This window comes from Paroedura picta, chromosome 8 (genome assembly GCF_049243985.1).
Source record: "Paroedura picta isolate Pp20150507F chromosome 8, Ppicta_v3.0, whole genome shotgun sequence".
NCBI lineage: Eukaryota > Metazoa > Chordata > Lepidosauria > Squamata > Gekkonidae > Paroedura > Paroedura picta.
Genome location: NC_135376.1, coordinates 32,567,600 through 32,639,688, shown reverse-complemented (window position 1 = coordinate 32,639,688; position 72,089 = coordinate 32,567,600). Strand labels below are relative to the sequence as shown.

Below are 72,089 nucleotides of genomic sequence, written 5' to 3'. Positions count from 1 at the left end.
ACTCTATTGTGTCTTATTTTACATTTTGTTGTTTTCTTAAAGTAAGAAGTCTATGTTTGTCTTCTTTTTTTCCAGACCACCTTCCAGCAGTACAATGTGATCTATATGGTCACCTGGAATGTGGATTTTTGCCAGCCCTTCTCAACAACACTTTTTCCACTGGGATAATGATTTCATTGGCATGAAGTGGTAACTCCTAGACTGCTTCAAACATTTCTGGAAGCCAGCAGATATCACTTTTATTCAGATCCACAGACATTCTACTGGGATTCATTACTTTAAAGTAATGAATTATTTAAGGGGGTTAGATATTGTTGCATAATACAACGTAACATTCTTCCTGCATAACTCCCTGCAATCTTCAGATCACCCACAGCAGAGTGGCACAAGTGCTATCCGAGCCAGGTCAATTTAAGACCATTCCTTACACATTGTAGTCATGGTAGCCACCAGGCAAAGATTCTTTCTGAGAATTCCCCTCATCCAGACCCAATCCAAATATCATATTGGAGCAAATCAAATAGTAACCCAAGCTCTCTCTCTCTCTCTCTCTCTCTCTTTTGGCTTTCAGACAAAATTTTGTCTTTCAACTGCACCCACTATGGGCTGCCATAGTCAGGGAGACACTGCAGCTTTGCATTTCCCATTCCACAATAGATAATGTGAGAAGCCTTGAGCCAGCTCAGAAGTGTTCATGCTCCTAACTGGTTTTTCCCCAACCAGCATCAAACATTGTGTGTGTGGGGAGGGCGGGGCGGGGCGAGTATGGGAAGCAATAACAATGTGGGCCTCTCCTCATACAACCTAAAACTTCTGATGAAGCAGAAGGGATAAGAGAACCAGTAACAGAAATGTAAGCAAGGCAGACTTGGGTTTTGGATTTTGCACCTGCAGTGTTTAGTTCAGGCCGATTCTGCACAGGAGGAAAAGGCCAAGAGGGTGGTCATATGGAAGTGGAACAAATCCCTGCTTCCACACAATGCAGCCTGCTGGGCAGGCCCCTTCTGGGCCTGCCGTGGATCCGGCCCTCAGTTGGCCTGGGCTAAGGGAATGTGGGAAAATCCATGTTCCCTTGGCCATTGTGGGGGCCAACAAGGCCTGTCCCACAGCAGGCCGGGGGGGGGGGATGCTGCCCAAGAAGGGGCAAAGAATGCCCTGGTTTACTTCACTGTGCTTTGCCACAGTGCAGGGTGGACTAGGGTATTCATTTTTATTTTGCAGGAAAGTGGGATTTTGTGGAACACAATCCTACCCTCCTGCAAAATAAAGAAAATCCCGTGGACCCACCTCGTGAGGAGGAACTAATCTGCCTCTGTTTTGTTTCGGGGGGGGACATTTCACTGGAACACTAGGTGTCTTACTGAACTGTATCCTCCTTGTGGACACAGACTGCTGCAGAGCATGCTACTCTGCAGCAACACGTTGGCGGCAGCCCAGAGGAGCTACTGCCATTCAGAATTGGCCCCAAGCTCTCTTCTGATCTTGTGAGAAAGAGAGCACCTGTGCCTTTATAATGCAGTTTTACACATAACACTGAGTTGTCTATTTTGAACTATCATGAGAATGGTTTTGCAGAGGTAGTTCTAGTGTAAAATGGATTGAGCGAATTTGAAACCAGCAGAAAATTTCTGCTGTGAACAAACAAGAAAGCTGACTGACAGCTTTCAAAATATCATTGGCAGATCATTGGCAGATGTCAAGAGGGACAAAGTAAATCTTCCTAAGAAGGAGAAAATTGGCACAAGACCATCATCTTGTCAGAGTCTCCATTTGACAGTAAGGGTTGTTGTTGTTTTTTTTAAAGGTGTTTTACCATTAGCAACAAAACCTGAGTCAATAAACTTTTATCCTGAACTCTACTAAAGTCAATAGGGACTTTTACATTGACAATAGTAGTAAATAATGAGGCCAGAGAAACTCTTGCAGTAAAAACATAAGAGAAGTAAAAGCCAAGTTTTCTTTCCCAAGAGACTGTAATTTAACTACTTTGGTCAACTGAAGTTATCATAAGACATTTTTAGTCTCAGAATGTTTTTCTCTCCCCTTTCTGAAAAGATAAACTAATTCCACAATACAGCATATAATGATTCAATGACCAGGCATTGTTTATATACACAGTGGAAGGCACTGTTCTTGAGACAGAGCAAGCTACTGATAACAGCCATCACATTTATACCTAATAATTTGGTGGCTTCACTCCATAGTACTTCTAAAAGTTAAACAACAATAACAGCAGAGCATAACACAATTTTTCAGAGAAATATACATGGAAAATAAAATCCATGCTTGATATATTTTCTTAGCAGTAACAGTGAAGAACTTGAATACAGAATAAAATTTCATGAAAAAATAATCATCCAACATTTATAATCATCCAGACTCTGCCTCGTTACTTGGTTGGTGAAGCCTGAGGCCTACTGCTCTTTTGAAGGCCGGACTCTGAGGCATTGTAGCATTTTGAAGTCCCACCTCCAAACCTCCAGGAATATTTCCAATCCAGGGGTAGCCAACCTCCAGGCGGGGCCTGGAGAGCTCCTGGAATTACAGCTCATCTGCAGAGTATAAAGATCAGCTCCCCAGGAAGAAAGGGCTGGATAGGGCTAATTGTCATGTCCAACAACTTCCCTCACTTTGCCTCAGACCTTTGACAGAGTGGGCAGGAGGCTGGTAAGTGTGCTCCCTTGCCCCTCCCTTCAGGCCTGCTGCGAAGGAGCCTCTGATAGCCCCTGACTGAGGGGAGGGAGTCAATTCCAAGAGCAACACAGGGGAGTCTGTAGGGTACTCGTGCTTTCCTTTTGAAGGGGGGGGGGGCTTACAGAAAAGCCTCTTCTCACTTAAAATACTGCTGTGGCTGGCCTTACTGCTGGAGGGAAGAAACAGCCATGTGTATTTCTTCTGTGCAAATCTCTGCCAGTTTGAGGCCTACTGCACACGGTTGTTATGCAGATGAAACAGGAGGCAAAAGAACTTCCACAACAGCATCCAGTTTCATCTGCACAATAACCCTGTGTAGTAGGCCTCAAATCTACAGAGAATTGCTTGGCTGCCTGCCTGCCAGCTTCGTTAGAAGTCTGAGGCAAAGTGAGTGGAGTTGTTGGACATGACACAGCCTGATTGGGCAGGAGATGTAGCCTGATTGGGCTGGTTGGGCTGTTGGGGGCAAGTGCCAGTGGGGCCGAGCCAATCCAGACACACGCAGGGATGGACACCACCCGAACACCACCCAGACAGTCACTGCCCAGGAGGGCATTTCACAAATATATAATAGAGCAGAGTGTTAAAGATATTATTGGGGTGGGTGGGGCCAACAAAGGCAAAAGTGTGTGGGGCCCACAGAAGTCATAATGGAACCCTAGTGAGTACACAATGAGCACCAAATCTCTATTGAATAACTCTTATGTGCTCAGGCCACTAGCTTTCTGTATGATGAGCAGAATGAATGTTCTGATTTATCAACTGGCAGCAAAGCAGATGTCAGGGTCATCACTTGCTATGGCAAAAGGTTTGTATAACAACAGAACTCAACGAGACCCATTTTGGTACTGGAGGAACAAACCAGTTGACACTCATCTATGGTGCTAAATAAGTTTATCATACTGGAAGTGTTATAAAACTGTGTCTAATAAAACTGTTTATAATACTGGAACAGTATACACATTTGGTACTTATAATCTCATTTGAACTTCTTGGCCATTGCCTTAATTTGAAAAATGCATTCTTGGGATCTTTGCAGTCTGCTTAGTTACTTGTGGTTCTGCTCACCATATATGAATGTAAAATAGCATCAACCCCAAAAGAATACCTCGTTGAGATATGCTACTTACCTCTGTCCATTTTGAGAATTTTTCTATTATTATTATTTAATGTTTAGACTGCCCTTCTCCAAATAGGTCTCAGGGCGGTTTACAACAAACAGTTAAAACACAATAAAATCCCCATGTGCAGTGTGCAGTGAAGCTTGTAAATGCAAAGCCAAAAAGGGACACCAAAACCCAACCTAACCAGAAAGTTAGGAACCCAAAGGTAGAGCTGCAATTTTTTTTTAATTTTCTAATATTTATTTTAAAAATTGTAAAAATTAGTTTTGCAGCTCAGCCTGTGAAGCCTGTAAAATCATGTACTGCAAAGTTACTCCAAGAAGCATCCGTCGACCTTGGAGAAAAACGTGGTAATCCAGTGACAGCCAGAACTTATAAGTAAACAAGCAATTTGGTCACGTGTTCAAATGCTGACTACATTCATGCTGACATTTCAACCCTGAAAAACACTTTACTCCCGAACATTTGGCGTGGGACTATTTAAAGAAGTGTTTTGTACGTCCAGGTAAATGGATTGTTGGTGTTGGATTAGCCCCCTGTGTATTTCCTAAAACACCCAGACAATCTAAAAAGGCAGTGAGGCAAGACTTCCCTTGTCAAAAGGCAAACTAATTCATTCTGAACAAGGTTTAGGGCAAAATGTGCTCTCCTCCAATACATGGACTTGTTGATATTGCTGAATCCCTGTGGAATCACCATGTAAAAACGAGTCCCTAGAGGGAGGCAGAATCAAGCCAAGAATCTGCTGCCAATGAAAATGGCTAATATGCTTATCGTTTAATTGCACTGTGCTGTCTGCTTAACAAAAACAAAACCCGTCTCCTTTTCTGTAAAGTGTGCATGTCATTCATAACAGCCAGCAAATCTGATGAGATGTATAGCAGACACAATCCAAGTTAATTGCCATGGGTGTATAAAAGCGTAGCCATCTGTGCTACTTGATAACTATCAGATGAAAGAGTTGGCTGATTATTCAAATTGTTTTCAAATAATTCATTACATTCCAACAAATAATGCCCGAGGAAATGCCATCATTATTACTATGCAATTTGTGAGTAGCCCACCAACCTCGGTTTTGCGTCAGTGTGCATCTGTTAGTGGGACAGAATGCATCTTCCGTCAATCCCAAAACAAAAATATGACTTGAAATTGGCTTTGATTGACTAAACAATAGTCACATGAAAACATTTATTTGTGAGTGGTGAGAAGGGCAACCTTGTCAATCCTTCAAAGAAGTGCTGGAATTAAGTTGGGTCTGAGTCAGCCAATGTTACATGATTTCTGTTTCCCTTAATTTCAATGGAACTGTTGAGTGTACACTTACATCTTTTCCTCAGATGTCCCACTCCAGTGATAAGTCACACATGTTGAGCATCAGGCTATGCATGTATAGAGTATGTATATACATGCATATGCATACTTTCTCATCTGATCTAAATTGATTCAGATTATAACCTACCGCACTGCCCAGCTGCTTGGGAGCTGGATCATATAACTAGATTCAAGCTTCCCCCACTCCAAACAGCTAATAGATATGAATGGTAATTTGATATGTACACATTCACCACCTAAGCAGCTGCATATTCAACATTTGAACTGGGGCCAAAAATGGCTAGTTCTGTCCTCAGGTCTCTCCAGTGATTGTAAATGCATATGACAGAGAATATCAAGGATTTACAAGGTTACTTTAATACAGGTCAATGGACTCCTAATGGGGGCAGGAACCATTCAGTGGTGCAAGCTACAGGAGAATTTGAAATATGTAATATGCACAAGAGACAAAGCCAACAATAAATGGGATGCACAATTTGGGTCATCAACACAGCTGCCTACTCACTTTCCTCATAACACTGAGAATGATACTTCATTATTGAAGATACGATATTTTGCAGCCAAAGACGGCAACCCATGCAAAATCATTGACAAATCTTAGGGAATAAGTATAAGGCAATTCTTTTGCTCAAGTTAACCTGGGGGAAAAATCTTCCATAAAAATAAGAAATAGCTTTGATGAACAGCACACTTTATTTTTGACAAATTGCTGCTTCACCCTGCAGTTATTTTTCTAACTGAGGGACCTGACACCTACATGAAGCGGTACAGGAAACAAACAAATCTGTAGCTACGTGACTAGCATGAAATTAGATCTTTTGCCTCTGGTTCCCAAAGGGCAGTTTCTACACATGTATTTCATTACACATATTGCATATAACTGTAATGCTACTAAGACAATAGCACTTTCAAGTGAGACTTTGCACTGTCCTCATCTGTGTGCAAAACCGCTTCATGTATAGATTCTTTGCACAGGTTAAATGAGATGCAGTGTGAGTGTAAAAGCCTACATGGAAATGCTTTTGCCTCACCAGGGTCACAGTTACGTCAAACCTTAATCTGCTGAAGAACATTTTGAATTAGGGTGCAAAATGTTCAAAAAATTGATAATACATATAAAATGTTGTTGTATATGGCAGTGGTCCCCAACCTTTATTAGGCTGGGGACCGGCAGGGCATCGGTCCGCGGCCGCAGGGACCGCGCGGGCCACGCCCACGAGCCGCGCCCGCGGATCGGGCCGCGCCCGCGGGCCATGCCCGCGGGCCGCACCCGCGAATCGGGCCGCGCCCGCGAGCCGCACCCGTGGATCGGGCCACACCCACGGCCCGCGCGGGCGCGGCCCGGCCCTGATTCCCTCTCCCCGCCCTCCCTGCAGTAAGAAGCTTCCCGGGCCGCAAGCTTGCGGCCTGGGAAGTTTTTTACTGCGGGGGGGGGGCGGGGAGAGGGAGCCGCGGCCCGCAGGTTGGGGACCACTGGTATATGGAACAGATATACTTTCCTGGTGAGAGGATACTTTGGCACTTGAATAAATTTGTGTCCAGACAACTCACTTTCATTTTTAATCCCCACCACAAAGGCTAACATAAATTTTATTAACCTGAGTATACCAAGTTCTAGTTTTAAAGTGTCATTTATATAATACTAGCCATGTGCTTTGGCATGTCCTTGTGCCAAATGCCTAAAAGCCTAATGTTTGACATTAGGACATAGAGAAAAGAGATTAAGGGTAGGGAAATAGATGGACATGGACCCAAGAAAGCCTGTGAACAGCTGCAGCCCTAAATGTCCTCAAATTGCATCTCCTTGGGAATTCTCAGGAACAGCATTTGGGGCTGCAGTGGGATGGATAGGAAAGAAAGTTGTTCTCCATTCAGTTGAGTTCCATCTGTCCACGAAAATGCTCCATTGAATCTAAGCCAGTGAGTCTTTTGTCTTAGTTTTTTATCTTAGTTACTGATAGAACTATATTTGCTGGTATATTTTGGGGGTTTATATTTTAAAGGCTTAATGGGGAAAGAGGAGCATTGGAAAGGGATTTAATTGAGTTGAGAAGTGGCATCAGGCAAGTGTTCTGGAATGTAATACTAGATGTAAGTGACTTTGAAAGAAAATAACTGTTTTTGTGATCACAAATGGTGATTCTGGAGCAGTGACTATTCTAGATGGAGGTCTATCAAGATATGACAGAATAGTTATTGTTATTGTTGTGGGTTAAGGCAATCAATAGGATTTGAATCAACTGGTAAAGGGGAGATCAGGTTGGGATGGATTGGAGGGAAGGTAGTAGGTAGGAAAGTTAATTGAATTTATAGTTTGTGGTGGGTTGATAATACGGTTGAGACAATCATTGATTAGAGTGGACAATTTGCTTAGGTTGGTGGGTTTCCTTCCCCCCACCCTCACTTTCTTTTTCCCCCTTCCCCCCCCATACACACAGTGTTATCCACTGAATTAATGTCTCCCACCTAAATGAGTTCCTATCCTCCCCCCTTCTGCCTAAATTGTTTCCCCTGCTTGAGTGTTTCCTTTTAAAGTTGTGACCTAGTTCTTCCAGCCAACCCCAACCCCCCCATTAATTAAAGATTCTTGTGTATTTTTTGTCTCAGCAGGATCACCCAATAATTAGCCCCCCCCCCATGGGTAAAGATTTCACTGGTGGACTCCCCCACCCCATTGTCTTGGGTACTTTATTATCTTCATTCTTTTGCAATATTTGCAAAAGGTCCCAGACTGTGAATGTCCTTAAACCTTGAATGGAACCCAGAACTTGACTGGGTGCCAATGGAACTGCTGTAGTACTGGTCTTATATGGGTCGGGCTTCCATACACAGATAATCAGTCTGTTGCACAAGTAACATTCACACTAACTCACACATTGTCCCTGTGCAGACCCAGGCTATCATCTGGCAACAATGATGTGCAACAAGTATGCTATATAATGGACTCTGCAATGCAGTTGATGCTCACATTGCCTAGCACACAATGAATGTACATCTTTAGACTATGCACACTGAGCATCAGCTGTATAGGGTCTGGATAATTCCATGTGTGTGTGTGTGTATTGCTCTTTACCACCCAATAAGCCATGAGGAAAGGGAATATTATATTTGCATAGAATGTGCAGGAGCTTGGGCAGTGAATCATTATTTTCCTTTCTCAAGTTAAAAGTTCAATATTTTTACACATGTCCAATATTTTGCTATTGCCAAAAAAGGCACTTAAAAGTTTAAATCCATTACTTAGAAGAATGTGAGAATTTTAGACCACCCTTATGTTATAACTAGATTAGATGGCTGTCATTTTTCAGACTTTTCGCTACCTAACCGCCTTGGTAATCATAATACATCACTTTTGTAACTTAAGCCACATTCTCAAGCCATCAAGCATATCCAGTATCTATCTGACTGGAAATCCCCTAAGCAACTTGTGAGTCATTCAATCACTGAAAAGGCTTGGAAGTATTTCTAGCAGAAAATAAATCCCATACAACCTTTTATTAATACACGTTTTTAAAGAGTGTTGGAAGAGAGACACTTCAGAGAATAATGGTTTAAGCAAATACCTTAAAAAACAACTGAGTAAAATTGCTACAAAAATTTACTTCCATGAGAAAAAAACCTATGCAACTTCTCTCTGTCTCTATTATATGTATTACTTGAATGACCATCAAAGAAACTCGTCAAGAATGTTGCCTTTATAAAGTTGCGTTAAGAATCATGCAGTTGGTGAATAACATAAAAACAAAGCTTCAAATGAAATTTATTCCTAAGGACATAGAAATGTGATTTCTACAATCATATGCGAAAGATTTCCAGAGGACAGTTTGGAGAAGACAGCATGGCAACCACAACTATTAAAATCCCCAAGAATGTAACAAATACTCGACCATGGAAACGTAGATGCAAGCCCACATGGGTTGCAGCTACTGGAACATTGGGTGAAGACTGGGGATATATGGCTTCACTCTGCTGTGAAATTCACTGGGTGACTTTATAAGTCACAGCCTCAATCTACAGAACAGCATTGTTGGGAAGCAAAGAGGTGCAAATAGGAAGTTACGTATGCTGTCCTGGACATTTAAGAAAATATATTTAACAGATTTTGAGTGAACATGAAATAATAGACCTCTGCTGCTGCTTTCATACTTCTCAAACTTTTAAAAACACTGACTGAATTTCTGTGTGTGTGCATGCTTATCTTCTTGGATTCTACCATCCAACTAAGCAAACACATTCCTCCAAATTAAGTGGCTCTTTGAAGGGCATCTTGTTCATAATACTGGATTCATGTGGATAACAACCCCCCAAAACATGAATCAAAACTTCACCTAGTTTCACATTTGTGTGGTGGCAAGCATTCTGCATGGCAGCAAGCTAGGCGTCCTGCTGCTCACTTGCTTTCATTATATGCCCTGTAGAGTCATCACAGGCTTACCTACAAATTTTTATTCAATACTGTATCTGAGGGACAGTGCATGTACCCCGAAGCTCAAACTTTGAATAAAAATGTGTTGGTCTTAAAGGTGCCTTTGGACTCCAAATTTGTTCTGCTGCTTCAGACCAACACGGCTAGCCACTTGAATTAATCAATTCATTGCATTCATCCTGCACCCCCCTCCCCTTTCCTGCTCACGGCTGACCAAATTAAGCTATGGTTCCCAGGAGTCAAAGAGAGAACATGTAAAAACAAAAAACAAAACACACAAAAATGCCCTCCTTTGAAAACTGGACAGGGAGGCAAAAGGAGCAGATTGAAAGAGACCCTAGAATTGTAATGACAGAATAAAATAAAAATGTCAAAAATGCAATTGCAGTGAAAACCACCAATGCTGGTCCATTCCGCACAACTTAACCGTAGCTGAAGTCTTGCAGTTTGTAAACGCAATTATTTTCATGTTCCGCATGTCGTCAGCAAACTGCGAAACTCCCGCCAAACTCCTGCAACATTCAGAATTTTATAGCGATTAGGGGGGGAATCCAAAAAAGTGGATTCCCCCCCAAAAAAGCGCTTGACTTCTGAGCAAAATCCACAACACATCAGCAAAAGACATGTGCGTTCTCAAAATAGCGGTAGAATGTCCCTCCCTAGCTCCCGCCCCTGAACCTCTGGAGACGGGATCACCATTCCCCCCCCCCCATTAACCGCCAAAAGCAACGAATAGGTGAGCGTGAGGCTTCTTCGGTTGAAGTCCCTTCACAAGCAATTCAGAAGTGCTTAACAGTAAAACAAAGCTCCCTTCTGCAATTGTCTTTAAACTTTCCAAGCACAATACAGCCTCGTTTGACACTGCCTGTAATTTCAGCCAGAAATTGCACCCATCACGAAAAAAAATCGTAAACGATTAAGTGCAATCTCCAATAACAGAGAAAAAGGTCTTTCTGAGACAATGAATGAACAACCATTAGTTGCTATGGGTGTTTTCGGGTTTTTAAAAAACAGTTTTTAAAGGGAAAGGGGCTTTTCGGGAGCACAAACACAACAGTTCATTGGCTGATTGATGGCCAGGGGCGGGCAGAAGCGTGGAAAAAAATCGCCTCCTTTGTTGCAATTCCGGTGAGACCGGAAACCTGTGGGGAATAAATAGACTGCTACTGGGACTTCAATATTCCGCAGGTGTGCGGAATAACAAAATTCCACTATTAATCATAGCGTTTCTGCATACTGCCAACATTTGGCAACATTAGTCATTGTGCGGAATGGACTGCTCTATTGGTGGGCTCATTTGGGATACTGCATACTGTATACAATTCTGGCTGCTCCAAATAGACATTCCAGAACTAGAAAAAATACAGGAGAGAGAACCAAGATGATTACAGGGTTGGAGCAACTTTCCCTTTTCAGTTTCACTATGGGGAATAAAAATTGAGTTTACAAAAGTATGCATGTGGTAAAAAAGCTGATAGAGATTTGTCTCCTCCCTGCCGCTTTCATGGATACCTATAAGCTGATTAACAATATGCTCAAGACAGACAAAAGGAACTGAGTAATTAAAACTGTGGGATTCATTTCCAGTGGATACAGTGATGCACCATGATATTCAGTGTCCTAAAAAAGGTGATTAGAAACATTCATGGAAGAGAGGTCCACCACCGGCTGCGAGACAAGATGAATAAAGGAAAATTCCATATTCAGAAGTAGTAAACAATGCAATGCTAGGAGGTAGCATTAAGAGTGGGTTCTTATATGCCGCTTTTTCTCTACCAGGAGTCTCAAAGCAGCTTCCAATCCCCTTCCCTTGCCTCTCCTCACAGCAGACACCCTGTAAGGTTGGTGAGGCTGAGAGAACCCTGATATCACTGCTTGGTCAGAACACCTTTATTAAGTGCTATGACTAGCTGGCAGCATGTGGGGGAGCAGGGGATCAAACCCGGGAAGGTTTTGGGAAGATCTTGGCTTCTATGCTCTGTTGGCTGGTCCCCTATGGAAACTGGTTGGCCGCTGCTGGATTATATTAATCACTGATCTGACCCAGCAAAACTGAGACTGTGGTTTTAAGAACAGAGCTGGGATCGTTATCTTAAAGCAAGTTAAATAAACCATGCATCATGGGAGAGTAATACATCCAGAGAAACTTCTGAAGCAGGATTAATACGAATTAGCTTGCACACATATATTTTAAGATTAGGAGAAAAGTTGTGTGTGTGTGTGCATACTAGCTTTAAATTCAAGCATTTAAGACTTAAGAATTAAGACTGATTTAATTAGAAGAGTATGAGGGCTGATTACTTTATGGTGTAAAATTTAAAAACTTTGATTTTTCTAAAATAAATTACTTGACATTAAGATAAATGATAATCTCCAAGGGCAAATTAGGAGTATTTCTATGTATACCGATAACCTTTAATCTCTCCAGTCAAAGTTGAATTACACCAAGGATTAATTTGCCTGGAGAACAATCAGGTCACTAGATACATCACTAATAAAACCTCCATAAGACTTGTGCACAAATCCAGGCAAAACATTATGAAGGAGAAATGGACATGATACATAATCCATAATTTGGTAAAGATATCCCCTGTGCAAGCACCGAGCCATGTCTGACCCTTGGGGTGACACCCTCTAGCGTTTTCTTGGCAGACTCAATATGGGGTGGTTTGCCAGTGCCTTCCCCAGTCATTACCATTTTACCCCCCAGAAAGCTGGGTACTCATTTTACCAACCTCGGAAGGATGGAAGGCTGAATCAACCTTGAGCCGGCAGCTGGGACTGAACTCCCAGCCTCATGGTCAGAGCTTCAGACAGCATGTCAGCTGCCTTACCACCCTGCACCACACAATGTGATGGCAGACCTTTGTTTCAGACCAAGTCCAATCCTATTTTAATATAGCATGCTATTTGAAAATGTCAGAAACAGAAACATTTGTTTTCTTCATCCTCTGATTTTAAAATCAAACAAAAAATTTGAGCCTTAAACAGCTTCACAAAGGGATTAGATTGAATTTGTATTGCAAATGAGAAGGGACTACTGGCCTGATTGATTCCATCCCAGTCCTTCCTGTGATAACAAATGTCTAAAATGTGAATGATCCTCTAAATCAGCACAAATTATACTCTTTGGAGACTGTGTACAAAAGAGTAGATGAGGCGTTGTTTCGAGGAAAGCACTCAGAGAACCAAGCAAATTATTTGTGAGAATTGCTGACCTTTCTGCTCATTGCATTTTGCACTCTTAATGGAAATTGTTTCAAAGGGGGGGGGGGATATCTAATACAAATTATATGGATTACAACAACTGCACAGCATTCATCTTTTCACAATGTCAAAGATATTTTTGTCAGGAAATTCATTTGCCAACTGGCCCAAAGTCACCCAGCAAGCTTCCACAGCACAATGGGGATTTTAACTCAGATCTCTGCAATCCTATTTCAACATTCTAATCACTGCATCCTGTTGGCTCTCATGGCCTCAATATAGCAACTTGAGTGCTAAACGAGGATCTTGGAAAACCAGGAATTTTTAAAAATCCTCACTGTGCCATGGAAACCCACTGTTCAACCCCCCTCACAGGCTGACTGCGCAGATAAGATGGAGGACGAGAGAATACAAATTGCTTTAAGTCCTCATTAGGGACAAAAGGGCACATAGGCAAATAGTTATGATGCTACTTGTGGACTTGTTAAATTATATATCCTAAGAAGTCTCTCAAATGTTGTAAATACTTTAGTTCAAGATTACACAACAGGGTAACATGCAAGAAAGACAGTCTTGGAAGTGTGTCTACTGGATTTGGATAAGCACATTTTATTCTGAAACTCAGCAGTCCAAACAAAAGTTGCCAATATAATATAAATACAAAATTTTACATTGTTTTACAGCCAACTACATGGTATGCAAGAAGAGCAGCAAACCTCACAAGAGCAGTAGAACGTTGGACTTGGCAAATTACCATGACTACTCAGGGCATCATACTATGTTCACATATGCAGGGTATGTAGATGCTTGAAATTAAACTAAAATAGTGCAGAATGTCAGGTCTTAAAGACAGATAAGTATTTGTTTTTAACTTTTCCCATGCACACAACAGGGTGCTGCTTGTTTCCAGAATTAAATTAAGAAAAAGAAAAAAAACACCAACCACACTTGACAAGTCTCCAATTTGCAGAAATAGGTTTTTTAAAACTATCAAAAGGAATGAAACTATCAGGAAGCATAAAAACAAACATAAATAATAGAAACAAATGTCAGCCAACACCATAGGTTCAAGGAAATTCATGGAGTGTATCGCAGTATAAACCAGATATACTAATATTAAGACTGGGATTAAAACAGCCATACTAGTTCCATATGCCCAAGTATGTCTCAGAATGCTTTGTAAAGCAGAACTCTAACTCCACACAGTAAACCACTTTTCACATTATGGAGAATTTCAAAAGCAGTTTGTGTTATAGTTAGGGAGTCTGCTCTATACCAAGAAAAAAATTGGACATACCTAATGTAGCTCTTTTGATCCCTGCCTTTGATTATAACTCTAGATAAGAAAAATCCTTATTATAAAAAACACCTGCTCCAAATAGGGCATTCAATAATGGTGCCCTAATCTTATGAAATGCAGCAATGTGTGTTTGCCACTGTTTAAAAATAAAAACCCTTCATAGATCAGGATGTACACCCAACAGGAAAGCTTGCTGATACATTCACAGTTAACTTTGATGTAGAATTTTCAGTCTGAGTTGTGCAGTAAGTTTATTCCTTATGTACTGAACTCAATTTCAAAGAGTATCTGTCTACTCATTAAGGAGAACCTAATATGGCTTGTTCCCATGCATATGGCACTAAACCAGTATTCTCATGTTTCCAACATGCTAAAAAATTGACACAGGCAATATTATAAAGACATGGTTTCCTACTGTGGCATGTTATGCTGCCACCTTCTGGTTTACTGTTCATATACTACTTCAAGTACATAACAGTAGGGGGGGTTCTAATTACAGTGCATAAGATGGGTGTGCAAAATAGTTCTCAAATGCTGATTTTTCAAAGAGTTATGGTTTAATATCTACTGTATTAAAAGCATATTTTATTTGGGAATGTAAGTATATGACAGTGGAAAGAACAAATTCTTTTATTTTAATGATGTTCATTGAAGATCTTCCCCATTTTATCTTTAGAAGCATTTCAACTGTTCCTTGTTTAGTATACAAGGAAAGCTACACAGTTTCTTTGGGAACATTTAAGAGGTATTCAAAGATTTCGAATATATAACTGGTTAAATAATAATAATTATTATTATATAAAATAATAATCCCATGAAAAATAAGAGCTAGATATGAAGACTGGAAAGTAATGGGGAAGAGGTGGGAGAGAACATTTTTCTACCCTCCTATTAAGGATGAAACTGGATGCTTGTGTGTGTGTGTGATATGTTACATATAATCTGGTTTTAGGATTCAAATACAGCTAAACCCATATCCACAAGCTACTAACTTCTGGTGGTAACTTCCCTGAAATTTATAAGTATGTTTTCCAAGAATTCTAGTTCAGCTACTTTTAGAATTACAAAGATAAATCAGGTAGGGACAACAGAGAAATTGCTCTCCTTGTGTACTTTTCTCTTCCTGAAGATTGAGCCTGATCAACAGTGGATTGTAGCCAAAAGAATAACTCCAGTCACAGAATCAGTCTTTCTAGCTTCCCAAGCTATGTTCCACTAATGCCACTCATGGGGTGGAGATCAGAGAACTCTACAGACTAGCCTAAGACTGACCCTGAGGAAACAGACAAGAATCCATTCTCATGTTGTACATGCAACAACATTCTATTTGCAGAGCATAGTTATGCATTTATCACAATGCACCCAGTTGGGGCAGGTAGAGAGAAGTGGATAAGTTCTGCTCTGTAAAGCTTCAGTCCTTTGGTAGTGCTTTGAACCCTGCCCTAACTTGTGATGGTCATGGAAACCACCGCTTTTTGGTATACCAGATTAAATTAGTAAAAGGAGGTATCATTATATATTTTCTCTCCTAACAATTTATTTCCATGCAAATCTAGCCACATGTTGACCTATAAATTATTGCACACTTGAAAAGTAGGTTTTCATATGCATATTTGAATGGCCATGAAGGTTTGTATAATGAGGTAATCACAGCATTAGAGAAAAGTAGTTTTGACTGCTCCCTTGCCTGTCTAAGAATCTGGCAGCATTCACTCAACATCAAGTGACCCTAACAAGGAACAAGGAAAGACTATTTAGTACTGAACATTACCCTTCATATTAAGCATTCCATTCATTGCAGAGAAGCATTCTGTCCACAAGATGAAGGGCACACTAGGCACAAGCAGAAGAGCTACCCAATAGTTATCAGAAAACCTTGCATACTGAATGCTTCCAGCAATATCTGAAAATGGTTTGCACCTCTAGCCCACAATATACTTGCATCAGCACCAGCTGCAAGGGAAGCAAGCCTTGCATCCTTTGAACAAGGTTTCCTGCTGAAAATGGTAAAAAACTGTAAAAAAACCCAAAAGTCCAGCATGTGGGAATTGAGCATACTCCTGAATAATCCAATAAAGTGAACGGGCTTAAAAGGTCTTTACCATGGCAAACCTGAACTGAAATGTAAAAGGAAACGGACAATGTTACAAGCCAACAGTCACAAAGTGTCAAAGATGCAAATTTGTAAGGATCAAGTTGCTGCACAAATGCAAACATATATTCACTAACTTTCTTTCCTGGAAACATTACTTAGTTGTACTTCAGTAACATTCACTTAGAAAGTTGCCACCTCATTGTTTAAAACAGTGGTAGTTGCAGAACACGTCAATAAGTGTGATTGATGTCTTGTTAGAAAACAGAGGTTATTTTGAATGGATTATGTTCTTGGGGGGGGGGGGGAGACACACATATATAGCTAGTATGAGTAAGCAAAACCTGTTCTTCAATGTAGCAGAGCTTATATAACACTTAAAACTTACTTCCAACAGTCAAACATTACAAAAAGTTAAAGGTTCCACTTATACAGTCTTTCAGAAAGTGCTTCACAATGAAGCAAAGGAACAAAGCATAAGGGAATGCTTAAAATCTCTCTCCTCTTATTTATATCACCAGCCTTGATAGTTAAACTTGATTTTGACATGGGGGGAAACTCTATGCATTCACTAAATCCAGTAGCGTTTTAGTACTCTGGTTACTGTAGTTTTAACATTAAATAGTGCAGGAACAAGCCACCAAAAAAGCTTGTTCAGAGCTAGTGTAATGCTGACTGGCTGAACACTTGATAGCCTGCCCTTTAGGTACATACTGCTTCATTGGTTTTCAGGGATTTCAAGAGGCACTCTAAACATTCCAGCACACCAAAAGCCTAGCATTCAGTTTGCTAGCAGTCAACAAGGCCATAATCCAGAACACCAAAGTGTTTAAGTTCCATTGAAATCATTGGGATTTTGAGCATGTGTCCAAGAGAGGAAGAGCTGTGATCAGTTTCAATTTCAGGTGGATCTTCTTAAGGCTGTGTTCCCACAGGGAGTAAATGCTTAGGGCTATTAATACAATGTGCCCCTCCAGCACCAGGTATCCCAGTGATCAATATTATTGAAACTGGAACCACATTGAAAACCAAAGGGGAGAAAAGACATTTTCTACCTGCCCCCTCATTTGTACAAATGAAGGCCACCCCCCCCTGCAAAACCAAGGTCTCCCTGTCAGACCCCCTGAGATAGTAAAATGGGCAGCTTTATGTGAATCTTTCGTTTTATTTAGAACTGCAAAACTGAGTTTCACATACAAGTGATCTATGAATCAGCTTCAAAACTGACACAAGCTCACCCAAAAGTGTAGCATGCCTTGCAAAAGGAACATGCACTATGTCCCTCTGTGCACAAAGAAGTCCTGATGCCCACTGAACTGCATTAGGAGAGTTGACATAATTGGAGAAAATGTTGAAATGCGAGGCATTTGAAGGCATTGCCTTGGGAGCAGCTTCTTATTATCGCATTGTCAAAGATACCATCTGATAAGGCAGCATGATTGCCTACCACCAGCTTCTCAGGTTGTCCATAGCTGCTTTTTCTCAACAGGAGAAAAACCAATCTCCCATTCTACGAGTACATGGTCCACTGCAAGCTTTTGGTCTTCCTCCATCCCAGAGATAGCTGGTAGCATTGCTACCCATTGAGCAAGTAGACTACCACTTCGTAGGTAGCCATCATTATAGCTGTGTTTGGAATCTGTCTAATCAAATGTGTTGTCAGGCCACGATACAAAGAGCCATAGCCTTCTTCCCGCACAAGCAAAGACAGCGTCTGGAAGAAAGACCTGTATTTTGTTCCTTCTTCTCGTAGCCTTGTTCGTACAACCTCTGCATAAAAAAAGAAAAAAAGTGTATTATGATAACAGCTTCCAAATGCATAACATGAATAAATGAAAGGGAGACAATATCTGGTTACCACGGTGTATTTTAAAAGGATATTCACACATTCTTGGTAGAATTAGCATTAATTCCCTATTACCTTTAAATTTTATTCAGGCACTTTTGAGCCATGCTGTCTGACAACAGTATTCAAAAATATAAAGAGGCAATAATAGAATACAAATATGTTTCAGAGAACAGTAAGACAATTTTGAAGGTTTTGTGTATTCTACTGCCAACAATAAGGAATGCTTTTAAAAACAGCAGGGATGGTTACAGGCCACTTCTTCCAAATAAACAGCATTCACAACATGGAGATCAGTGACAGATAAAACACAGAGCAATCTTGTCATTCTGACAAGATTTGGGGGTCATAACTTTGACTTTGGGGGTCATAACTTTGGGGGTCATAACTTTAGGGATCCTGCATACTTTGGGGGTCATAACTTTAGGGATCCTGCATATCCAATCCTCACTAAACTTCAAGAACAGGTAGAGAAGAATCGGATGGAAGTTTCGTGTTTCTGGCTTATGCAAGATCCCTTCTATGCACCCCTGAACCTGCACCTGTCAGAATAAAAGCAGATAGGTACAGGAGTGCATAGAGTGCTGTGCAAGCTAGAGACATTGAAGTCACACAGAACTTTCCCCGGTTGCTCTTCTATGTGCCCTCCAAGTTGCTTCTTTGAAGTTATGCTAACATTTTGATTGAACAGAGACTGTCTATCTGGAAATATCTCTGCTCACAAATCAGCATGAACCTCCACAAACAGCTTGAAAGTTCATGCTGGCTAACCCAGCACAAACTTGAATTTGTGAATCACGAACCTCTCAAAATTCACCATGAACTTAGCTCACGAGCCACTTCATGCCCATTCTTAATGGAGAAACCATGGAAGGAGGACATCATAGTGCTGTGGGGGAGGTGGATGAAACCCACATCCTAACAGCACTCAAGCTGGGCAAACAACCCATGCATAAGTGGTATATATCAATTTTCCAAGCTGAATGATGCCAATGTATGATTGCAATATGTTTTTGTTAGCCGCTGATGAAAAGACCAATATTATGCTTTCAAAATTCTGGTTAATCAACAAACCTTCCTTACCATGTGGATAAGCTATAGAGGTGGCACAAGTTTTGGAAGTAGCTGCAGCCATCATCATGCCAACAAAGTCTGATGCTTCTTTCACTGATCCATCCTCCTCGTCCATAGCAGAAGCAGACTTGCATTCCAACAGCCGCCGCTTAATACTCTCATATATTACAAAGTGAATAACAGTCTCTGATATGCCTGCATAGGATGCAGACATGCCTCTATAAAAACCTTTAAATCCATCTGACCGATAGACTTTTTGCACACATTCAAAAGCACTCATCCTCTTTTCCCCACGATTCCTGAAATAAAGGAGAAGAAAGGTCACGAGACCAAATAGTTCCAAACGTTTTTCCAGGTTCTAACACCATGTGTCCTAGGGGCCGCTGCAAGGCCTTTAAAATGACTGGTTAAAGCAGGGGTAGACATACTGTGGCCCTCCAGATGTCCATGGACTACAATTCCCATGAGCCCCTGCCAGCAATGGCTGGCAGGGGCTCATGGGAATTTTAGTCCATGGACATCTGTGGAGGGCCGCAGTTTGGCTACCCCTGGTTTAAAGCAAAGCTTTCAAAAGCTAGCATCTAAAAAGGCATTTTGGCAAGCTGAAGTTTTAGCGAGCGCTCATGTCCATCTGGAGTAGAATTGCTAGATTTGAGTCCTGCACCTTAGATACAAGCTTTTGGGAATCTCAAAGCCCAAGAAATCTTGTTGGCCTCTTAGTTGGTACAGGACTCCAATCTAACATTTCAGGAATGTATTCAGAGTTCTATGGATAAGCAAAGGTGTGTTATGAATAAAAACAGAATAAAACTTGCGCTGAATCAGTGAACTTTCAGTAATGCCAAAATGTGGCTCTAGTTTTTCTTCCATTGAATTGCCCTGAACATCTACTTCTGAACTGCAGACAAAATAAAGTCCTATGAAAATAGTTATGTCACTCAAGGACCAAACTACAAACACAGTGCAATCCTGAAGAAAGGCCCAAATAGCCCAGGGAATATCTCTGATGCACTAGTGGAGTGACTCTTAGCACTACACTTTAGCCAGGTATAGATATGGCTAGATACACTCTAGCTAGGTGTGGACATAATGAGATAATCAATTCATGACATAATTTGGACAATAAAATCAGAGTCCAGAATCACCCTTAAGACCAACAAAGATTTATTCAGGGTGTGAGCTTATGAGTGCAAGCACTCTTTGTCAGACTATGAACTGCTTACATGACAGGGAATATATATTCAAGTGCAACTATATTGCACTCAAAAGCTCACACCCTGAATAAATCTTTGTTGGTCATAAAGGTGCTACTGGACTCTGATTTTATTGTACTACTTCAGACCAACACGGCTACCCATCTGAATCTGACATAATTATTATCTGCCGTCATGATATTGTGTTTTACGTTTTAATGGGTTTATATGGGATTTTATTGTTTTTATGAATTCTGTAAACCGCTGCAAGGCATTTGAGAGCGGCGGTATATAAATATTAAAAAAATAAATAATTTGGGCACGTTATTTGGACTGCATAAAAATCTGTACCCAGTGTGACTCCGGGTGGACTCTGGATCTTAGACATAACAGTGCCACCCCTTTTTAATGCTACAGCCATTAAAATGGTATTTAGAAAGAATTCTCTGGCATTATGAAAAATTTGGATCTCCCCCCACAATGAGTTAAAATGAGCCTGAACTTGTAAATGGTGGATGCATCAGTATGCAGAGGGGCACATGTATTTCCTTCTGTGGAACGTCCATAGGAAACCGAGCAGCACAGTGCTGCTTTTGTGTAGACAACCAGCCATCTCTGCCCTGGCCACCCTCAGGACTGTGCTGATCATAAGAGGATTATAAACAGTATGATCCCAATCATGGTTTGCAAGGCAACTGAAAGCCATAGCCTGCTGGATTGGCTGTAACTGCCAGAAGCCGAAGTAACCAGTTTACTCTCCATGCATGAGGGACTACATGAGTGAGCCTTTAGCTGCCTCAAGGTATGTTCACATAGTATTAAACTATAATTTACTGTTTCACTTGAACCAATTAATTTACACTCCTCGAAAGGGCTCTTACCTTGCTTCAAGTTGTAACCGGGTCTTTACTAGCCAAATTGGATTGGTTGCTGTGATTGCCGTAAAACCTAAACAAATATTTAAAAGAAAAGTTGACCTTGCTAATGTAACAAAAATAGTTTATTGAAAAGAAAAATGTACACAATAAAATGTGAATTGATGTGGACTTGCATTATGTTAATTTTTAAAACTTCTATAAGTTTATTACTTTTCATTACTTTTACAAGTTTACAAAGGCAATAAACTTTTGCATTATTCTAATTAGTATTTTAATAGATATAAGTACACAACTCATTTTTTGCCAATTTATTCTTACAAATCCTTTTTTGACACATTTCAGACAGAAAGATAGAAACTAGGCCAATTGAATTTAAATGCACTTCAAATAAAAGCATTTTGCAAGAGAAACTAAAGTCTGTGCAGAATAGTATCTGTAAATTTAATGTATTAATCAGCAATACAACTGGAGCATAAAGGAATGTTAACTGAATAAAACTACTTAATGTGGTACAGCTAAGATATACTTTACTATACATTAACACTCCAATACCAAACTATAATTAAGTAGGCTGTTACATTAATTTTCCCAATGAGTTCTATTTAGGATTCAAAAGCAAGGGCTGTTGGTTGGCCAGGAGTTGTTAGAGTAACAGTAAAGGTAAAGGTATCCCCTGTGCAAGCACCGAGTCATGTCTGACCCTTGGGGTGACGCCCTCTAGCGTTTTCATGGCAGACTCAATACGGGGTGGTTTGCCAGTGCCTTCCCCAGTCATTACCGTTTACCCCCCCCCCAGCAAGCTGGGTACTCATTTTACCGACCTCGGAAGGATGGAAGGCTGAGTCAACCTTGAGCCGGCTGCTGGGATTGAACTCCCAGCCTCATGGGCAAAGCTTTCAGATGGCTGCCTTACCACTCTGCGCCACAGTACTGCAGCATATTTACTATGGACTAGTTAGTATCTAGACAGCTATTATTCAGTGTCTTGGTAAAATGAACAACAACAGTATGATTCTTCTAGCACTTCTGAGATTAGATTACCTCTTTCCCACTGCACAATCACAGAAAATAGAACAGCCATGTGGGAATGCAGGTTTAGATAGCTGCAAAATTATATATAAACACTTCATGTGTCTGGCAGCACGTCTACAGAATGGACCTGTGAGATTCACAAGGTTTAAAATACCCAAACTATTGCCCCTTGTAAGACAGTACAAATCATACTCCCTTCCTATAGGTAATGGAAACAGGGAGTTGGGATGAGTGTTTGCTTCACTTTTAGCTACACAGCCACAGATCATAAGGCCACATCTGTGGACTCAACATAAACAATGAAGTATTATCTGCACACCAGTTTTTTTTTGGTCAATCTCCATTGGCATCCACACAAGGGGAAAACACTTGAATATGAATGGCCATAAGCTCAAAAACAGAAATGCCAAAGGATCTTAACTGTTTTAAACTTTGGTTAAAAGAAAAACTGGAAAATTCAAAGTTCCTGTCTCATGTTCTTAAATAGGAGCACTTACCTGCAGTATTTAAACTACTGCAAAGTGCTTCAAGTTAATTAGTAATATGAATTGCATTCACCAAATGCCCCATTCCTTCCTTCTTAAAGACCATTACTGCCAGCATGCAGGCTACCTATTCCAAGCATGAAAGTGTGATGCATAAAAGAGATCTCAATTTTTTTAATAGGATAAAACGGTAATGTCTTCTGTTGTTCCAAAAGGAACAGTATGTTTTATTTAGCATTAATCTTAATATACATTTTGCCAATTTAAAACTTGTTAAGCAGTAGAACTATACAAACTTTCAAACTACTCATGTCCAGTACAATTCTCCAATCAACCAACAACAACAAAAAAACTAAAATTGTATTTTATCAGGCCTGTCCCACTAGATTCAGCAGGACCTTCCTTCCAAGCCTGGACAATTATCAGAGGACTATGCAAGGGAAATGTCTGAGAAAAAGAAAACCTCAAAATAATATGACACCAGTAATATTTACTTCCTTTTATCATGCTCAACTGCCTGCTTGCATACTAATTAAGGATTTTTCCCCTTATATAGTTATAATAAATCAATCTTTTTAGTTAGCCTTCTCTGGCTTTTGCCTATACCCAAGAAATTATAAAAAGGGGATGTGCTTAGAAATATTAGAAGCTGAGATTTTTCTCTATGTATAGAATACTAGTATTGCTGAGGCCTGGGCACTATATTGTTTTCTGAAGATTTTACTTAAGGGTACATGCCTAACATTCCTAAAGAATCAAAATCTTTTGCACTGGTCATCAAAACTCAACCACTTTCTAATTAAGGGCCCTTTTGTCTACATAGAGAATTTCAAGACACTTAAAGCATTTTTTAAATTTTCAGTCTAAAGGAAATTAAAACTGAAGTGGATCCAGTTATTGTATACATCTGACAATGTAGATAAGTAGCACTTATTCCAATGAAACTAATACAATTTAGAAATGTTTAGCTGTGCTGCACCATAACCCATATTGGTCAGTTTAAGCTTATTTTTACCACGAAAATATAACCACAATGAAAATTTTTTTAATATTGTGATCCCTTCCACAAATTTAAAAGCAGTTTGGAAGAAGAATTATAGAAGGAAACATACACTAAACAGATAGCATGCACTACCAAGGCAAATTCTCTTTATGCAGCTGCTATGCCAATCTGCCAAAATGATTTTTAACGCAATCGCTTAGAGGTTCATCTGGAATACTACTCATAGGAATTTCCTACTAGCATGTATGGCTAGTGAGCACATTGGTAACTGGATAGCATATCTTCAGTGTTTAAATTAGGACTGATCTCTGAACATCCCTATTAATTTGAAATTATTTTAGGCCTTAATATATTCTGCAGCAAAACAAAATAAAACAGCTAAGATCCCAGGTGTCTGTATTAACAAAGAACATCAAAACAGCTGTGTTTTGCAAGGGAAAATGTGATGGATAATTGCACATGAATATGTTGTGTCAAATAATAGTGTATAAAAAGAAGAAAAAGACTATGGCAACAAATATGGTTCATTAATTACATGTTATTAAGTGCAGTTTTAAAATAAAAATCCTGCAACCTGTCAACAAGTGGTCTAATTCACCAACTAAGCAAAACACACAGTAGTGGTCTGTGAAAGGCAATTTTGGACCTTTCCAACTGCACTGAGAAATAATTTGGTGATGTTTTACAACAATGTAAACAATTGGAATTCAGATCTAAAGATTCCCTTTATGTTGGTTGTTTAAAGTTTAATAGCGATTACAAACCCACAGTGTGGTTCTTACGCTAGAGGCTGCAAGAGACGCTCAGTTCAGTACTCACGAGGTTTAAGTTAGTCCATATTTCTGCAGGAAGTGACCTGCGGATGGGGAGCATGAGATGACACGATCTCACTCTTTTCACGGGAGAAATGTACAGTAAATGCCTAAAATAGACACAGGCTTTTCTGTATCATAACAACAAGCAGTGACCTCATCAGACACATGTGATAAAACTGAATCCCAATGGAAGGATTTGTGAATCAGTAACTGTGAGATCTAACTTTTAAAAGTTTAGAACAAAAAAAAAAAAGGAAAAAAAATCAGGCCACAGGTATTTTTTAAGGTTTTGTAAAATGCACTGAGTACTGAAATTTCTGCCATTTGCAGCAGTTTAACCATTTAGTTTACATCCTGCAAGATACTTACCTGTACCTTTTTTGGGGGAAGAGGCCTATACCACTTATTTTAAAAAATGCTAACCTTGTCATAATTAGGCAGAAAAATAACCTTTTAACATTAGGCATTTTGTGCATGCCATTGCAATTTAGACACTTTTATACAAGAGGAAGACATACCTAATCACAGTATTGTACTACACGTGTTTTCCTTTCTTAGTTCAATGTGGGCTAAGAAGATATGTAATGGAGAGCAGAAAAAATATGGCTTGATGGAAAACCTTTCGCAAACAAATGTTAAATCTGACAAGTAATACTTTGGTGCTCTCCAAAATATAGCAAATCATAAGATGAACAGAGCAGTGTTGCTGTAGATCACATATTTAAAGTGACATATTTATTATAGGTGATGGAAGAACCATGTTTCCTATGCTACAACCTCTTCCAACTATATCTAGCATCCATCACCATAAACACAGGAATGCTTCATTGGTATTCACTCTAAGCGTTAATTTTTTTCTGCTAATATTCTTTCACAAAATATTAAGTCAGCACAAACAATCCCTCGAATATCAAAAATGAAAGTGCCCTTTCTTTTCTGCACCCAAACTACAGATCCCATTGACTTGAATGGGTTTCTCAGTTCACACAGTAGATGGTGGGCTCTTTCAACTGAGGCAATGGATTCCTGTGGGAATCACCTCTACAATGCAAAGGAGAAACAAGTTCTTAAAATACAAATGAATATTTTCTCAAAATAAATGCCACTTGATTTCTTTGTAAATGAAATATATTTTGCAATGCCAAATTGGGGGCTGGAAAGCCCCAAACCCTTCCTTGCTAATCCTGTTTGAAACTTTGGACTTTAGCTTAATTTTCCTACTTATATCCATCAACAACTGCAACATTAAAATAAGAAACTTCATTTAACTCTCAATCTTGTTCTGGAAGATATATCTGGGTTCTGCTATACCCCCTGGGACTATGAGAGAAAGACAAGGGGAAGGAGTTCAATATGCACAAAAAAGTACTTTTGAGAACTGTCTGCACAATTCTGCCTGGCACATACATCAAACTCCTAAAGGCAGAATTTTTGTAATCCTCTTGTCTGATGCATTACAACTTTGTTAAACTCAGCTATCATCACTCAGAGGAACTAGCTAAACCCAAGTTTTATTATTATACTTGCAAGAAACCCCACTGCAACCGGGAATGCAATGGGCGCTAGGACCCAGGAGACACCGGCAGGCATTGATCTCTCTCTCTCTCTGTGTTTCTCTCTCTCCATCTTAGCAGGAGCCATAGGAGGTAATCAGGGCTGTTTATAGCAGGGAATGAGGGTTCGTTTGGGCAGCTCTCTCTGTCTCTCTCGCAGCAGGAGCCATAGCAGGTAATCAGGGCTGTTTGGGAATTTGGCAGGACTCTCTGTGTCTCTCTCTCAGGGAGGGAGGGTGGAAGCAGTAGGCATAGGGCTAATCAGGGTTGGCCCTATGCCAACACGGACACCCCGGACTGTTCCATCCCCTAGGCTGTTTGACAAATATTAAGAGAAATAACAATGGATAAGGATATTCAGAATATATTGCTGTAATTACCAGGCATCATCAGGCACATCTTGGGAAATGAAAAGAATGATGATATGAGCAAGTGGCAGCATATGAGATTGGGCTCAGCAACAGTGCCCTTCTTGCTAGATCTGGATGGCCACTGTGCACTGATCTACCCAATATGCTTTCAGATAGCAGGGAGACTCCATGACACACCCACCCAGTAGAGTCTGTTTGAAACTGCTGTGGCATGGGATGGCCCTCTAACACAGGGATTCCCAACCAGGGGTCCATGGACCCCTGGTGGTCCACAGGAGTTCTGAAGTGGTGTGGTATGATGGGGGTCTGGATCATCTTCTCAGCTCCTACACTTTTTTTCTGGCCTACATGAGGCAGGGCTGACACAATCATAGTAAAAATGAGGGGAGGGTACACAAGGAGGGCTAAGGGTGCAGGCAATGATATCACTTCTGAGGCTGTGGCAGGGGTGTGGCCAGTTGGCATCACTTTGGGGGTTCCTCAAATTGTTTCAGGGGCTCCTCAACGGTCAAAAGGTTGAAAAAGGCTTATTCTAAGAGGACACAATAAAAGGCTGATCTATGCACAGAAGAGTTGCACTGCACCTATTATGCTAAGACCAAACACACAAAACAATTTTTAACCAATTGTGTCCATGTTCCCAGTATCCCATACAGCTCCAAAAAGGGGGAACTCCCCTTGGGACTACTTCAGCTTGGCATAATGGCACTGAGAGGAGACAGTGCACTGCAATGTACCTCCTAGTGCACCGCAGTCTTGAGCTGGATTGGGCCCAACAAGCTTTAAAGAAGTGTTTCATGTGGCTGCTGTAAGGCTGCTGGGAGGACGAGTTGACATTAAAAACTGTCTTGTGGCAAATGCTTTAAGAAGTCTGGCTAATCATAATGAATTGTTATTATACAATTCAAGCATGACTGACAAAAAACTTACCTCATTAAAGGCAACAAAAAGAAAAAAAACACAAAATAGTACATGTATTTTAAATTTTCATGTTTCACAATTTCCTTGTTTTTAAAAAAGCTAATATCTGCATAGTTTAATATTGGAAATTTTTAAGTACTTTGAAAAGTACCTTCACAGAAGAATATGGGTACAATAATAGTGTTTTCCCGTAGAATAAATCAAATAACTGGCTGAAACAGCCATTAATAAAGAAATCATAGTCAAAGGTATCAAGAAATTAAATAATTTGAGAAAGTTGCTTCTTTCTAATAACCCAATACTTGGATTCATAACATGTGACTGATTTTTCAGATAACTTAATTATAAGCCAATGCAGACATTGCATGTAGAAATAATAGCTTATTTTAGTGCATTCAATAAAAGACTTTAGCAGCAATTATAAACATGATGACAAGGTTAGCATTTTTCCCCCAGAAACTATGTTAATGTCCCTCTACATTAGATGCACGGCTATGCAGCCAGCACTACAAATCAGTATTTTATTCATATTTAGTCAAATATCTAAAATGCCTACGGAAATTCTAGAGTGCAGCAAAGCTATGCTAGTTAGAGAAAAAAAAATAGCTACCTTCAAAGCCAATCTGCATGGGGCACGCATTTTCACCAACCATTTGGTTTAGGTGCATAACTGCAAAGCTGAACATTAATGCTCATCAGCACAGCATAAGCCCCTGAGCAGGATAATTTTAAGTAGTAAGAATGAAGTAAAAGAATTGCAAAAGAAGGCCATCAATATTAAAAATGTATCAAAATATAAATATCTCAAAGATTCACGGTCTTCAACACATGACTTAAATTTGTCACCATTCTAGGTATTATGGCTGAATCAGCAACTGAGTCTTTGTGTAGATATGAACCTTGCCAAAAAGCCAGTGAATTCATATCTTTGTGAGCTTGGGCAAAGATGCACATCCACAAGCAACCTGATGGAAAGCAACAGATTTTTATGCTAATTTTGAACAACCAGTTTGGTGAAACGTGTAAGAAATGCATAGAAATAGATCTTCGGTTTAAAAACAAAAGAAATTACTAATCCATTTCCATGTCTTCAGTTCTTTGTCAAGAGAAATAATATTTCTTTTAAATTCTCTGAGGAAAAAAACACACAGGTAATAGAACAGCCTTTTATATTCAACAAAGTCTTTGAAGCAGCTAATTGACTGAGAAACAATATTAAATGATTTCCCCACCCGCCATGACTCCTTCCCTCCCTTCACTATGAATTCTTTCAATTGACTATAAAAGCGCAAGGCCGGTTTAACACTTAACCTAATTCTTCCACATAATTCTCCCACACTAAATGAACAACTCTAACCACAACATTCAATTATCACTTCAGGAAACAGTTTCCTCTGTTCTTATTTAGTCAATCTAACACTTACAATAAGAAGCAGTGACAGAACATCTTGGTTACACTGTTTTCCAGGAAAGGCTAGGCTCTGAATTACTTGCTCATTTTAGTATTCTTTTGCCAAACTGTTTTGAATGTATTATACCATTTGCTTCTTATTTATTGTATGGCATGTGTGCAATATGGCCAGGAGATCCTAAGAGTATCTGGCTGCCAGGCAAGAGGTATTCAGAGGTCTGCCATTCCCTGCCCCTGTGTGCCAACCCTGGTATTCCTTGGAGGTCACCCTTCCAAGTGCTATCCAGGGCTGACCCTGTTTAGCTTCTGAGATCTGACAGGATTGGGCTTGCCTTGGCTATACAGACAAAATGCAGTAGGGAACTTCAGAGTATCATGGTCCTCTTGTCCCTGCTTAGATCTTTCTTTTGATGATCAGAGAGACTAAAACATATCAAGAGGAATAATACAAAAATGATCTACATTTTGGGGAAAATCCTAGAAAGGCTACTTGGAGGTTCCATTTTCTTCCATGGGGCTTCCTCCTAAGACAGCCTTATTTGGGTTAAAACCCTAAACTACCCGCAGAATTTACTCAGTATATATTTAAGACTTATGACTAAATGTCACAGAATAATGCTATAATGCTTGTATTCATTATTACAATTTCATCTCATCCCTTCTTCAATGGACTTGCTCTTCAGAAAGGTGAATGTATGTACTGTTTTATTCCTTATCATCATATTCAAACAGGTTTAAATTACTACATTCTACAGTCACCTATAAAAATATAGCAAGGGATGTATCGACAGGAAACAGCTAAATTTGATGGCACATTTCATAAAATCCAAAACAGAAGGCACAGCACAGTTAAAATTCTTATAAATCAATGAGCAGGAAATATTAGTCAGAGCTTCTTTAATTATTTTATTGGCAAAACTGACACTGCCTACTCTAGCTGCTCATATAGATGTAGGAGGAAAACAGAGAGCAGAAAGACTAGTACGCTTTGCTCTCAAGCAGACCTCCATAAACAGAAAACCGGCACTATGCACTGATCCTCAAGCAAACTCTCATACACAGTGCCTCAATTTAGAGAGCCACCTGTACAGACTTCTTCTCTAATTATGCTAAAGCTATAATTCTCCTTCTTGTAGGAGTCTTCCGCTTCCTATCCTCATCCCCAATCAATAATTAAGAGACTTTTCAGATAATAAAAGCAGAAAATTACAGATCCTTACCTGCCACTCCAGCTGAGGTCATGTGTACTTTGGTAGAGTCTGGCTCAAAAATATTATTCATTGTTTCTTTGCAGTTGGAGTAAGCAGCAAAATATATAGCTCTAAAAATCAAAATAGGATCCAAGTTGAATCTTTGTTAAATTGTTTAACACCACCACACTAGAGCCTGAGTTGTACTATGAGCCACCAGTAACAGCAGGGATTTCATAACTTAAGGAGGAAACTCAGCAGGCCTATACAAAGCTGAGAACTCAGATATGAAATATGCACAGCAGAAGTAAAACATCTTGTTCCCAGCTTACCTAATTAAAGTTCAAAAGCTTGAACCACCTCTAACCATTCAGATAAATCTGCATCGAACCTCAGACAATGCCCTTTCCTCCCCTCATTATGCTGTGAATTTCCACCTCAGCATTTCAACTACGGATGAGTTCAAACCACATTTTTGTGGTTCAAAACACATCCATATGAACTGGGAGGCTGGTTTGCGAACTGACCAAGTTCCTATTTGTTCATCAGACATTACAAGTTTAAATCCTGCGTCTGCTCCCTGCAACTTTTCACTAGGGCCCATTATGCACGGCCGCCGAAACGGCAATTTCGGGTCACATGGAAAATGCAGAGGGGGAAGACACGAAGCACACCAGTTATGCACGGGGCGGGGCGCGACGGCGGCAAAACCCAGTGTAACCGATTATGCACGCGGCGATCCCAGCGCCGCTTCTGGTTGTGCCCCGGTCACCCGGAAGCTGTGCTTTCTTCCGTGTTTTGCTAACGTGGCTTTTTCGGTAGCATGCACCGAAGCTGCGGCCAGTTGCAGCCGGCACTGTCCGTTATCGGTGATTTTAGTCGCTGCCATTCCACCCCGAATGTGCGTTATTCCCCCCGTGCATAGTGGGTCTAGAAGCAGAAAGCAGGGATTTCCAAATAGCAATTTTTCATGAAAAGTAGAAAGACGGGTAAACCCTTGCAATCTGCTCTATACAAACTGCACCAAAATTTGTGTAAGTTCGTGGGACTTATTCAGTTTCTGGACATTGTTTCATGAACTACAAACTGGTCAAAATTCACGATAAACTGTCAGCCTGTTCATGCCCATTCCTGCTCTGAATCAAACCTGCCATTACAGACAAGTCAAATCACTATCTGCCACTAGAGGGCTGTGGTGTGGACTTTAATGCTTGTTACTGAGATCCCGGTTAAGCTGCCTCTTACTTCACAGCTGAATGTTCCTTCCTCCATGACCCACAAAAAGTTTGGGCGTTAATTTTGATGGATGTAGCTGCAGATCTGTAAAACTGCCAGATTTAATCCAGCTTCTTCACAGGAGACAACAGAAACCACTGAACAGAACAAACTCGGTACAGGTAAGTAGACATAACTATGCAGTGTTTTGATATGGAGGACAAGGTTCAGCATTGTGGAAAGTAATGTCAAGTCACAGCTGACAGTGACCCTGTGGAGGTTTCAAGACTAGAGGCATTCTGCGGTGGTTTACCATTCCCTGCTATGCCTAACTCCAACCCCTGGTACTCCTTGGAGGTTTTCCATCTAGCTACTAGCCAGGACCAACCTTACTTAGCTTCCAAGATCTGACAAGATCAGCCTGACTTGGGCTCTCCAGGATCTGGCATTCCATGTGCTCAAGAGAACCTGGCATGTCTCTCAAACAGCAGCTTCCAGTGCCACAAGCATAAAAACCCTTTGATGAAGCTGAAGATTTGGAAAAAGTTTCTGATGTGGCATGGAAGGTCTATTATTCAAAGGACACAATCAAAACTGCCATTTTCAGAGACGTCTAAATTAGATCTCCAGATCCAAGACTAACATACAACGGTTCTACTTTACATCTATTCCAAACTATTATTAAATGTGTATATTATATGCACCAAAATATTAAATCATTACAGCAGACAACTAGCTGCATTGCTCACAAATCAGTGTTCGTGGTATTATGTAGCTATTAAAATAATCATGGAACACACTCAAACGTGCTACTTGTTACTGTTATTATTTGATTAATCAGGTACATAATAGCAACTCACGACATTCTATTCAACTTAAATTATAATTTAAAGCAGCGATTCTCAACTTTCGCCCCACTGTGACTCCAACTGCGGCGGCAGTGGGGGTAGAGTGCACGCACACACACACAGGGTAGTGTGTGTGGGCGCACAACAATCGGGAAGCGGCATGGAGGCGGTCAGTGCCATGGCTCCACCGCTTCCAGCCACCTTCGCTCGCTTCCACCCGCCTCTCCTTGCTTCTGGCCGCCGCCACCCAGCTCCACCTGCTGCTGCCACCACCTGCTACCGCCGTGGTGGCCACCAACCTGGTGACCCCAAATGGGGTTGGGACCCCAAGGTTAAGAACCACTGCTTCAAAGTAACAGAAAAGCATAGTTACTAAACAGAAAGCAAAAGAATATTTTTGCAATGCTGCACGATTACATCGGATGTAGTTAAAACTATCACTTTTTTAAAGTTTAACTAAAACATATGAACAGCAGAGGCTATGGTTTGAGCAGTCTTCATAAAACTGCAAGTTAATATTATTAGCTCTACAAACATGTGGCCTTTCACAAGAAAGTGATAAAGTGGTTGTTTTACATGGTATAATTATCAAAATGGGATCTAAAACCAGTAATGTATGCGATACATATTATGAAATTATCATCCCTCAAGCTTATTCAAACAGAGAAAAGCTGTTAAAGCTATTTAGCCAGTGTTCAAATGAAACACAAACATATTTGTCTAGGGTTGATGACTGGAAAAAGTGTAATGCTCATTCACATGGCAGAAAGCATTACCAAATGGGCAAGTCTAGCATGAAAATTGGAGGAAGATATGCCACAGTCATACTTTATGGACTGGATGGAACAGGGTAAGAAATAAGACATTTCTTTCAGGGTAACCCATGAGAATTTTACATGGAAGCTATGACTAATTCTCACTTTCCTCTGAACAATGACATAACTGTCTTGTTTAACTATGCAGGTTTTGTTTTCCTCCAATATTGACCCATACCTTGTTTTTTTTACTGTCCCTTACTAGGTTTATAATGTTCTATGCATTGCTTTTAACTATATTATGTGCAACAGAAGACAGATTCTAAAGGTTAATTGGAAACATTTAATGTGGAATAGCTATCCTTAGCCTATAGAGCAGTCCTTCTTAACTTTTTTACCGTTGAGAAACCCGAAACATTCTTCAGACTTCGAGAAACCGCAGAAATGGCATGGCCGTGGGGAATATGGGTGGGAAGCATAGCTGTGCACACACCCACTTGGGGCCTCTCCTCTTTTCACCCCCTCCAGGCCCATCACTGGTCATTCTGGGGGGGGGGGAGGGGTGACATGATCATATATGGTAATCACCCAATCTATAAACAATTAATTAACTTCCACTCATATGGGGAACCTTGAGCAGCAACAGATCAGCTCCAGGTCTTCTTGGATAATTCATATGCCAAGTTATGGAGAAGCGACAACACTATTAGCTTTAGTTAATGATATCCATCTCAATTAGACACAGGCCATGCTTCTTTGTTGTTCCTACTGGAATTATATACAGCCTTTGATTTGATTATGCCATCCTGTTGAGCTGTTTGGAGGCAGAAGCAGGTATCAGAGGATGCACCTTGAGCTAGTTTAAATCATTCCTTGTATACTGGGATTCAGAAGGTTGCCATTGGAGGCAGGCTGTCTTCAGTGTGGCAGTCGGGTTGTACAGAGCACAATTTTATCCCCTGTGATTCTCAACCTCTATGTAAAAACATTTAGGAAAAATCATTTGTAGCTTGGAATTGAGTGCCCATATGCAGGTGCCATTGAGCTTTAACTCTGCCTATCCAAATTGCCTGGTGAAGCAGCAGAGGTCTTGAGGTAAAATGGCTGATAGTGAACAAATTAAAACTGAACCCAGGCAAAAAGAAGTTATGCTGGTTGAGAAGAGGGAGATCTTGGAGGACACTGTATTTCCCACTTTTGATGGCATTCACTCTTGCTGCCTTGGTTAAGTGTCTATGGCTTATACTGGATCCAGCATTGCTGCTGGAGAATAAGGCAAATGCAGCTCTTCCTTTCCCCCCTTTCCCCCCCAACTCAGTCTAGCTTGGATGATGACCCTCTATACTTTTGGCATGGCTGATTTGGTCATTGGGATTCATGCTACAGCATTGCAATGTACTCTTTAAAGTCAATTTTCATACTTCAGGTTTCTGCAGTCCAAATCCTACTGGACTGTTTATTGGATGTCTCAACTTTTCAATCATATTGACTTCTACTGTTTAATGTACCTTGAGTCTTGGTGAGAAAGGCAGACTATAAGTAGTATAAATAAAAAAAATAGTGGAAAAGGGAAAACTATCAAATTACTTAGGTTGCTTGTTGAGCACACCTACAGAAAAAAAAATATCTTCAAATCAAGCCTTTCCTAAGAGGGCAGTGAACAGAGGTTGCAAGTTATACCCGGTAGAAGCATTCTAAAGGTGGCTGTCTGCAGTTAACTGAGAGGATAACAAGACTATACCATGCCTGAATATGCAGCTATGTGACTCATCTACAGAACAGCTGCTGCTTTTGACATTACAGTGTAGTACCTCTCTCCCCCCTTGTTCCTTCCACATGCTAATCAATATCTCCAAGGGGAGGGGTGATAAATATTTCCAGGGGGGAGGGGTGATAAATTACAATGGAATTCATTTATTAATTTCTCTTCTAGATTTTTGAGCATGATATTAATTTAGTAGAGAACATTAAGATACTCAGAGGTGGCTATTGCCCTGCTTAGAAAATGAATGCCAAGCTTAGCTTGGATGAGGCAGTTATCTTAGGAAGACACATCTGTTATGGTCTGGGGGCTGGATAATACACACTAGTAAAATGGTCCATATCAAAAGATGCCATCTTCTGCCATTACACAGAAGCGTGCCACTTATTTTTAAATAGGTCCAACTCAAAGTCTGGAAAAGACTCCAGGCGTGTTGTCACTGGTGGATGTGCTACTGTTCGTAAACCATTAGTAGTGAGTCTTGACCTGGTAACATGGCCCAAAGGACTCACAAGATGCAGATACATTTGACACTTGAAAACATGTACACAAATTAACTCAATCTTCAATCAAAAGTCTCTCTCCAAGTGATTATGCATTCTTTTTTATAGTGAGGACTGGGTGTACATGCTTACACAAACCTTGGAAAGTGCTGCCACCAGCACTTCATTCATGGTAACAGCTACTTTCAATGAATGTTAGAGATATATAAGTTGTTAGTATAGCTATATGTATTACTTAAAGGGAGTAAAAATTTCAAGAGAAAAGCACTGAAAACTTCCATCTATCAAACAGAACAGTGCCCTTGAAAAACTCCAGAAATAACAATTTCTGTTGTTTACCTGGATGGAGCCACGCCTACCAAGTTAGGGCCTAGTCCTCGGAAAAGTGAGCGAGGACCCTCCTTCTGTAAGATCATCCTGCAAAACAAAAACAGATAAACAATAAGATACATATGCTGGAACCAATTTTTTTTTCAAAACCAAAAAATGTCACTAGAAGTAACCCATTAAATTTCACTTGCTGCCCCTTCAGCACAATGCTATGTAAACATTGAGTTATGTGTTGTCATTCCCATGTAACAGCCGTGAAATGACACTGCAGAACAGTCATACCAAAGCTATGATATCTATGAACATTTTACAGCATAGACAGAACTAGTACTTGCTTGGGATGGTACTTGCTTGGGATGCTCAGTGTTGGTTTCTACACCAATACTGAGCATTTCAAGCAAGTACCTTCTGATACTAGCTCTGCCACTCTTGTGAAGAATGACCAGCCTACTAATCCAGTCAGGAGAAGAAGAAAAAAAGGTTATATTGGTTGAAATGAGGCCACACAGTGAAAACTATAAGGTCATCTGCATATAAATAAACACTTCCAAAGAGACCTGAGCAACTGCTGAACCCTGATACACAGTGCCTTGAATCTGCGTGTGGCTACCCATGCACTTACTTGAAATAGGGATGGAGAACAATATTATGGTCTAGTACAGACAATGACAGTTGTTCTATAGTAACGTTTCTTGTTCAACTTGCATGAAAGGATTTGGCATTTTTAGAATACATGTTTGGAAATTTGTTTATTTGAAAGAATCTCAAAGGTGAGAATTTAGTGAGAAATGTTACTCAGATTTTAGAACAGCCAAATGCAGACTGCCTGTTATGGTAAGGCTGAGGAAAAGGAGAATTCTCATACTGAAGTAAAGAGAAGCAGAAACTACCTTTCAAAATCTGAAAAGCAACTATATTACTTCTTACTCTCAAAGCTATCAAGTTATGTTGTGTTATTTGGCTTTTACTGTGTTTTTGTTACATAATTCCAAGAAACATTAGTTCTGAACTGGAAAAATGTGGAATAGTTTAACTATGGGTGAGTGCAGCCATTTTCCTCTAATGAAAGATTCTCTCCCTTTTCCTCTAATGAAAGATTCCCCCTTGACATCTAATTTGTACTTTTGCTTACTCCCATATAATATATCAATTATATATTGCTATAACATTTTAACCAAGCATTATCACAAAAAAAAAGATAATTTGACCATTCTGCCTTAAACTATTATACTAGAATCACAGAATGTAAACTTATGGCATTCAAGATAAAATACCAGATGTTAAGAAATGGCCATATCAGAAAGTGCTATTAATGGTAGACCATATTACGCAGAAGAAAGTCAGCAGATAATGTGCTTAGAGCTGGATTAGCAGAACTGATAGTAATCATCCAAAAAGTGACAAGTAATCTAAGTAATGCAGTCATAGACTTTAAAATACACAATCCTCCTAGGAACATCTTCAGAGCCATTTCAACTGCCTGTAGGTTCCAAAACAAACTTACAATCTAAACGATATGGTGTAGTACACACCACTATGCTTATCAATTCCGATAAAGAGCCCAATAAATTGAATGTTTTAAAAAGAGTATTTCTTGTTCAAACAGAAATTGAACCAGGATTTCTTGTTCAAATAGAAAACACAGGTTAGTGACATAAAGATTGAGCAATGAAGCAAACACCAACGGTATAAAAGTCTCCCACTTGGAAAAGTTTAAACTGGTGATTCTAGGCACATTCAGTTTAGTACAGATTTATTTTGCCAGAAATATATGAATAAAAGTCTTGCTCTGTGACATTCTTTTATCATGGTATGAATACAAAATTCAGGTTTGAAGCATGCCTTAATAAAAAAAGGTTTGCTTGTAAACAAATTGTTCCACAAGATTCTAACCATGTATAATCAAACTCTTAAAGTATGTTGTAGAGTGGCATTCCTGAATTACAATGAATCTCAATTTAGTTTTCTAAAGCCCAGCACAGTATCACAATGTTAGTTCTGGTGTTGTAGAGCAGAGGGAAATTTAGCTTACAAACTGCAAAATAGTACCCCAGGGCCTGCAAAAGGGAGCTCCCTCCACCAGGCATTTGGTTGCGGTCAACCAAAACTAAACAGCATCTACTGGGCCCCCAAACCTCCCTCCCATTCAGATACAATGAATATCTTGCCTGAAATTACCTCAAGTTCATGGCTTAGGCCAAAATCTTCCCACCTTACATCGCTTAGCCATTATGCTTGAGTACATAATTTTGAGGGCCTTTGGTTGGAATTATAACACAAGTGTTACAAGTCAACTATAACATGGGTACATGAACTGGTGGCCTGAGCACAGTAGTAGTCTGTAAAAGTGACTCAATTACTTTTAGTGTTGAAGTTGCTGTCCATAGCATAGCTACAGCTCAACCAAGACCCTTCAATAAAATTGGCTTCTGCTTTTGGATTGGAAACCTCTGATTACACATCTGAAGTTGGAATTAATCCAGTCTAAATTAGCAGGTAAAAATCAAAATCATGCTCAGTTTAAATTATAATAGGAGAGAATATTTAGCTTAAAAAACCCAAACGAACTGGACATTGGTGGTGTCCTTCAAATCTAGAACAGTATCAGTGGCATTTCTCTTGCATATGGCAATTAAGGCAGCAATCAGGAAGGAGAAAAAAACCTTCCAAACCTTTCCTCTTATCTTGCAGTTATGGACTATACTAGTAAATAAACCTGCTGCAGTCAAAATGCAGTGAGCGCTAGCAGGGCGCGCCATGAGGGCGGTGCCTACCTCGTCGCAGGAGCTGGGTGGCTGTTGGTCCGTGGGGCAGGCCACAGCTGGCTGCGGCGGGGCGGCGGTCCCGAAGCTTGCAGTGGCATCGGCTTGTGGCTGGCTGCGGCGGGGGGGGGGGGGGCGATGTGCTTGCGGCAGCGGCAGGTGGTGGCCTGAAGCGCCGGGAGGCGCTTTGCGCCTCCCGACACGCCACGCCGGTGGCAAAGGAGCAACTTGCTCAGGGCTGGGAATCGGAGGGACCAATCGGCAGGCGCTTTGCGCCTGCCAATTGGTCCCTCCGATTGTCTGTCCAGGGGAAGGGTCCAATCCGGACCCTTCCTCATCCTGGACACATCCCGCCCCTAAAGCCCTTACTGTATTATTTAGTCCGCGGAGCCCATGGCGCCACGGGCGGTGTTAAGACTAGAATCATTTGAGATCTGGAGTGGGTTGAGCCACTTACTGAAGCCTATACAACCTGTCTTGTACTGCAAAGGTAGAAAGGGACTAGCACTGTATATACCACAGGAATTGATCTGCACGCCCACTAAGGTGATCCCAACAACCTCTTGTGACATACTTTCTTCCTGGGCAGCATATCTGGCTTCTGTTAGATAATGAGGTTTCTGTAACCACTCTCCATTATGGAATTAAGGTAATACATCAGCCCCCAGCCCCAGGTGTCCTTCAGAGTATAACTGCTGATGTTTGAGTTGGGAAAGGTTTTAATTTGTTTTCTATGAGTACATATTATTTTTGTTATTTAATTTGTATTCCTAGTCAGAATTTTCTCAGGAAACAAATGTTTTAAATAAGCAAGGCTGGTTAAGCCTCAGCAGGGATGGGGAGGGACAACCTTTCATGTGCAAAAGTCCTATGATGATTAAAAAGACTATAGTTGCATATTTATGATTTATAATAATATATAATGCACGTGTTTTCAGCAGGATAGCACATACGGTATATTGTAGTGATGTGGCTCTCTGTGACCGATGGCATGAATATTGCTGAACTAAGAGAAATCACAATATCAAATGACAGTCACAGAGGCTAGGTAGCTCAGCACTTACATTATATAGCAATGTAACATGATGTGCAGAAGGCAAGACATCCATATATAAGCTACTTCACAGTAAACACCCAGTTTTGATTTTGGTATGCACTAAAAAAGTGGAAGATAAATGGCTTTGGGCACAGTGGTCAACAGCTAAGATGGTTCACCGCAGAGTAAGGAAGTTCTGCATGGGTAACAACCTGCATTTTATTTTCAAAGACCTTTGCCTTAAGCATTAGATATCTCAGTCAAATATGGTATGCATGCTACTCACTTTAAACAGTGGAGAGGCCCTGGAGAAACTCTAGTCACACGATTAACACTGGCACCATTCAAAGTATTCAGATGCACTTCAGAGATATACAAGGTAACAGAGGAAGACTGCAATCGTGTTTTTACAACTTCTAGAGGACATGTCAGAATAGCACCCACAGTGCCACCGCATCTGCAAAGAAAATAGGGGTTTGTAAGTAATTATAAAATGTTAAGTCTACATTCAGCTAGCCATATGATACAACATAGGATACTAATTTTATAATCTTTATCTAGAACCCCAAGTGAAAAAAAAAATCATCCAGCTACATTATACATTTGGCACTACTGCTGTGCTAGAAACTGCAGTCCCACTACAATATTAAGAACTCTGTTGACATCTCTTGTTATTTAATGTTCATCCCTAACAACTTTTCAAGCTTTGATAAATTACTAAGACACCCCCAATTTTCACAAGCTGATCATGTGTGTTGTTTCGATCTTTTGTAATCTGAAATATTAAATGTAAAGCCTTAAAATGACAATTTAAATATTAGTATTGCAACTGATGTGGCCAGATAAGTAAAATGTGCTGAATTTATGGAAAGAACTTGCCTAAGACCTTGATACCAAAATGCCCTGTCTTAGGGTAGAACAGGCAGGGGGTTGAATTTAGAGACCCAAGCCAGGCAGGCAGGTAAACAGTATGACTGCCTCCTGATTTCCTACATTTCCTATAGACAAAGTGGGCTATCTCCAACCCACACCTTGTTTGAAGCCATCATTACTCATCTCTAACTCATTTTCAGACAGCAAATGAAGCTGGGCCAATGGAAACAATGTGTAAAGACAGAACTATGTGTGGAGCTGTTGTAAGATGTTTTACAAGACGATTAAAAAAAACCCCTGTCAGTTCATTTCCTCTTCTGCCTCATCCTCCAAGTAAATATGGCTTGAAATTCCTAAATAAGACTGCTAGACAAAAGGAAAATGAGCATATAATATAAATGAATAGTTGCTCAGTTTTATCATAATCACTGCAATAACAAACCGAACATTTTCATGTGACTTTCAGGCTCCCAACACACTACCTGCTAATTGTATTGGTGTGTGTGGGGGGGGGGGGTTGTTATAGAAAATGAGGCTTTTGCCCTGCAAGGCTTTTGAATAGTCACTGGAAATATGACTGGCTGTGCAGATTTTTTTAAAGTTTATTTGGTGGTAACTGCCTCCAAGGTAAGCTGTGTATGCAAGTTAATATTTTTAATTTATACGTTCATTTTCAAAGGCATCTGATTAAACTGAATTTCTGCTTGAAATGTTGAAGAATTACTATTACTTGAAATGCTGAAAAATTATTAGTTATGCATGATCTCTCAATGACATTTTGTAGCTGGTTCTGCCTCCTGCAACAACCATGCTATAACTGCACCCACCAAAGTGTCACAGGCTAAAAACAGCTGGGGAATCCAGAGTTAAAGTACTGCACACCCATAATATTTAATGAACATGACAATGATAAGACCATATTGATTTCCAGATTCTCTACCCTCCAGGTTTTTTCTCTATTCCCATCCAAATCATGCGAAGGTTGGATTTTATTATTTACTCCCCTCCACCAACACTCTTAATCATCTGATAACCAAGATGGCTAAACACTTCTCCCATGTTGCTACAACATGCTGGATCCTCCACTGATCAAGTATAACCACTGCAACTTATAAAACTGTTTTGGTTTATTTTGAGCTTAGGGTAGATGACCATAGAGAGTGAACTGTAAGAAACTGAAAATGCAATCACTAAAAATGTTTCAGTCATAAGCTTCAGAAGGCTTTAGAAGCCTACAAATAAATGATTAGCAACACCAGAGACATAAGGCCCACAAAACTATATTCATAGCTGGCAGCTCAGGAGAAAGGTTAAATTGTTATCAAGATGTTTATTTTTTAAAGGGGGAGGGGGGCTTTACTAACAATTATATGATTTACAAAAATGAATGCCCCAGCTGGCACAAAGTAACTTGCCTGTTACCGACCAGTTTTTAATCTGGCTGTTGTACATAAACTCTGTCTCCATTTCCAAAGAACTGTCCTGCTCTGTTTGGCCCTCCATTGAAGCTGTGCAGGGAAGAATAATTCAGTACACCGTAGGGAATTCACATGAATGCACAGAAACACAGAACAGGTGAGAGCAAAAAAGGCCCACAACAACACTGACATCACCTGCTTGATAATACTGCACACCTCCCTAATTCCAAAGGGTGGAGCACCTGACTCTTCACTTCTGCATTTTATTATCACAACCACCATGTAAAATAGGAAAAGGCTGAGAGCACTGGTCCAAATTCACGCAGCTAACTTTGTGGTAGTGTGGGGTCTTTAGTTCAAGTCTCCCAAATCCCGTTTTATAGCACATTCTTGGAATTTCCAAAGCATCAGGCATGCAAGGAGGATTTAAAGTGGAGTATTTCTAACTTCTATGAAAATTACTTTGTGTCAAGAATACTTTGCTTCTTAAAAATGCTAGAACAAAAGACAACAAATACAGATCAACAAAACAGTGCTGCTGGTAATTATAGCCTCGCTGGCAACTGCTCCTAAAGTGCAGAAATGTCTTGCCCAGAAGCATCATTAACCTCTTTTATTACAGGTCTTCCAATATCACCTAAAACACTTATTAATGAAAGCTGGGAGTAGAATGTGATGGTGTTCTTTATTTTGTGTACTGGTGGATTTATAAAGCAGAACAGTATGCTTTTATCTTATTTGTTTTGAGATGTGCGCAAACTGTCTAAATAGAATAGAAATTTAAAGGCAATCCCTCATTTTAAATAATATTAGGGTACCAATGGTATCAAGATGGCTAGGGCAGAAAAGGGTGGTCAAAAGTAAACCTAGAAGACAAATCATTTCAAAATGAAGAGACTTAAGTTCACGTAAAATGACAATTGTCTTAGCTAGATGGTTAAACTGTCAAATTAAACACCACATAAAAATATTAACTAATCCCCAAAATGATCTTCATGTGAAAGAACTGAGAAATGCTGGAAAATGCAATATACTTCCCTTTGGTGTTAATATATGATTTTTAAAAATTCCCAACTATCTTTTTAAAGGGTAGTTTGTTTGTACCCAATAAAAAAATTAAATACTTTTTTATGTTCAGCGATAAACATGACCTAAGAGAAACTTGTAACTAGATAAAAGGAGCCAGAAAGCATTCCATCTCAGCTATGTTACAAAAATAGTTGGGATAAATAACTCAAGAGTTACTTTCACTCTGACCTGCAAGTGACTATATGCTTTTTTCAGCAAGCCTTTAACCACTGCTCTGCAAAAAAAAAAAAAAAAAAGGGGGGGGGGCTTTAAAGTACCTTCTGTGCAAAGTGAACTTTGACCAACTGCAAGGGACCTTGAAACAGATAACAGAAATTCTAGCCCAAATGACTATCCTAAGGAGACAAAGAGGAAAATTACTAGCTTCAAAATCATGTCACGTGTTTCTGCCCTGATCAGCTCTAGATAAAGGAGCCCGGTTTTTATCTCCAAGTAAACCCACTCTTCTATGACAAGGGCTGTAGGAGCCCTGGCAGTAGAAATAGGTTGGGAGAAATATAGTTGTTGAATAGTGTTCATAACACATGGAAAGGAGATTTGGATGGGAAATGTTATGACCAGGAGGCAAGGGATTATGAACTTCTGCACATTCATGAAGAAATCAGTGGAGAAAAGACTGCATTCCTGAATTAGGAGCAGGCTAAAAGAAACTTGGACTTGCCCTCTCTTATGCAAGTTTAAAAAGGCGAAAGATTTATGCGATCTGAAGAGATACCGGAGTATATGGGAGATTTCAACAGATCCTGTATTCAGCTAGGTTGTGCCCATGTGGACAATGCTGTATAGAATCAATTACACACGTTTTCTTCCATTGTCCATTTTATTCCTCGATCCGAGCTAAATTGCTTAACTCACTGCTGTGTAAAAGAGAACTGCATTCAGATGTACGTAAGACTCAGTTTCTTTTGACATCCCAGAACCCTGATATAATTGAACCAACCAGTTGCAAAGTTTATATCTTGCCATGAGAAATTGTGAATGTATTATGTCTTACCCTAAAGCATGATCTTTGCCTTTGTTTTCACTAGCAGTGGATCCTTTTGCACTTTCCCTTCTTATATTGTACTTTTATTTGCTATTAAAGGTTTGTTGTTGTTGCAAGTTTAAAGGCCACACCGATAAGCCGTTAGCTTTTTTATCTTCTATCTGACCTGAGTCCTCATATCAAATAGTTACTAGCTACCTAATCACTTTGGATAATTTCATTTTTCAGTTTATGATTGCCTGTGTTATTTCTTGATGTTGTGTGATTTAGTTATGGGATTTGTAATAAAGGCTTTTGATTCAGTTCTTGGAGAAAATAAAATTTTGACATTGTCCATTCAGCCTGTTTTCCCGATTTTAAAAAAATGATATCTACTACAAAACTGATTTCAAAAGATCTATACTCCAATATTACAGTTAAATAACATTCTCTGTGAAAAAGTCATCTAAAAAAGGAGTTAGAGTAGGCTGTCATATTTCTACACAGATATTCTCAGGAATAGTAATCATAGAACTCCTTCTGTACCATAAATTATGTGGACAGGATATGCACAATGTGATGGTGGGTGTAGCATAAGATGATCAGATTTTAACATTGGTAAAGCGGGACACCATTGACCGAGGAGGGGAGGGTCCTTGATTAAAAATTTGGTCTATATGGAGCAACAAAATTTTTCATAGGACGCATAGAACGCAAAAATAGTATTGTAATATATATATATATTAATAATTTCAACATAAGTACAATTTGCCAGGTGCCCCCAGATGTCCCTTCAAAAGTGGACAATCTGGTCACCTTAGTGTAGCATCAACCCTACCCTGATTATATGTATCCATGGGAAACATCCATATAGGACTTATATTGGTAAGTGTTCTGTTCATGTATTTGGCAGAATTTTTAATCACATGGAAACAACATTGTGCAATACATTTTTATATGTAAAGAACGTTTACATGAATGTATGTGGGTCAGAGGTGAGGCCGATCACCACACTTCCACCCACAAAGCATGTTCAATCCATATTAGAAGATTTGAAAAGGGTTTTGGTACATTAAAAAAATAAAACAGAAGCACTTTATCAGGAGTTTAAGGACTGAATGAGTTTCTCAGGAAAAAATTCCAATCATGTAAAACACGGAGAACACATTCACCAACTTGCTACACATTCTTCTCCAAGCCTTGTTTTCTACCTCAAGTGTTACTAAAGAATTCTTATTACCAGCAATGCTTCCATACTGTTCCACAGTCCTTTAACAACTTGCTTCAAACATAGAATCAGAGTTGGAAGGGTTCTCCAAGGTTATCTAGTCCAACCCCCTGCACAATGCAGGAACTCATAACTACCGCCCTACCCACAGTAACCCCAATGTTATGCCCAAGTGATTCCTTCCACCAAAAATCTCCAGAATCCAGTCTGGCCTGGGGAAAATTCACCTACCATCCCACATGTCTGAAGCCAGTTGGTGTATACACAGGATAGGGCTGTTGTTGTTTGTGCATATGTGTGGGAACAGTATGTAACTCTTTTAGCCGTGTCTATTAAACTGTTCCTTGAAATAATACTGCACTGCCAGCCATAACAGTTCATTAGAGATCTTTACCTTAAAAAGAGAAGTTGTGAAGCACCATGAAGACTGAAAGAGTTGATTTAAGTGGATTCTAGTCTACAAGACCTCATGTTAGAATCCAGAGTTGTCAGCTTTTAAGGTGCACAAAGACATTTATTTTTTGCCTTAACTCACACTTCCATACAAACCTACACAAGTCTGAATCATTAAGACAGCCCCAGCCTCTGTTTATTTTTCATGCAGTAAACTCATATCCCTACCCTCTAAACCCACTCTTCATAGCACTACAACCAAAGCATATGAACATATTTAAACTTGAGTATAGAAGCGAGCAATGTGATGGGGTTGTATCATGTTTGATGGGGGTGTGAGTGTTATGTTGTACCCCGCTCCAAGTCCCCAGAGAGTGGCAGGCTAAAATCTAAAGGAATAAATAAACAAAATAAACACTCATCACTTGCTTTCAGCACTAGTCCCCTACCTCTCGCTCTGCACTTCCATACCCACGAGCTACACACTTACCACCCAACAGGTCCTGCAAGTCTCTGCTGCCCACTCACACCAAAACAGGCATCCTGTACATGCACACAGCAAAGGAAACGACATTGACGAAGACAAAAAACAAAGCACACCGATGTGTCACCTACCCTCCTGCAAACAGATGCACACAGGTATCCTTTTGGTTCATCGTCTCTCATTCTCGTCCCCAGCGCACACCAAAAGGGGAGCAGGCAGAAGGTGGTGGCCAAGGCTTTGCGACCCACTCTGCTACTTGGGGCAGAGACAGAGCGGCCGGGCTGCCATCCGGTCCAGAGAAGGCAGCCCAGAGGGTCTTGCTCGTGCTAGACTCAGAGCTACCGGAGCACGCAGGCCCGGCCCCGACTCCTGCGACGCCCACAGCCCTCCTTGCGGCGAAGCGGCCGGTGCACACGCGCCCGACCACCAGCGACCCCGAATGGGCGGCCTTCTCGCCAATCCCCACCAAAGGAGGCCCCATATAAACAGACGCTGCCATTGGCGCTGCAGGGCACGCGACGTCACCATTCAAGGCTTCTCAGGCCGCGCGCACGTGATCGGAGCGCTAAGCTCATCAATGGAGGCGGGCGCAGGAGGGGTGGCAAAGAAATGCGGACTTGCAACGCGCCCCTCCAGCGCTCTGGGAGAGGGGAAGTCGAGCGTTGGGGCGCCTGCTTTAATCTGTCTGCCTGGGGGCAAGTAAAGAAGGGCTTACTTCCTTCCCCCTCTACAAGGAAACCAATGAGTTACTGCTGGGCTACGTGCATTCGCATGCAATGGACTCCCGGGCGGCACGGCGTTATCTACCGGATTAAGGAAAGTTATCTGTCCACCTTTGGCTCTGCCGGGGACAGGAATGACCTGGTTTCACACTCTCCCAACCGCACCGCCTGTACACCAGCAGGAAAGAGTGGCCTAGTGTACGACAAACATCCTCCCGCGCTACGCGGAGGGAGCCGCCGCCTCTCATCCCCATAGGCCAATTCGATGCAGTTACTTCACAATGAGTTTGGATTGCAGAAACAGAATTGCCCGGGGGGGGGGGGGGGTGGAGGCAGATCGGAATGTCGATAGGATGGGGGTAGCGCCAAGACTTCTTAAGCCTGGCAAAGGAATAATGCATCTTCGTTTAAAAACTCCACTCAACGTAATTCCAGGTGGCTGGAGACTGAAATGATCACTGTTGAACCAGGCCCAAAGGTGTATCTAACCCATTACCTAGTAAAAATGCTCTGCACATTGGCACAGTGATTAAGGCATGGAAGGACAGCTAGGGTCTAGGGCTAGAACGAAACAAAGCAGAAGAACTTTCAACTGGGATCAATGGGAGGGGATGAGTGCCTAATCTAGTGAAAACACTGCCCTATCCCACTCCTAAACGACTTGTTAACCCATTCTGGGTTTTAAAAATGAATTTCCCATTCATTTCTAGTTGAAAGGCTTAAAAGAAGTGTACATATATATTTACAATAATAAACTGTAAAATAATAATAAAAACAGCAACAAAACTTAAAAACACAAACTGAAACTTAAGAAAACCTAAAATTTCTACTTTCTGGGTCCATTGTGGTCACATTCCTAAGACTGCATACACGCCTCTTTCCCCAACATTTTTGTCGGTTGGGTTTCTAGGTTGGAGTGTTGTTCCATGAAATAATTCTGGAATCTAGCAATTTCTCTATAAATGCATACTTCAGTTGCAGAATTTTCTCCGAACACTGATAATAACCTGCACTCTGCAAGGAGTTCCCTTCCCTTCCAGTACAGATGTCAACAATGATAATTAGCATTGTGTGTAATATGGTTACACAAGAATGGAAACAAGCCCTAAATTTACCAGGCTGTTTCCAATAATCACTTCCTAAATACTTCCAACAAGCCTAGAGAGGACAGAGACATCAGCTTCCTTTTTTTCTATGTCCTTACAAATGGTATTCAATGGTAAACTGTCACTGGACATGGAAGTTCTATTCTTTGTAAGCCGCCATGAGCTCAGTTGGGAATGATGGTATACAAATTCAATAAATAATAAATATTTCATTACCAAGGCTAATAGCTATTGCTAGATAAAAGGACCAGAGGCTGACTCGTAGCAAAACAACAGTTTAAAAAGCAAACTCCGGGACTTCATGATTTTTTTATATTCAAACTCCAAATCGTTGTCCATGTAAACCAAAGTATCTCACCTTTCTAACAGCAGAGCTATTAATTTATTGGATTTCAAAACAGAATTGTAGGTACACTTTACTGTCACAAAAATGCACCTTCTAGAGTGTGCACAAATTAACACATATATTTCTGCATAATTCACTACTCTGGAAAGTCAGGTAATGTTGCCTTTTTGCTGCTGCAGGAATGTTACAATGACATCTGATTGAGAGGTTGCTGAAAATTATCAAGCTCAAGCAGAGGTCAAATAAAAGGCCCAAGTCAATGTTGTGAGTCATACTAATACAGCAGGAAGCCTCTACTGTAGAACTATATTTTAGCCAATAGGAAGCAATCTTTAATTTTTTAAAGAAAGATTAATGGATCACTTGTTACAATCATTTCATTAACAGTCGATTGGGAGGGCAGAGTTGCCAGCTCCAGGTTGGGAAACTCCTATAAATCTGGGGATGGAGTCTGGGAGGGCAGGGACTTTTGTGGTGTACAATCCCATAGAGTCCATCCTCCAAAGCAGGGGTAGTCAACCTGTGGTCCTCCAGATGTTCATGGACTACAATTTCCATGAGCCCCTGCCAGCAAACACGGGCAGGGGCTCATGGAAATTGTAGTCCATGAACATCTGGAGGACCACAGGCTGACTACCCCTGCTCCAAAGCACCCACTTTCTGAACGCAAACAGCTCTCTATAGTCTGGAAATCAAATATAATTCCAGGGTATCCCCAGGTTCCACCTGGAGAATGGCAACCCTACATCACAATCAGACTTGGACCATGAATGGAAAGAAAATACTGTTCTCTAGGGAAAGGCACATGCATGTAGCAGTTGGAGCAACTGGGGGTACATGGCCTAGCCTCAAATTTAACTTGAAGGGTGACCTTGGGCCAGTTACTCTTCCCTTGAGCCAGCCAAACCTACCTCTGAGGATGGTTGGGAAGATAAAACTCCACACTAAGACCTTTGGAAATAGAGTCTAGCAACAGTAAAGCCCTAATAAATAAGATCAGCTGGTCAACCCCCTTTTCTCATCACCAGTGCATGCTGCCTCTAGCCCAGGGGTAGTCAAACTGCGGCCCTCCAGATGTCCATGGACTACAATTCCCATGAGCCCCCTGCTAGCGAATGCTGGCGGGGGGCTCATGGGAATTGTAGTCCATGGACATCTGGAGGGCCGCAGTTTGACTACCCCTGCTCTAGCCCATTCCGATGCACATCTGCCTCACGAGCTGGTCCCACTGGATTCAAGCTCGGGGAGGTGGGGAATTATTCCCAAATATATAATAAAATCCGGAGCCCAATAGCATCTTTAAAACCAACGAAGATTTATTCAGGGCGTGAGCTTTCGAGTGCAAACACTCTTCCTCTGACTACGAATTCCTTACATGACAGCGGGAATATATAGCAAAAATTAATTTGAATCTATCCCAAATAAATATGCAGGCTCATGCTTAGGAGCACTGCAGTCGTACACTGAATAGCAAATCCCCCGAACAGAATAGCAGCTCCTTGGCTCATGCCCCAAGACCCCCACTCCTCCTGCAAGCAAAACGGAGCCCTCCTTTCTCTCTTCCGGGAGTCACGCATCTCCACCCACCCTGACAGGCCCCATGAAACGCTGGGTGACTCCCCTCGGGCGAAGGAAGCCCGCGAACCGCCGAGCACCCGCGCAGGCCTCTCCTGCCCCACCCCGAGGTCGCCCTCAGCCGTCCTTTGCACCTACCCTCCAGCAAACAAGTGCACCAGGGTGTCTCTCTGGCTCATTCTCTCTCATTCTCGTCCTCAGCCGACGGGGGAGAGAACGGGAGGGGAAACAAGACGGTGTGGAGCACTTCCTTCGGCCCTTGCTCACTGGCGCAGCACAGCCTGACTGGGCGCCACCTATCGGGCACGGAGCATAGCACAGCTCCGGAAGGCTGCGTGTTGCTTGTGGAACGCGACACGCCAATGCTCGGCCTCGCGCCTCGCCGGTTCATGCAATAGCAAACATCTCCGAGGCTGAGATCGCAAAGCTTTGGGGCTGAACGCTCACTCGCAGTCGATATTTAAGGAATCGCATTGGGGGGGATTAGGAAAATTGTAAATGGTTTTTAACTTGTGTGTGCTGCTGTACTGTTGTTACCCGCCCTTAGCAATATGGAAGGGCGGGATATAAATTGTGATTATATACACAGCCTTTGCTGCACTGCAGGCTTGTCCTGTTTTTGTATAGATGGGCTATGACACAAGCCAACGTGCCCCAAACAGAACCTGAGTCGTCCAATTGATTTAACTTCAGTTGGATCAAGAGGTCTGAATGGCAAAAGTTTTGATTAGGGGGCTTCCTTTCTTTTTTCTTGTCTTTTTTTTTTGTATTAAGACTTTTTTATTTTATAGGGTTGCCAGCTCTGGGATGAGAAATACCTGGAGATTTTGAAGGTGGAGCTTGAGGAGGGTATAGTTATAGCATATAATGTCATAGAGTTCACCTTCCAAAATAGCCATTTTCTGGAGGTGAACTGATCTTTTGTCACCTGGAGATGAGCTGTAATAAGATCTCTAGTTACGGCTAGTTCTAGGGCAGGCTTTCTCAACATTACCGTTGAGAAACCCCTGGAACGTTATTCAGACCTCAAGAAACCCCAGAAATGGCATGATTGTGTAGAATATGGTTGGGAAGCATCGCTACATACATGCTCACCCCAAGGCCCCTCCCCTTCCCACCCCCATTTCGAGAGAGAGGAGGCAGGTCAACAAGACCATATATGGGAATATCACCCAATAAATGTTTAACCAAATTAAACAAAATACATAGAATTAATTAACTATTAATTCCTAATTCAGCACATCATGAAAGTGTGCAGCTATACTTCTAGCTATTCTTTCATTTTCCCTCTTATAATCCCCTATCACACTATCTCAACTCTGTCTATCCTCTTGTGTGAATTAGCCTAATTTGTGTGGAAATGTGCTAATTTTGCTAATTTTATTTTTAATTTGTTTTTTGATAAAAAAATTCATTTTATTTCAAACTGGTCTCTACGAGTTTCTAAGGGAAAGAATCTGCTAAACAAAGAATCCTATTGTAACCTCTCTCACAAGCTAAATTTCCCAGCTCCATTCTAACACCACCCCAACACCATGTCCTGTTGAACAGATATCACAAAATGCCTTATACAAGCACAAGGTGACGATGAGTTCATATGCAAAAAATTCTTTTCAAATTTCTAAATGAATTATAACTGCTAAGAACAGATAAGAAAAGATAATCTTAAAATGTGTAGAAACCCCTAACCTGAAAGGGTAATTAGAAGAAGAAGAAGAGTTGATTCTTATATGCCACTTATTCCTACCCGAAGGAGGCTCAAAGTGGCTTACAGTCGCCTTCCCATTCCTCTCCCCACAACAGACACCCTGTGGGGTGGGTGAGGCTGAGAGAGCCCTGATATCACTGCCCAGTCAGAACAGTTTTATCAGTGCCGTGGCGAGCCCAAGGTCACCCAGCTGGCTGCATGTGGGGGAGCGCAGAATCGAACTCGGCATGCCAGATTAGAAGTCCACACTCCTAACCACTACACCAAACTGGCTTAATTACATTAAGTTGTTTGGCTGAAAAATTAGTGGAAAAGTATACCATAAATTTATTACATAATAATAATGATGATCTTTATTTTTATAAACCACCCTTTCCTGTTGGCTTAGGGCAGGTAACAACATAATAAAATATGCAAATAATATAATTACATAGTTAATTCCTCAGTTAATTCCTGGCTTCAGTCATAGGCTTGATAGAACAGCCCCAGCTTACAGACCCTCTGGAACATACTGCTTGAAAAATGGAAAGTCTTATGACAGTTTTATGTTCCAGGATTTAATGAATCAATGTTCTTTTCATTGTATCCTGGATTCATGTGATCCACATGCCCCTCAGCTGCAAATTCTAGATTTGCAAAGCCTTATAAACTAAATTGTCTTTTATGAGGTTTGTTCATAGTAATTTAATGCTCCTTGGTATGCACACCAAGTGTACACATACATAATTAATACTATTGTGTGTTATGAATGCTATTAAATAGTATTGTGAGCATTATCAGTTACAAATTGGAAAACAGAGCGGGCAGTTATTACTATAATCTTTAAACCGAGTCCTGAGTACAATTAAATGTTTAAAGTGGCAATCCTAAAATGCGTACCTGGATATAAGCCCCACTGAATCAAATACAACTTACTTTTGGGAACGGAACCTGAGGAGGGCAGAATTGGGGATGGGAGACTTCAATGAGTTATAACACCATCGGGTCCACCTTCCAAAATGGCTGTTTACTCCAGATGAACTAATCTCTGCTGCCTGCGGGTCAGTAGTGGGAGGTCTCCAGCCGCCACCTGGAGGTTGGCAACCCTAAATCCTAAGATTTGTCCCTATGTGATCTATGTGGAGGTTTGCCAACTTACAGTAGGGCCTAGATTTCTCCCAGAAATTATAACTGACCCCAGACCGCAGGGGGGGTCAGTTCTCCTGGAGAAAATAGCCACCTTGGAGGGTGGAGTCCATGATATTGCACTATATTGGGGATGCTCCCCAGGTTCCATCCACCACATATCCAGGAACTTCCCAACTGAGAGATGCAGCTCTAGTAAGGGGTGCAGTATACTTGCCCTTCCAGGTTGCCAGTCTAAGAAAAGCTGGGAATTATTTTTTAAGTGCCAGCAGTCCAGTGATGCAGTCCAGTGATGAGGCTCTTGTTAGCAGCGGAGGGTATCCTCTAAATCTCCGGGACTGCAGTAAAGTTATTTGTTGGTTTTGTGGCTACCACCTGTGGCCTCATGTTTAGGATACTTCTTTAACTGAGCTAAAAGGAACAATATAATGTAAATGGGGATGTTTTAAAATTAGGGGTACTTTTTTGCTGTTACATTCGTATGTTTTACTGACACTGGTGGGGACTATTATACTAAAATGTTAATCCCTTGCAATAACTTATTTTCTGTTCTTAAGTTCTCATATTTTGGACTCTCTGGTTTTATGGGATGTATTTTTAAAAATTTATTACAAATAGAGAGATATATTGATATTTTGTATTTTTATCAATCTCCTTTTTAAAAAGAAGCTTTCTCCCCTCGTACTAGATCATATTTCACATTTACAACATTTTTCTTTTTAGTTATAGAATCATAGAGTTGGAAGGGGCCATACAGGCCATCTAGTCCAACCCCCTGCTCAACGCAGGATCAGCCCAAAGCATCCTAGAGAGACAGTTTGGTGTAGTGGTTAGGAGTGCGGACTTCTAATCTGGCATGCCAGGTTCGATTCTGCGCTCCCCCACATGCAGCCAGTTGGGTGACCTTGGGCTCGCTATGGCACTGATAAAACTGTTCTGACCGGGCAGTGATATCAGGGCTCTCTCAGCCTCACCTACCCCACAGGGTGTCTGTTGTGGGGAGAGGAAAGGGAAGGCGACTGTAAGCCGCTTTGAGCCTCCTTCGGGTAGGGAAAAGTGGCATATAAGAACCAACTCTTCTTCTTCTTCTAAAGCATCCAAGAAAAGTGTGTATGCAACCTTTGCTTGAAAACTGCCAGTGAGGGGGAGCTCACCTCCTCCTTAGGCAGCCTATTATTTTTGTCAGCATATCCAGACACTTTGTGTTATTCTGAAAGTTCAGATTCAAGGGAGCTAAATGGGGTCCGTCCCAGCTAGTCTTTGGATGGGAGATCACCAGGGCTGAGACAGGCAACTGACAAACCACCTCTGAGGATCTCCTGCCTTGAAAACTCTACAGCATTTAGTTTTCTCTCCCTAAGCAAATTATTTGGGCATATTTGGGTATTAATTCTATTTCCTCACACAAGTGCAAGCAGCAACCAATTATAGGATCTTTTTAAAAGACTGCTTGTGTAAGCTTCATGTGCTTCAAATATCTCTGAATTGGTTCCCAGTGTCTCAGATGCTGCTGAACAAAGCAATGCACTGTGCAATACAGTAGAAGTACATGTGATGCTAATTTTTGTTTACAATTAGCTGTATTTTTTACTAAATTAGAGGAAGAACTCTGATGTCTTAATTGAGGGTAGTACTCAGCTAATATTCAGGGATCAATCTAAACACGCCAAGATGAATTAAGACTGAATACTCATTATTAGAGTATTAATGGTAGTTTACAATGCTCAGATTTGTACTTTATTTGGATAATCTGGGTTCTATAAATGAAAACAGTTTAGCATACCTTCACTATTAGTTGAACTCACTGATGTCAATTTAGGTACTTGCATTATGTCTTCTGAGGCCCAATGGCTTGTGTGGATTTTGTGCTCATAGTGGCCCAGTTCAATGACATGCTGAGTGGATGTCTCATTGAACACATACATTCATATTGCCTGCCAGGGTCACACACATAAATTGCATGTGACTTATCAGGTTTGTGAAGTGTCTGATCATACACCTTGTCCTGGTACTACTCATTTCCCAAAAGAATTTGCCCATCGATCATTCTATGTTTTATGAGCAGTCAGTACAGTCTTGTATATATGCTTGGTGAAAATTCAAGTAATTAGAAGTTTGAGAAGAGTGAGTGGCAGAAATCATATTGACTCCTTTTCAAAAAGTCAAACTTGTTAAATGACTGGATAGTTGCCTGACAAAAACATTGACTCAATCTCCTCCATTTCCTGGGATTCTTCCTTGAAGTTTGTCATTAGATAAGCAAAAAAATCTTTTTTTTTGGGGGGGGGGGGTCAGAAAACATCATATTTGCAGGTGGAAGCTACCAACTAGTAGTAACTCTTCGTTACTGATGTGAAAATTTGGGAACAGCCAATTCATTGGCACAGAGGCGAAACCTCACCTGCACATTGATATAACTAACTGCAAAGCTTCTGAACTTATGCAACAAACTTTCTAAATGAGGATTCCCTTTTCTTCAACTAATTTGTCTGGATTTTTGGTTTATCCTTTCCAATTTAACCTCCCTGGAAGACAATTGGTCTCTCTTGGCAGGTTGGCCAGCATAAGCCTGGGGAGGATGATAAGGCACATCTGTGGCTAGCAGAGTGAGCTGCAGCAGTCCCAGCATAGGAGAAGGCTCACACAGCCAACAGCTGGATCTTGTGGCTTCCTTAAAAACTAATTATTTTTTTTACTTTAGTTTAACCTTTTCTAGACTAGAGTCTGCTTTGTCAGATGCATGTAATCTGTGGGTAGACAACATCTGAACTGATGAAGAAAACATTGTTTTTAAAAAGCAGTCTTTTTGCCTCAGTGAATCATAGAATCATAGAGTTGGAAGGGGCCATATAGGCCACCTAGTCCAACCCCCTACTCAATGCAGGATCAGCCCAAAATGATGAACTAACATGACTGCAGCTCTCGAATAATTGCAAGTAACTCAGAAGGTTTGCTTATGAAGCCACACATAGCAGCATGTTAGATATGTACTTTCTCTGTGATGGCTCCCATCTTCTGGAACGTCTCTGGAGGGAGTCAGAAAGGCTTTACTACCTAATTCTAGAATGTTATGACCTCAGTGATATTGAACACATCTTTTAAATACAGTGCAATTGAATCTAATGTAGGACTGATTGTACAAATTATTCCCAAACAGTAAAGGAATGTAGTAGTGTCACATTCTTGTGGCAGAGCTCCGTGCATGTTTAGAAACCCTGGGAAGCTTTAGTGATGGCTGGTACTTGTTCTTAGAACTAACTACACATTGAATGCAGTGCTTAGCAATGCTTGCATTCTAAAAAAATTGACATGCTTGGGTTTGCCAGGACAGTACTAGGAAGGAAGGGCTACTCTTAGACTGGCAACCTGGAAAGTCAAGTATCCAAATCATTTGTTGCTGATTTTTGCCATCGAGTCACACAGGACCCATGGTGACCCTGTAGGGTTTTCTGGGCAAGAGACATTTGGAAATGGTTTCCCATTGCTTTCATCCACATCACAATCCAGGTGCTTCTTATTGATCACCCCTTCAAATACTAGCCAGTGCTGACCCTGCTTCTGATGGGATTGGGCTGGCCTGGGCTACCTAGGTAAGAGCCCCCATTGTTTATCTACTGGTGTTTTATATTTAATCTGCTCACCAGAATTTCATGTAGTAGATGGATCAACATCCAATAGAAGTTACTTTCATCATTATCTACAGTATGTGCTGAAGTTATCTCTTAACTTACTGAACCTAATTACAGACCTATCTGTGTCATTTTTCACAAAATTTAAACTAGAGTTTCTGGAGCAGCATTTGAATGAGGGGTTGTTGTATATCCGATCCAGAATTGGGGATTATGTTCTAAGAGTTTGTGAATTTTTTAACTAAGGAACTTGAACTTTAGGAAAAGGGCATCTTGAAGCCCTGCTGAGAGTACTTTGCCTCACATGTGACTGGTTGATCTTTTCCAGTTTCTTAAAAAGATAACTAATAACTGAAAACCAGGAACTCAAGTAGAGCATGGGAAGGTAATTACTGCATTTGTTTTATGTAAGTCCTTAATAAGCTGCAAGTAAGATCTAATTATGCTTCATATTTTCTCAAGGAGGATGTGTATCCTATTCATAAAATATTAATCTTCTGGTATCCCATCTCTGTGAGCATTACCCTTTGGAATATAACTGAAATGTTCTATTTCGGGCACCATTTTAATTTGATCTTGCTTGGGCATTTGAATGTTTGGCAGTTTGGATACAGAAAATCCTTGCAAGGAGAATGATGAGAAATTTTGATTACAATCATAGTGGGGGGGATTCCATCTACAAATGAAAGAAAGGAATATACATCAGTTGATCAATTAGTTACTGGATTCTTCTGAGCACTTAGGTATGCAGAATGTAGAAATAGATTAGTCGGTTCTTAAAATAGTCTTTTGAAATGTTTATGAAGTCTTCCATAACTTATTTCTGCTTCTGTTGTTGTTTCTAATGCTCTCCTCAGACTCTGGATTTAAGTATCCAAAGATTGGCTGAATTTACTATTAGAATATAAGATTTGCCAGAGTTGTTAAATGATTCCATAGTTAAGCAGGGGTTTGAATTTGCTACTGAAGAAACCATGCAAATCAAGGCCCCTGTTACTACTGCCATATAAATTGCATTGAAAGCTGTCAAAGGACTTTGTATGACAACTCTTACCATTATTTGAAGAAGAAGAAGAGTTGGTTCTTATATGTTGCTTTTCTCTCCCCAAAGGAGTCTCAAACCGACTTACAGGCGCCTTCACTTTCCTCTCCCCACAACGGACACCCTGTGAGGTGGATGAGGCTGAGAGAGCCCTGATATTACTGCTTGGTCGGAACAGCTTTATCAGTGCCGTGGGGAGTCCAAGGTCACCCAACTGGCTGCATGTGGGGGAGTGCAGAATCGAACCTGGCTTGCCAGATTTGCAGGATTCACTGCACAGATTGAGTAGCTGTCAATCCCCCTCCCCCAATGTCTATAATAGAGGGGAGAAAATGATTAGGTGTAAAACACTATGGCTTGGTGTGCTTTATTTACCACTATAACACAAACTTAAAGATGATACTACTGTTAGGGCCTTGGGCCCCTCCCTGTTTGCAAGAAGCATTTTGTCAGCAAACCTCCTTGCATTGATACTTCTGATGTACCTTAGCAAAATATGACTGGGCCAGGGAGCATGTTCTGGCATGTTTTGAGCATCAGAATAGGCCAAATTTGCTTAGCCAAAGGAAACTGGCTACTCCAGGGTAACACAAATAATGACACATCTAGCTGGGTTATCCAGTCTTTCCCCCTCCCTGGAATAAGGACAAAGGAATCAAGAGTGTCATAGAATCATAGAATCATAGAGTTGGAAGGGGCCATACAGGCCATCTAGTCCAACCCCCTGCTCAACGCAGGATCAGCCCTAAGCATCCTAAAGCCAGGCTTTCTCAACCAGGGTTGCATGATGGCTCTGGGGTTCATTAATTCTTATTATATATTTTTAAATTTGCTAAACTTTTATTGGGTGATATGACCATATATGGTTGTCAGCCTGCCCCCCCCCCCATGGCTGATGATGGGCCTGGGAGGGTGAGAAGGGGAGGGGCCCTGAGTGGGCATGTACACAGCTATGCTTCCCAACCATATGCTGCATGATTACACCACTTCTGGGGTTCTTGAAGGCTGAAAAACGTTTCAGGGGATTCTCAACAGTAAAAAAGTTGAGAAAAAAAAAAGTTGGTGTCGGGCAGTTGGTTAATCTCCTCTGTGATTTTTCACACCTGAAAGTATTGTTTCCATTTAATGTCTTTTCCTGATGAAATCATCCTTCTGGTAAGTTTTATCCATCCTTAAATTGCTGGTCCATCAAGCTCTCATTGGGGTGGGTCCATCATGCCTAAGGTACTCATTCAGACCATAATGCAAGGAGCTCCCTCTTTGTTATGTCAACAATTAAGGCTTTTTTTGGTCAAGGATCACCTCACCCATTAGCATGGTCTCCACTTCTTTGTTTTTTTGGGGTAGAAAAAAAATCCTGCTTGGCTCAGTCCAGTGTGGTGTTTTGGACTTAACATTCACCCAGCATTGTGTGCTGGCATGTTCTTTGCTGCTTCTCTACACAGACTCCATTGGACTTCTACATGTTGGATGGTAGCTATTAAAACCTTGGCTGATCCAAAAACTTAATCCTCTTTAGCACCATGTCAATCTACATAAGAACAGCTTCTTGCTAAGATAGTGTTTACAACTATTAGTTCTTGCTTACTTGCCCCCTAGTTTGTAGGGCTCTCAGCCCCCAGGTGGTGGCTTGAGATCACCTGCTATTACAACTGATCTCTAGGTGACAGAGATCAGTTTCTCTGGAGAAAGTTGGCTGTTTTGGAAGGTGGACTCTATGTCATTATATCCCATTGAAGTCCTTCCCGAAACCCTGCCCTCTTAAGGCTCCACCCCCCAAATATCCAGGTGTCTCAACCCAGTGTTGGCAACCTACTTGCTTGGTTAACGGTCTGCTTTCCTACCTTGTTTATTTGCCTCTAGAGTTCCAGCTCTGACATAAATATTCACTGGGACTAGAGTAAAAAAATAAGAAAGACTGTTTTTATACCCCGATTTTCACTACCTGAAGGAGTCCCGGTGTGGCTTACAAACACTTTTTGCTTCCTCTGCCCACAATAAACACCCTGTGAGATAAGTGGAGCGTTAACAAAACTGTCCTAAGAGAACTGTGACTGGCCTATTTGGGTTGAGAAATTCCTGGGGAAGGGAAGGAATTCAACAAGGATATAATGTCATAGAGTCCACCCTCCAAAGCTGCCATTTTCTCCAGAGAAACTGAAGTCTGTAGACTGGAGATGAGATATAAATCTGGGAGAACTTCAGCCACCATCTGCAAGTCAGCAATCTCATCTGGGACAATGGCCATCATAGGTAGCTGGTCATGTCCTAGTCCTATGTTATACACTGGAAAAGGAAAGGACTATTTCCCCAGGGATATCTATCTCAGACCATTTCTGCACTGAGAGCTTTGCTGCTCCGGCTTCCGAATGGGAGCACAAATCCAGGGAGGACAAAATGAACCGGGCCAAATGTTCCCCTGTGCAGGAGCAGGAAGAGGTGGGGCAACCTGCCCCAGCTCAAATTCCAGCTTGCAGCCTGGCACAAAGCCTCCAATCCAAAAACAGCCGCATGGCTGTGATATGGCCTTGATGGTTACATGCTCTGATAGGTTTCATTGCCTTCTGTACATACGTTCTATGGAAGATGGTTCCATGCACCAAGAAAACAGTTGCTTCTTAGCACAGAGACATAGTTTTGATCTATCACTGCCTGAAGTCACTCTTCTGTCAGGACAGCCCACGGAGACTAATAACAATACTTTAGCTAAACTTTAGTAACAGATTTGTTTTATTTCTACTCTGCAACACAAGCTGAAAGGTATAAAGTGTGAAAATCACAGTTTACCAAGCAATTTATGTAGAGGGCTATATTGGTTGGGGAGAACCTGGAGGAAATACGATTGTTTGTACATAGCAGACATGAACATCCATTAGCTTTCAGAATGGTTTATTGTTGTACACAAATTGCTATTACACACATTGATTTTATGTGTGTTATAAAGCATTTTTATGGAAACCATTAAAATAATTTATTGAGTAAACAGTTCTATGGGGCAAGGGCCAACATATAACAAAGGGAGGTCTTGTGCATGACAAAGAATAATCTACTGCAGGTATGTGTAGCTGTTCCACTCAAGATTTTTCTCCTTAACTTCAGTGATCTCAAAATGTAATGTTAGTGCCTTGAAGAGAATATGTCCTTTTGCCCCTTGGATGTTTCTTCTCTATGCTAGGTGATCTTAGAATTGCATGGTTTTGGTTTTCTCTCTCTCTCTTTGTGTTAATATGTAAAATGTATAATCAAATGTATAAGTGTACAGCAAATGTATAATGATAAACTTGTACTCTAAAGGAGTCCAATTAGGGAAAAGCCTTGAGTGAATATTGGACTAGTATCTGTGTGCACATTTTTTTCTGTAGCCGTATCCACATTCACTTTTGTAGGTATAACTAGTGTGAAATGAAACCAGGTATCATTTTTGTCCTTTTACAACTTATAGAAATCAGTGGCACCATTTCAGATTTCTGGAGAAAGACACAGCCATGTGTCAGAATAGACTTGGGGTTCAAATTGCCACTCTGCCATGAAACTCACGTGGTGAGCTAGGGCTACTTGTTAGCATGAAACTGAGGTAGGGGAAAGTCACAGGTTTGGTATCTCTAAGCACTCCTCAGGTTCATTTAGCAGCCAATAGTTTTCTATAGTTCATGATTTATGAACCAGGTGCCACACAAGATTCCTTCCTAAAAATAAAAATTTTAAAAATCCTGGATATGCAGAGTGGAAGGATCCAAGCTCCTCTTATGATGCTGCATCTTTTCCCATAATCATACTTCTTCCTATATCTCTTAGTATTTGTCCTGAATCTGTACAGAACTCCTGCCTTAATAAACTCAGTCAGCTGTAAACAAACACAACCAAGTAACAGACTGAGACCAAGTTTAGAAGTGAAACAAAGCAAAAAAAGGCATAATCTTAAAGAATATTGCCCTTGCATGTCACACCTTTCACAGTGGCTCACTTCCAGCAGGTCTGGATAAATCTCAACTCGGGCCTTTTCTGTGCTGGTATCCACCAGTATGGCAGTACATCCCCTCTTTTGGCCATTGAGATGTGGCCCGGCCCATCCTGCAGTTGAAGCTGCACCTTCATCAACTGCCCTGTCAAGAATACTAACACTGGAGATGTCTCCACTTAAACAAAATGTTTACCAAACTTCAAAGCAACAGAAGTTAGGGGGTGTGGAATGCTCCGTCCTTAAAAACATGAATAGGTGTCTTGCACCTTTGAACCTGTACCTGACATTATTCCCCAAAAGCACTTTTCTGGAGGCATGTTCTTTGGGTGGCCATAGCTCAGACCCCTTTAGTCCAATCTGCACATTGGAGGGCCTGTAGAGGAATATCAGAAGGAAGTATACCCCTGAACCTCCTGAAACTGTACCTGTCATTTTCCCAGAAAGTACTTTCTTGGGGACACCTTCTTTGCTGGGGTGTCACTTGGACCTTGTGAATCCAGTTCTTACTAAACTTGAGGACAGGTAGAGGAAAGTCACAGGTTTGATATCTCTAGCACTCCTCAGGTTCATTTTAGCAGCCAATAGTTTGCTATAGTTCATGATTTATGAACCAGGTATGCAATAAACCACGAACTGAACCATATTTTCTCAGTTTATGCCCATTCCTAACACTTTGTTTTTTTTTTACAAAAGAAAAGTTGCTTTTGACCCTACTTTTCACTACCCAAGAAAGTCTCAAAATGGCTTACAACCTTTCCCTTCCTCTCCCCACAACAGACACCTTGTAATGTAGGTGGGGCTGAGAGAGCACTAAGAGAATTGTTCTGCAAGAGCAGCTGTAACAGAACTGTGACTAGCCCAATGTCACCCAACTGGCTGCATGTGGAGGAATGGAGAATTAAACCCAACTCTCCAGATTAGAGGCTGCTGCTCCTAACCACTACACAAAGATGGCTCTGACCTCAGATATACCAAAGACCAACAGGCTAGGCTCAGCTAGTTAATGACCAGCTGTGTATCTGGCACCATCTTCAGACAGGAGAATTTTCATTCTAAATACTTTGGAGCTGCTAGCAAGCTGATGAGAACAAATGGGAAGTCTGCCTTATCTATTTCGTGGTAAGACTACAATGTTAATATGTATATTATTTTATTCCCAAGTATCAGTGAACTTCCCCTTGTATTTGAGATGAGTTCTGCTAGTTTACAATCTGGCTTGGAAAGCTACAGCCCCAACAAGGAATGTGTGTGTTTGAAATAATCCCCTAGATCAACAATTCAAATGTCAGCATTAAAGTTATGTAAATCCTGCTATGTGAGTCAGAAGGAAATCTGTTTCTGTCAGATTTTTCCCATACCATGGCTGCATTAAGAGAGACCTCATTTCTATTGCTGGGTGAGTGAATTTATTCTCTGGTTGAAGTGGTGACACAGCTGTTTCAAAATATACCAGATTATAAGGTCAAATTACATACCCCAGGATCACATTGTTCTTGGACGTATAAATAAAACAGAATTGAAACGTATTGTTCATGTAGCAAGTAAGGCCCTTTATAGAGCACAAAAGCCATTGTTTGGAGAGGTCAGATTATTTTACTTTTATCTGGAAGAGCACATCCCCCCTATATCATCAGATTTTATATAAAAATAATAATTCCACAAACTAAAAACTCCTCTCGCTGTGGAGATTTCCTTCACTGACCGAAGCCTACTAAATGCAGCTCAGCACAGACCTGCTAAATGTCTGTTTTTGCCTCCTCCCCAACATTTATTTATTTACCAAACTTGCCACTTATTTTGAACGTCAGAAAGAAGAAAAGGCAGGAAAGCAAGTCAGTTCTTAGATAGGCAATGCCTATGTAATGAATGCCTACTGCAAGAAGCAGTGCTGGTAGTTGGGCAGCCAGACCTTCAGGCCTTGGCCCTCTGTGCCCTGCCATCACTTAAGAATCCTGCAGGGTATGAGGGGGGGGGGCGGTGCTTGCATCATCTTTTCCCTCTGATGCAACCAGGTGTTATAGATGCTCTAGGACAGAGGAAGTCAACCTGTGGTCCTCCAGATGTCCATGGACTACAATTCCCATGAGCCCCTGCCAGCGTTTGCTGGCAGGGGCTCATGGGAATAGTAGTCCATGGACATCTGGAGGACCACAGGTTGACTACCCCTGCTCTAGGAAGTATTTGCGAAGAGGGAGCTAAACGACAACCAATCACTCCCAGAGAGGCTGATAATATATCAGGTCAATAATTTGCGAGCAGTCCTCAGTGGGGCTGGTGGGCTGCATATGACAGCTGGCAGGTTACACAAATTCTAACTCAGTGCCAAATTGTAACACATAATTCTTGAGTTACTCTTTAATCAGTACTGGGAGGGGAGGGAGGGGAGTTTGAATTCCTACTTTTGTCTTTTTAACCATCATTCTTCCTATTTTTTTATTTTTTTTAAATCACAACTGTGCAATAATGAAATAAAAGTCCTGAAAGAGAAGGGGGGGGGGCGGAAACAAAAGCTCTTTGACTGCAAAAAGAAAAGAAGTAATCAAATTGTCCTATTCTACTCTGCACAGAGCACAATAGGTAATGAATTACGGTGGCATAGTTCCCCTGACTTAGTTTCCCTCACACTTTTCTCTGGTTGTTGCAGAGGTTTTCTTCCACTATTGTGACTGCTTTCTCTACCACTAGCACTTCTGCATGTGCAAGACCAATGTTTTTCATGGATCTTTTATGCATATAGGAATGCTAATAGCAGGGGAAGAAAGCACTGCATTGAGAACCACGAGGGAAAGAGTGTGATAGGATTCAAGCAAATGTCTCTTTTAAAAGATGATAAACAACAACACAGAAATGCAGGAGTCCAACAATTCTGCAATATTCCATTTGGAACTTCTATTATAATAAGTTGTGGGAATTTCAGACTAAACAGTTGTATGGAACTCTGGATTTCAGTTGGAGCCAAAATTATTGTAAGGCAGGGAAGCGTAGAAAATGAACTGCTTTGGGGCAGCAGTGCAAAAACTGCCAGGGAAAGGGCAAGCCAACTGAAGCAGGATGTGAGATGGGAAGACTTAATTGTTTGTATGCATATTTAGGTCTGGAATTCTGTGGTCCGTGACCATTTGAGAAAATATTTTTGCATATGTCTTGAAGAGTTATAAATTGTGGCTCTCCTCAAATAGATGTTTTTGACATGTTTATTGCTCTGTGGGAAAGTTCTCATGGTCTCCCAATTTGATTTCGATCCTTTTTCACACAGTTTCCAAAACTATATAGATAAAGGAAATAAATCCATCTTGTATTTACTCAGTAAGGCGAAACATCTCCAGAGAAACATTATTAAAATAAATTGGAACAAAATGCAAGTTTGTTAGGGGATGTCAGCAAATAAAATCCTTGGACTATCTATTTTAAATATTGTGAACAAACATCTGGGTGTACCTACTTACTCAAGAAGGTCAGGAAGGAAAAAGATGGGGGAGAAAGGGAAGATGAAAACTATGGTGCCTTGGGACTGTGTTGGAACAGAAGAGTCTCAGGATTCTATGAGTGGTTTATATCCTCTTCAGAGCTCCAAACCCCACTTTTCCGGCATCAACAGTGAGAAAATAGACTTTGTGAGTCCCAGGTCCTCCTTGAAGATAATCACAGAGAGTTGGATGCTTTAGGCTGATCCTGCATTGAGCAGGGGGTTGGATCAGTTTTGGGGTATCACATCTTTTTTCCTAATTGAAAGCTAGAAACCAACCATTTGGAGAGTTGTACAGACACCTCCAGAGAAGATGTGTCTTATGTGTTCCCACTACTGCCACCACTTCCCTCTTCCCCATTTCCCTCTGTCATCACCTGCATGTTTTTAGAGAGTTGGGAGTAAAGACCTACTAGTTAGCATCTCTCTGTCTTTCTGTGACCATAAATCTGGACAATCTAACAATCGATTCTTGTAATCATTTGCAGTGCAAAAATGCAGCCAATTCAACCTAGCCAATGGCAATCATTTAATGGATGTGTCCAACTCACTTGGAAAGTGGGAAGGGAAAAGTTGAGTAAGTAGGTGTAACATATGCTTGGCCAAAGGGGAGGAGTGAGGGAGGTCTCTGGTCCTGGGAATGTTTCCAATTATGGAACACAAGAAGGTTTCTGGATAGAGATGGATGCTGTACTTGGTTATGTCATTTATAATGCATTCCTAAGTAGTATTACACTCCTTTCACTGTTGAGAATAGGGTAACTGTTTAGGATTACACTGTACACTGGGATTTGTAGTGGAAAACTCAGATATCATTCATTACATTGTGTACATAAAACAGGGACTGTATGCCCTATTTGGAAGAAAGCATAATCCTTTGATGGCAAAAGTGTCAATGCAGTAGGATTCTCAAACAGCACCACAATCCTTTGAGACATCCTGATAAACGTCTCATTATCCATTTCTAGGCAACTTTGGCCTTCTGTTTGTCAAATACTTTTATCCTGTCTTTCCTACCAGGACCTCAGGATAATTGTCACAGTTGTCCCTTCCTGGACCAAATTCACCCAGACAGTGGAGCTTCTCTAAGGAATGCTGTTTTTCTCAGTCAACATGATGAGAACAGACTTGATTCCATTCACTCTGCTGCCTGCTAGGAAAACTGTCATAAAGTTTGTCTGTTAGTTTCATGTGTTCCCAGCAGAGAAACTAGTTCTGAGCTCAGTATAGAGAAGGAGAAATAAAAAACAAAATTTAGGTAGCTTGGCAATGCTTACATAAAGCAAGTGTCCAAACAATGGGTTACTGGAAAATCCATGAATGGGTCTTGAATAGGGACAGGAATGAAACAAATTTTCCATGTTTTTGCTGAACCTTGAACTGAATCATAAACCAAACTATGAACTTGGTTCATTAACTAAACCAGTTTGCATTGGGATATGACCTCTTGATTTCTGTTCCCACTGCTTTTCATGGGGTAAAGAAATCATGGATTTAAATGGCTCCAAGCCATTTTACCCCCTGCTTTCTGCCCCCCCCCCAGCCAAATTTACAGTAAGCCTCTCAGCTGTTTTTCATGAAGTGCAGAAAGCAGGGGATTAAATGGCTCAGAGCTATTTATACCCCTGCTTTCTGTTCTTCATGACCCCCCCCTTCAATGAACTACTTTAGAATTCATAGAACTTCATGGTGGTTCTTTAGTTCATGAATATCACTTCACAAACCGCAAATCAGCTAAAATTTGCAATGAACTTCAGTTTGTGTGTCAGTTTGTGACACCCCTAGTTTCTAGTAAACAGCAGTAATAAGACTTCTCAAACTTGTACTGGAACTGCAGGGTGTATGGGTGTATGGGTGGAGTTAACCCACTTCTTGCACATTTTTCGTACCAGCTGCTATTTGCAGCCGAAGATGATCTATGTGTTTCCCTTAGCAAAGAAAATAGCAAATTCATGGACTGTTTAGGTGGGATAATGGTATGGAGGTGAATAATTAAACAACATCTCCTTCTATGCTACGTTCCTGGTCCGAGACAGGCCAAGGCAACCAGTATACTCTCTTGAATCAAATCCCTTTGGGTATCCTTGCTTGCATGCAGAGTTCTCTCAGTTGGATTTTAATCCATGTAATGAAGGTCACAGGCAAAATGTTATTTTACTGAACGTAAAGCGCAATTGCTTTTCTGAAATTCTTCAGCAAAAATGGTGCAAAGTGAAAGATCTACCAGGCCTCCCCCACCCCCATTTTCAGGATGGAAAATGGCTTTATTCCAGTTCTCTGAAAGTAGTTTTACCATAACCCATCCTTATCAGCTGTTTTATGTCTTCTACAGAAGGAAGGTTTCTTTGGATCTTTTTAAAATCCATTAGAGCGAAACATTTGGCCAGAAATCTATCACACTTAGCAATTGGAAATCTGACAAAAAAGGAGGGGGGACCCACCACTGCCAAGGTGCAGACAATTTAATATGCAGTTTTCTTCGTGAGCGGGTGTTTGAGTGTCAGGCAAAGTAACCCTAGTGTCACGAACCCCAGTCTTCACTGCCTTATAGGTCTCCCGGCCTCTCTGGGAGCCACATGCATCCTTTCCCCTCCCTCCCTCCCTCCCCTCTGAGGTTTCCTGGACTCCTACTTTAAATCCTTTCCATGGAGCCAGGTTGCTTAGGCTCCTTCCTCCCTGCTGCCCCCCCTCCGCTTATCTGGTTGCCTTAGAAACGGCCTTGATTACAGAGCAGAGCTGAAACGACATATGGCTGGCCTGAGAAAAGTCAGTCTGGTTTTCCAACCTCCTAGATCAAAGGTCCCCTCCTGTGTGAACTCCTTTTCCCGCTAGAACTTTTCCCCCTTTGGACTCTCTCTCCTCAATCCCTATATAAGGCTTTGCCCCTCTTTGTTATGTGTCTCTGTCAAAGTACCTGTCTGTGTGCACAAGTGATGTTATAGCCTGCAAAGATTCTCCAGTAAAGACCTTTTCTACTTGAATCCTCCTTCAAGTCTTGTAGCTATGCCCATTGGTAGAGTTTGCTGCTGCTGACCTGTTTGGTTCGTGACAACTAGGCCCTCCTCTCAAGGGTTAATATGTATAATGTCAATCTGGTTCCATCTTGCAGGTGATCCCAGTTACAGGCCTCTTTAGGGAAGTACAAGGAGGGGGGATCAGACTGAATCTGATTTGTCTGAAGCACCCATTTCCTATGATAAAAAAAAAAATAAAACAGATTCTCTGGTCTGTATGTTCATTCTCACCATAGGAAATAATGGAGGATGGATGGGGCCCCCTCTTAGAGTGCCCCTAGAACTGGATGTCCAGGTCCAATCTTTTTTGCAAGTTGGGGGTTCTTTTGAGGAGAGGCTCCTGCAGCCACATGGCACGTTTTGTGCCTCTACCTCAAACTGCCACCCCAGAGTTCAGAAAAGACAAAAAGTGGCGCTCCCCACCTTTATACAGCTGCTTGCTTGAATTGCCAAATCCCACCGAATTGTGATTCAGGAATTCAAATAAGGTTGATTTGGCCATTTAAACTCATTAGGAAATTGTAATTTGAACTTGATTTGGCTGATTTGTGCCTGAATGAAGGCTGATTCAAGGCTGATTCAGGTACTTTATGGCTGGATTGAATCAAATTGCACATCTATCAGTCTCTTATTATCTTCAAGGCTGAAGTGTAAGTATATCAAACCCAAAAAATATTGGTATTTCTCAATATTCCCAGATCCCAATATTGGTATGGTATTCAAATTCAAAAAACATTTGGGAAAGGTGAATTCTTACTTGGGCAATTGTTTTCATTATTAGGCTATAAAACTCACCTGCCAGTTTGGTGTAGGGGTTAGGAGTGTGGACTTCTAATCTGGTGAGCTGGTTGGATTCTGCCCTCCCCCACATGGAGCCAGCTGGGTGACCTTGGGCTCCCCACAGCACTGATAATGGTGTTCTGACCGAGCAGTGATATTTGGGCTCTCTCAGCCTCACAGGGTGTCCGTTGTGGGGAGAGGAAAGGGAAGGTGACTGTAAGCTGCTAATCTGATGATCGTAATTATCTAGGCGAAGTTTAAGAGAAAAGATGGTACCACAGGTATACTGGTCCCAAACCGTTTAGGGCTCTAACTGTTAATAACAGCACCTTAAATCTGGTTCAGTCTCTTAAAACTGAGACTCTGAATAACAGCCTTTTGGTAGTTTTCTAAAAGGGCTTATCCAGCAATAATTATTTGAAATCTTGACTTTGAGCAGGGACACTAAATAATAGGATCTTTAAACAAGAGTTGTAAAAGTTGACTAAACTTGAACATCTGTCACATACGTTGCAGAAATCTGCCATCTAGTGGTTACGAAGCATGAGAACATGGTACTTGTTCTCCAACACATGCACCAGAAAATAACTTTGCAAGAAAAGCCCAAAGGGTTAGCTGTGTTTCTTTCAGGGCTTCGCCTTCTACTATATATTTTCTGCTTCAAGTGTAATTTATATACTGGGTCCTTAATTTTTGGGGGAAAGAACATTACACAAACACCCAATAGTTTCCCTTGCAAACCTCTGAAGATTTATGTAAAGCCATATATAACAATGTATAATATATAAAGTGTGTAGTCATTCAGAAATGAGTTATTGTGTGAACCTTTAATTATGTTCAACTTTTTATCCCTGACTCTAGTAACAGAATGGAAATTTATTTATCGTGTCCCTCTGAATGTCTCTGTACTGACATAAACATAGCTTCCTTGCTGACCCCTAGTGGTTACATAAGTAATAGCGTGGCATCACATTGGTCTGAAGCAGTCGAACAAGTGATATAATAAAAATAAATAATAGCAGGCACATTTCAGATTACTTGTTGTAATAATACAAAAGTCTCTACAAACTAAAGATTGTTTTCTTTGGAGCAAGAGTTCACCTTTAGAGTTAATAGCTTCCCAGCAAAAGGTAGTTCATGAGATGAAACTTGCTGCTATTACTGAAGGACGTTATTTAGCATCATGGACTCTTATAGGTCCAGAAAGGCCCAGGCCACCTCCAGTATTTGAAGTCTTCTAGGTATAATAAAATAGATGACATAGGATAACAAAATAAACGAACTTTGCAAGAAACGAGTGGCCCTGAAACGAGTGACAAAATCTTAATCAGTTACCAAAAGAAGTATCCTATCGAATCACGTTTCTTTTTTGCTTATGTTTGCAGCTCTGACAAAATATGTGACATCCTGATGGGGGCACACGTAAAAAACAGGTAGCAAAATTAACAATTTTCTAAATCCTTGAGACTCCCTGCAGCAAAGTAAATCTGCAAGGTTTGTACTGTGGTAGCCCCCTCAATCCCCTTAGCTGCAATTTGCAGGTGACTTCCTCCCCAAAAAAACCCCAGGCTGTAGCAACTACAAGGCCACCCCCAGAGTTCAGAACTCCTTCCAGCCTAACTACTGAGCAGGTCACGGGATGGTGATAGTGCTTATCGTCCTCCTCGTGCTTTTAGATCTGTCAACAGCATTTGATGTTGTTATCACACCGGAACCAGTATTTGGTGTGACAGATCTTCAAGGGCTGATCTTCTTTGGGATCTGACACAGAGGGTTGCAGTGGGGGAAGGAGAAGTCACGCTCTGAGAATCTTCCTTGTGGTGTTCCATGGGGGTCAGTTCTCTCCCCCATACTGTTTAATATCTTTATGTGCTCTCTGGCCCACCTTTTCTGGAGTTTTGGACTGGGTTATCATCTGGGTTAACACTGATGACACCAAGCTCTATCTCTTGATGGGCAGCTGCCACTATTACGCCCCCCCAATTTTTTTTTTGCCAGTTATTTGGAAGCAGTGATGGTTTGGTTAAAAAAAACCATCCAGGGTGAATAAGTGCACTTAGAAGTCTGTCCCCTTCCTACTGAATCACAGGACCTCCATCTCAACCCCTGCAAAATGGAGATCCTGTGGTTCAGTAGGAAGGGGACAGATTTCAAAGTGTGCTTACCCATCCTGGATGGTGTGCAATTAAAGATCTAACATTCTGGCAGGAACTTGGGGGTGAGTCTGAAAACTTCCTTGTCAATGCAGTCCTAGGTCACCAAATTAGCCCAGCTGGCATTTTTCCACTTTTGCCAAGGCTGGCTACTAGTGCCCTATTTGTCCCAAGAACACCTCACCACACGGAGGTATGAGCTTTAACTTTCCTTCATCAGATAGCCCAAAATCTGTTTGGTCTCTCAGAGGCTACTGAATGTGAATTTTGCTCTTCTACTTTAAACCAGCATGGACTTTTATCTTAAAGACCTGGGGCTCACTAAGACTGTTTTCTCAGATCCCACATTGTTGATGCTGGAAAACTGGGATCCAGAACTCTCCTAATCCACCCAGAGAGGCCACCGTTCATGGAATCCTGGGTGTAAACTGCACAGAGCTTTTATTCCAACCCCAGATCGATTCAGTCCCTGACCTCTACACAGAATGCGATTTCCATTTGGATTTTGGGTGATTTTAATTTTCCTTCTGCAGCAAGAAGGATTGATCCGGAGTGACCCTACCTTTATTGTGCGATATCTCAGACTGCTTTTAATCATGAATATCCAGCTTGGGAAAGAAAGCTCCGTGGTAGAGAACCTCTGATAGGCTACACCTGGTCATGTGACACGCTTGCCTTAAAGGAGAAGCCCCTAATTTCTCTCAACTTCTGTCGGTCCTGGATTTTTCCTCCCTCCTCTGCCTTTTTCGATCCTCTCCCCCTCCCCTCCAAGAAAAGAAAGAAAGAGGCCTGGCTTCCCCCTACCTTCTGAGCCTCCCTAACCACATGCAGAAGACTTTCCTGTTTCAATGGGGAAGGGGGGGAGAGAGGAAAACCCGAGTTCAAAGCAAGCTGAATTCAACAGGATTGACAATGGAATAAAAGTAAATGCAGACTCTGCCCTGGTGACTCTTCTGTCTCAAAACAGCTTCAAGGTATCAGTTTTCTTCTTCCCTTTCTCCTTCATCTTTTCTCTACCTGGAACTCCAAGGTAGAATCACAGAACAATAGAGTTGGAAGGGACCTCCTGGTCCATCTAGTCCAACCCCCTGCACTATACAGGACACTCTTAACCCTAGCGCTCATCCACTGTAACCTGCCACCCCTTTGCCTTCACAGAATCAGCCTCTCTGTCAGATGGCTATCCAGCCTCTGTTTAAATATTTGCTTAACTAATAATAATTTTCTGCTACCCAAACTACTTTATAACTTACCAAGCATATAAGTGCCTGTGAATGAACAGCAGTTAGTGTCTTCTGTGCTGAAGAACAATTATTGATAGGCAAAATCCTATAAATTAGAATGGGTTCTATGCTTTCAGAATATTAGCAAAATATTCTTGTCAGAACATGTGAACTTTTGATTTTTTTCATGGCTGGTAAACTATATTACCTATACCAAAATTGATCAAATACAAGGCTTGAGTAATTTAACACACTAAATCAGTGGTCCCCAACCCCCGGTTCTGGGACCAGTACCGGTCCGTGGATCAGTCGGTACCGGGCCGCGGCTCCTCCTCGTCCTCCTTCCCAGCTGCTGCCTCAGGGGCTGCCCTGCCAATCTACCACCGGCTCACCCTTGGTGCTGTCCATCAGCCGCCATGGCAGCACCCCCTGTGGGTGGTGGGAGGTTAGGGGCGCTGGCGGGATAGCAAGTGGAGCTGGAGCTCAGGCAGCAGCGATGTCCCTCGGCAAAAGACTACACCCCCCGGGCCTCAGTAAAATTGTCAAGCGTTGACCGGTCCCCAGTGATAAAAAGGCTGGGGACCACTGCACTAAATAATCCACAATATACAATGAAACATCTGAACAGGCAG

At 41.1% G+C, this 72,089-nt stretch overlaps 1 protein-coding gene across 2 annotated transcripts; it reads right to left on the bottom strand.

The window, feature by feature from the left end:
• Positions 1 to 13,369: 13,369 nt before the first annotated feature.
• SLC25A36 (solute carrier family 25 member 36) lies at positions 13,370 to 49,643 on the bottom strand. 2 transcript variants are annotated; one of them, XM_077348940.1, is made up of 7 exons: positions 49,495 to 49,643; positions 39,445 to 39,615; positions 35,370 to 35,447; positions 29,978 to 30,078; positions 21,170 to 21,236; positions 19,105 to 19,394; positions 13,370 to 17,945 (listed from the first exon to the last, which is right to left on the bottom strand). In XM_077348940.1, exons 1-7 carry the CDS (start codon positions 49,533 to 49,535, stop codon positions 17,752 to 17,754), a joined length of 942 nt encoding a protein of 313 aa, XP_077205055.1. In that variant the 5' UTR covers positions 49,536 to 49,643; the 3' UTR covers positions 13,370 to 17,751. The 2 variants fall into 2 exon arrangements, with proteins under 2 accessions (XP_077205055.1, XP_077205056.1); XM_077348941.1 differs by lacking the exon at positions 49,495 to 49,643 and adding an exon at positions 45,739 to 46,144.
• Between the last annotated feature and the right edge of the window lie 22,446 nt (positions 49,644 to 72,089).

What these genes read in the sequence shown, in the direction of transcription:
- SLC25A36 (XM_077348940.1), bottom strand. Translation starts at nt 49,535, where the DNA reads ATGAGCCAGAGAGACACCCTGGTGCACTTGTTTGCTGGAGG. An exon ending in GTGCACTTGTTTGCTGGAGG is followed by an intron (nt 39,616 to 49,494) that starts GTAGGTGCAAAG and finishes TTTTCTTTGCAG; the next exon opens with ATGCGGTGGCACTGTGGGTG. An exon ending in GGGCCTCTCCACTGTTTAAA is followed by an intron (nt 35,448 to 39,444) that starts GTGAGTAGCATG and finishes TTTGTTTTGCAG; the next exon opens with GATGATCTTACAGAAGGAGG.